The following is a 72089-nucleotide window of genomic DNA, read 5'->3' as shown; positions in this document are numbered from 1 at the left end:
CTTAAAAAAGTATCAATCTGACCTCCTCTTTTCCCCTGGGAGATATTGTATTCATTTATAAAATTCTGTTGGGTTGGAATAAAGACATTTCCCCATATTATGCAGGTTTTCATTGCCTCTATACAATTCTCAATTACTTTTAAAGTTTAGAATGTTGGGGAAAATGGCTTTATGGGTTTCATACTTCACAAACTTCAATTAAATTCTAATTTATATGAAGCAAATTACTCATTCTTCATTCCAGGCAATGCACCAGAATTAGCCACATTGAGTCTACCAGAATGTATTAAGACAAAGAAAGGCACATGACAGATGTCTGACATTTAGTAAAAGACATATTGTTAAGTTTATTTCATTATGATATTTTTGTAAACTTTTCTCATTGACTTCCTTTCAAATGATCATTCACATCACATACTTATTTTCCTGCATCAAACTTCTCATTTTAAAAAGATCTTTGCTAAAAAACTTCCCCCTTCTTTTGAACAGGAAAAGGATATTCTTTTGGTTCTTCATTGCAACTCCTCTCTCTTCCATTAAATGTGAAGAAATCTGAAGCCTGAGGAAGGAATCTTATTCTTAAGAAGATCAATCCCATGTTTTGGTAGTTTAAATGGTCTTGGTGGCAGACCAGAAAAAGGAAGAGAAACAGGGGGGTCTTCCATTCAGTCACTCAGTCAAGTCTGACTCTTTGTGACCCCATGGACTGCAGCACTCCAGGCTTCCCTGTCCATCACCAACTCCCAGAGCTTGCTCAAACTCATGTCTATCAAGTCAGTGATGCCATCCAAACATCTCATCCTCTGTTATCCCCTTCTCCTCCTGCCTTCAGTCTTTCCCAGCATCAGGGTCTTTTCCAATAACAGTAACATGAAAGAAGATGTAAACACTGAACTATGTTGGACGACAGTGAAGGAAAACCTTCTATTTGCAGCTGAAGGTGAGTAGGATAGAGAGCTTCTATGTGATACCAAAATCTCTACCTTTATTTTGGAAGGAAGGAACACTAAGCATGTTTATCTTGAATGTGCCTATATAATTCAATCACTCCTAGCATGAGCTTCCCCCCTACTTACCAGAAGCCTCCTCACACCCAGGAACATATGTTTTCAATTGGAAAGTGCTTGCAAAAAGACCACCTGCCAGCAAAGGGAATGTTTTCCTTCTCCCAGCGGGGGGCTTACAGACAGGTTTTAATGTTGTTAAACAGGAACAGAGAAGCCTGGAAGAATGATGTTACAGGCTAGCCTGCTTGTTGAGATTTTCCTTTAAATAAGAAAGGGAAATGGATAAGATATTTAAATGATATTTTTTATTCCCTTTATTGGTCCTCCATCAGAACTCTGGTCCTTCCTTTCCCTACAAGTCCTCACCATGGATTTTCCTTCAGTTGTGTTTTGTGATATGACCCAATGGTTTTAACCAAATAAGTTAAAATATTTTAAAAGTTTCCATTTTGAGAGCTACTGCTCTAAAGCAAATAAAAAATTCTGTGGCTGCAAGTGTAGATGAAAACTAATCCTATCATTTACGCCCTGCCTGTTAGACAGTCACCAAAAGTGCAGACGGAGTCCTGGAGGCTATTGAAGAACCAGCAGTTGAAAACATTTAGGTATTAAAACTAACCTTGAGACCAAATGGCAAACTTCTGCACACAAAGAATAAAGTTGTTTGTGGGGAAGGAGGAACTGAAGAGGAGAGGAATGAAGGCGGGAAGAAACCAGATAGCCTCAGAAGAGTTTAGGAGGGGGGCGGCTCCTGAGGGCGGCAGAAATCCTCCCAGTTTCTGCCATTGTCTTCTCACACATACTCAGTCATTCTATGAACTGTAAACAGATGCGGGGTGACTGAGTTCCGGGTTTGACAAAACGTTGTTTTCTTTTTAAATGAAATACAAACCGAGATGACAAAAGCCTAGCTACAATATTGGAGGAAAAAAAGAGCTGTGGATAAAGGGGTCACTACACATGCCATTTCGTAAAATCAGTGTTGCAATCAAACAGATGGAGGGGCTGTTTCCTCCCTTGACATTCTTGAAGTCCTCATCCCACACTGGAGGGCTCTCTGTTAATCTCACAAATCCAGGGAATGCAAGCACAGCAACTCCCCAGGCAGTGATCGCCTTGTCTAAGTGGACTAACCTTCCTGCAAACGCCACAGGCACATTCCACAGGGCTGACAGTGATCTCAGACACCCAGCTACAGTTGACAGAACCTGGGAGGCAAGGTGACAAAGTGGTGACATGTCAACGATGACAGCCAAAAAGCAGTTCCAAGTCAATATCACACAGAGACTTGCGCCCGCTTCATTCTGTGTCACACTGTTATGTGGTGGAGACAAACTAAAATAAGAGGAGCGGGAAAGAAAAGAACTCCTTCTGCTAACTTTCCCTCTTGTGTAATAAGATTATAATGCAAAGGTTTTCTATCCATGGGAGGTCTTCAAAGCATTCCACTACCCAGGATCCCGAAGGGAACTAGATGAACTCTGCTTAAAACAATAAGCCGAAGGTTCTGTGTTGTGTTACCTCACCAGGCAAAAGGCAAGGGAAGAAACAGAAATATAATGAAGAAATAGGTAAACTTCATATGCTTACTTTCTCATGACACACTTCTTTTGAGAATTCGTAGGCTAACACTGTCTTACAATAGCCTGCTTTAAAGGTAACATGATAGAAGCTTGTGCAGTTAATTCATGGATTGTGAACTGAGAACAATCTTTCAATAAGACAGTACAGTCACTTCCTCGTTAAAGCAATCCCTGGCTTATACTCCTGTAGGAAACAAGGATGCAGAGTATTCCACAAGTATCCATTGCTTGCTCTTGTTTATTGTGAGAAAACCTGTTGCTTACTGGATAGCTGTCCTCTGTCTCAGAAGGCTCATTCTATGGCAAACCATGAGGTTCATATCTTCTTACTTTACAAGGAGAGAAGTAAAATATTTTACTTTTGTCAAGGAAGTTAACTTGTATGGAATTTGCTTTCTTATACACAGATAGCCCAGAGGCACACATCTCCCCAAATCCTCTTCTTTTGCAGCATGTCTCCAATATTAGCGTGAAAAAAAAAGAGTGGAATTTGAGGATAAAATCTATTACCCTTTTCAGAATACTTAGAGAATGTGAAGAAATGAATATTGAGTTTTAGAACAAAGTGAAAGTCTGGAAAAAAAAAATAGTGATTTTTTTCAGGACTTGAAGACCTTATATTTAACCAATCTGACCTTTCTGCCTGTTACCTAGCCTTCCTGCTCCTGCTTCTCCCTTTTAACCTCCTTCCTTTCTTCCTTTCCTTGACAGTCATTTACTGATGACCACTTACTCTGTGCCAGGCAATTGTGCTAGGCTCCAAAGGCGACAGAGAAAGTTTAATCTAAGATGAATGAAAATTTTTCTCTTTCACATTTCACTTCATACATTTTTGAACTATTTGAACTTTCTCCCCAAAAGTGTGTGTTACTTTCTTTATGATATTCTAAAAGAACTTTTATAAAAAATAATCATAATATCCTAAAAAGAGGGTCAACACATTTTCTGTAAAAGGCCAGATAGTAAATATTTTAGTTCTCTGTTGGAACTAACTCAAGTTTGCTTCTGCAGCATGAAAGCAGCTATTGTTGTTGTTGGTTAGTTGCTAAGTCATGTCAGACTGTTTTGTGACCCCATGGTCTGTAGCCCGCTCTTTTGTCTATGGGATTTTCCAGGAAAGAATACTGGAGTGGGTTGCCATTTCCTTATCCGGGGGATCTTACCAACCCAAGGATCAAACCCACATCTCCTGCATTGGCAGGAGGATTCTTTACCACTTGAGCCACCAGGGAAACCCAAAAGCAGCCACAGACAGTAAATAAATAAATATGTGTGGCTGAGTTCCAATAAACTTTATTTACCAAAACAGGTGCTGGCCCGAATTTGACCCATGACCCACGGGGTAGTTTGCTGACCCCGGATCTAAAAGATTGAGGCAAGGCCCTATCTAATCCAGTTATTATTTCCAATAGCATCATGAACCATCAGATCAGAGCAGATCAGTCACTCAGTCCTGTCCAACTCTTTGCGACCCCATGAATCACAGCATGCCAGGCCTCCCTGTCCATCACCAACTCCCGGAGTTCACTCAAACTCACGTCTATTGAGTCAGTGATGCCATCCAGCCATCTCATCCTCTGTCGTCCCCTTCTCCTCCTGCCCCCAATCCTTCCCAGCATCAGAGTCTTTTCCAATGAGTCAACTCTTCCCATGAGGTGGCCAAAGTACTGGAGTTTCAGCTTTAGCATCATTCCTTCCAAAGAAATCCCAGGGCTGATCTCCTTTAGAATGGACTGGTTGGATTTCCTTGCAGTCCAAGGGACTCTCAAGAGTCTTCTCCAACACCACAGTTCAGAAGCATCAATTCTTCGGTGCTCAGCTTTCTTCACAGTCCAACTCTCACATCCATACATGACCACAGAAAAAACCATAGCCTTGACTAGACGAACCTTTGTTGGCAAAGTAATGTCTCTGCTTTTCAATATGCTATCTAGGTTAGTCATAACTTTCCTTCCAAGAAGTAAAATTTCATGGCTGCAGTCACCATCTGCAGTGATTTTGGAGCCCAGAAAAATAAAGTCTGACACTGTTTCCACTGTTTCCCTATCTATTTCCCGTGAAGTGATGGGACCAGATGCCATGATCTTCATTTTCTGAATGTTCAGCTTTAAGCCAACTTTTTCACTCTCCACTTTCACTTTCATCAAGAGGCTTTGTAGTTCCTCTTCACTTTCTGCCATAAGGGTGGTGTCATCTGCATATCTGAGGTGATTGGTATTTCTTCTGGCAATCTTGATTCCAGCTTGTGTTTCTTCCAGTCCAGCGTTTCTCATGATGTACTCTGCATGTAAGTTAAATAAGCAGGGTGACAATATACAGCCTTGACATACTCCTTGTCCTATTTGGAACCAGTCTGTTGTTCCATGTCCATAGTAAGTACTAAATAAAGTATCAGAACACACTGATCTTAAGAAGGTTATTGACTGTTTCTGGGCTTCAGTTTTCTTATTTACATATTCACATGGAAACTTAAGTGGGTATCTTTGAGTATTATTCCAACTGTAAATTTTGGCTTATGTCTTATCATATGCCAACTTTTGTCATAGAAGCTGCTTGCTACAATTTCTCTGAGCCATATATGTAGGAAACAGGCATCTCTTGTTGATATTATCTGAAGTATGCTGCTGCTACGGCTAAGTCGCTTCAGTCGTGTCCGACTCTGTGTGACCCCAGAGACGGCAGCCCACCAGGCTCCCCTGTCCCTGGGATTCTCCAGGCAAGAACACTGCAGTGGGTTGCCATTTCCTTCTCCAATGCATGAAAGTGAAAAGTGAAAGTGAAGTCATTCAGTCGTGTCCGACTCTTAGCGACCCCATGGACTGCGGCCTACCAGGCTCCTCCATCCATGGGATTTTCCAGGCAAGAGTGCTAGAGTAGGGTGACATTGCCTTCTCCGTATCTGAAGTATGGGAGCTGGCAATTTGACAAAAGTCAATTACTAGCAAGGTAAGACCATTTCATTTAAGCAGCAGTTTTACATACATCTTCTCATGTGATTTGTATTACAACTACATTAGATAGTAAGAATGGATAGTATTTTCCTCATCTTTCAAATAAGAAAATAGAGCACTAGAGAAATTAAGTGACTTGTCCATTGTTTATATCTGATGCATAGCTGAGTAGAACATTAATGCCAGCCAGGTCCTAATTCAGAGTTCTTCAAACCATGCCAGGCTAATGCTTTTGAATTACTTCAAAAATTTAAATATGACCATAAAATATTGGAACAGCAATACAAAAATGACTATTAAATTGCACCCAGAGTTTTTATAATAGAGTTCTATAAACTAGGAAAGCAGAATATACCACCGCCAATGGAAACCATGTAAAACAAGAAAGATAAATACAGTGCCCACAGCCCACACCAAAATACCAGTCTCACACTCAAAAGTGTGAGGTGTTTAGGCCAAGCAGAATTTTTCCATTCAGACCATGTTTACAGATGCCCCATTTTTATAGGAGAAAGTACAATGATAAAATTCTCCATACCTCTGTAATTCAGTTCAGTTCAGTTCAGTTGCTCTGTTGTGTCCGACTCTTTGCGACCCAATGAACTGCAGCATGCCAGGCCTCCCTGTCCATCACCAACTCCAGGAGTTCACTCAAACTCACATCTATTGAATTGGTGATCCCATCCAGCCATCTCATCCTCTGTCGTCCCCTTCTCCTCCTGCCCCCAATCCTTCCCAGCATCAGAGTCTTTTCCAATGAGTCAACTCTTCCCATGAGGTGGCCAAAGTACTGGAGTTTCAGCTCTAGCATCATTCCTTCCAAAGAAATCCCAGGGCTGATCTCCTTTAGAATGGACTGGTTGGATCTCCTTGCAGTCCAAGGGACTCTCAAGAGTCTTCTCCAGCACCACAGTTCAAAAGCATCAATTCTTCGGTGCTCAGCTTTCTTCACAGTCCAACTCTCACATCCATACATGACTACTGGAAAAACCATAGCCTTGACTAGATGGACCTTTGTTGGCAAGTAATGTCTCTGCTTTTCAATATGCTATCTAGGTTGGTTATAACTTTCCTTCCAAGGAGTAAGCGTCTTTTAATTTCATGGCTGCAGTCACCATCTGCAGTGATTTTAGAGCCCAGAAAAGTAAAGTCTGACACTGTTTCCACTGTTTCCCCATCTATTTGCTATGAAGTGATGGGACCAGATGCCATGATCTTCGTTTTCTGAATGTTGAGCTTTAAGCCAACATTTTCAGTCTCCACTTTCACTTTCATCAAGAGGCTTTGTAGTTCCTCTTTACTTTCTGCCATAAGGGTGGTGTCATCTGCATATCTAAGGTGATTTATATTTCTCCCGGCAATCTTGATTCCAGCTTGTGCTTCTTCCAGCCCAGCATTTCTCATGATGTATTCTGCATAGAAGTTAAATAAGCAGGGTGACAATATACAGCCTTGACACACTCCTTTTTCCTATTTGGAAGTGGTCTGTTGTTCCATGTCCAGTTCTAACTGTTGCTTCCTGACCTGCATATCGGTTTCTCAAGAGGCAGGTCAGGTGGTCTGGTATTCCCATCTCTTTCAGAATTTTCCACAGTTTATTGTGATCCACACAGTCAAAGGCTTTGGTACAAATATATTTACATGTTGTATATTAGTGTTTTAAAAATTATATTTTCTCTAATTAAAGTTGAAGGTTTGCTCATTCCAGATGACAGCAGAAGTATCAATTTTTCTGTAAACTATAGTTTTGCTGACTTAGTTTTTTTTTCCTTCTGTTTTTCATGCTCCACCTGGTCTTAAGTATTTAGTGGCCTTTTCCTTTTTGCCAAGTTCAAAAAAAAAGTACTTGTATCACTCTACATCTTCAAAGCATTTTACAGTTTGTTGTTGTTTTTGTCCAGTTGCTAAATTGTGTTTGACTCTTTGAGAACCCGTGGATTACAGCACGCCAGGCTCTTCTGTCCTCCAATATCTCCCAGAGTTTGTTCAAATTCATGTCCATTGAGTTGGTGTTCTATATAATGTCTCATCCTCTGTCACTCCCTTCTCCTGCTGTCAATCTTTCCCAGCATCAGGGTCCTTTCTAATGAGTTGGTTCTGTGCATCAGGTGATCAAAGTAGTAGAGCTTCAGCTTCCGCATCAGTCCTTCCAATGAATATTCAGGGTTGATTTCCTTCAGGATTGACTGGTTAGATCTTCTTGCAGTCCAAGGGATTCTCAGGAGTGTTCTCCAGCACTATAATTTGAAGACATCAATTCTTCAGCCCTCAGCCTTCCTCATGGTCCAACTTTCACAACTGCACATAACTATTGGAAAAGCCATAGCTTTGACTAGATGGACAGTTGTTGGCAAAGTGATGTCTCAGTTTTTTAATATGCTGTCTAGCTTTGTCATATCTTTTCTTCCAAGGAGCAAGAATCTTTTAATTTCATGGCTGCCACATCACCATTTGCAGTAATTTTGGAGCCCAAGAAAAGAAAATCTGTCACTGCTTCCACTTTTCCTGCTTCTGTTTGCCATGAAGTGATGGGACTGGATGCCATGACCTTAATTTTTTGAATGTTGAGTTTCAAGTCAGCTTTTTTACTCTCCTCTTTCACCATCATCAATAGGCTCTGTAATTCTTCTTCACTTTCTGCCACTAGAGTAGTAATCTTCATATCTGAGAAATATCTTGCTGATATTTCTCTGGCAGCCTTTATTCCAGCTCTTGAGTCATCCAGCCCAGCATTCTGCATGCTATATTCTGCATGTAAGTTAAATAAGCAGGGTGACAAATACAGCCGTGTCGTATTCCTTTCCCAATCCATTGTTCCCAGTCCATTGTTCCATGTCTGGTTCTGTTACTTCTTTACCCATTAGAAACACTACCAAATTGAAATTCTTTAAGAGTTTAAAATTAGCTTATCTGTGTATTTTTGTGTGTCTGTGTGTGAGCCTCTAAAATACTTCAGTAAGTGTTTTTTCTTTTCTTTTCTCTCCAAATAAATAAATAAATAAATTTTATTTCTATACTTAAACGAATATCTGTATTTCATTCAGCATATATTAGAGCATTTGTGTTGCCCAAGCTTTTAAGGGAAAAAATTAAGAAATGGAAAACTCCTGTTTGTTTGTTTGTTTTTTTCATTTGTTCTCTGAAATTTAACTTTAGTTTAGCACTTAAACTATCAAACACTATGTGGCTACATTGTACCCTGACACTGAGAAATGGAAGTAAGACTCTGCCTTTTAGGAATTCACGATTGTTGAAGAGACAAGACATATGAGTTGCCACTGTGTTAAAGGCAGAAAGTGGGGAGTGCTAGAATGCAAGCTAACGATGAGGACGACCAAGACGGCTTACTGAGTCCTGGCTGAGTCCTTACAGTGTGGAGGGCAATTCCTAAAAGATTTTCACACAACTCAGTTAATGCAACAAGCTACGGGAAACAACAAAGTACTGTGGTTTTAAGGCAGGGGCGAGGGAGAAATTAATTTCAACTATTTAACTAGTATTTGGCCAAGTTTGTGAGCATTTTTCTCTTTTTGGCCATGTCATGTGGCAAGCGGGATCTTACTTACCCCATCAGACATCAAAACTATGCCCCATGAATCGGGAGTTCAAAATTTTAACCACTGTACCACCAGGGAAGTCCCATGTGAGTATTTTAAATGCTTCTCAAATCATTTTTCTTTCATGGCTCACACAATGATCTTACCAGTTATTTTTATGATGTATTTTTTCATTTCCCCCTTTTTATTTTCACAGTCAATGAAAATCCACATTTGGACGGCACCATATCCCTCTCACACAGTCAAATGGAAGCCCTAAACCCTGCTACCTTAGAATGTGATTGTATTAGTGGCAGGATCTTTAAGGAGATAATCAAGTTAAAATGGGGTCAGTAAGATGGCTTCTAATCTGATATGACTGGCATCTTAATAAAAAGAAGAAATACAGACATAGATGGGTACAGAGGGAAGACCATGTGAAGACACAGGTGATGGTAACTTCCCACCTACAAGTCAAGGGGAGAGGTCCCAGAAGGAAGTCAAACCCACTGACATTTTGTTCTCAGACTTCCAGCCTCCAGAACTGTGAGAAAAGATATTTCTATTGTTTAAGTCACTCAGCCTATGGCACTTTGTTATGGTGGCCCTGCCAAACTCACCCACGCTGAATTGTGCACCTTTCTCACACGATTATTCATGATAGTTACCTCTATTTTTTTTGTGCTTTGTATTTTTCAAGTAACCCTTTGTGAAAAGGGAGCAACATCTAAATGCCTAAATCCAAGGGTGAGAAAGTAGATCCACAATGGTGCTACCCAAGGCCCCCAGCACACGGAGTAACCTTAACCCAGTCACACAAGAAGAGTGCTCAGAGTCGCCAGTGACACATGTACTTCTAATGCACATTCTCAGCCACAATGGTGGAAACAAAAACACATCTGTCTATTAAAAAGGTTAAATAACAAAGTTCAAATCATCGTAAGAAAGCATTTATTTGAGAGTTGGGAAAAGAGATCAAATGGTCTCTTATCCTTTTCCAACTCTTTATTCTACATGATAATTCCTACAGTTTTTGAGATGGTATGCACTTAAAAAAAAATTAGTATCAGTTGCCAGAATGGCCTGGGCCAGGAAAATAAATATTTAAAGAAAGTCTAAAAATTGTATAAATTATTATCAGAATTGTTTTTGAATTCTTATCACTTATTGGTGGGGTGGGAGGAAACTATTACTAATAGAAGTTATCCTTTATTAATGTAATTTATGTTTTATTCTGCTTGACAAATTACCATATTTTAATGTACATTTTTGAGTTTGTCAATTAACAAATCATAGGAAAATATATAAGGTAAAGATAGAAATGATTTGGCCAGATCATAACAATAGCTGGATCCTGTGATCTACACCTTTCAGAATTTGACAATTAAGTTAACAGGTAATAAATACAAGTTTAGATGGTTTGAATAACATAATTATCAATTTTGATTTTTTTGACATTGTGTTTTTTAAATTTTTTGATTGGAAGATAATTGCTTTACAATGCTGGTTGGTAGAAGTTATTTTTATTTTCTTGAACTCTTGGAGGTCTGGTAGAGCTTCCAAGTATTTCAAATTAAATACCCTCAAGATAGACTAGATTCTGAGATTTTGGCCATAACAGAAAAACAAACAAACAAACAAAAAAAAACCAAAATGACTTTTTAGGATTTAGAGGTTTCAGTATTGACAAATATTAATAAATAATATTAAATTACTTACTTTTTCTGTTGGAAGCACTGCTTCTCTCTGGGAACAGCTTGAAGACAGGAGGAGAAGGGGACAAGAGAGGATGAGATGGTTGGGTGGCATCATCGACTCAATGGACATGAGTTCAAGCAAGCTCTGGGAGTTGGTGATGGATAGGGAAGCCTGTCGGTCTGTAGTCCTTGTGATCACGAAGAGTTGGACATGACTGAGTGACTGGACTGAACTGAACTGAAATGAACTGCTTCTCTTGCCTCTTCCCTGGAAGGAATCTCATTTCCCACCTTCTCTTCCTAAAAACTTGTCTAGCACAGACTACCATAGTCTAAACATGCCCTGAAGAAAATACTTCTTTTGTCACACAACTTTTACTCACCTGGAACATTTTGGCTAGGTTCCCTTCCTCTCCTCTTTTTTTTTTTTTTTAATTTTCTTGGAGAATATATTTTAATTAATATTAATTTTAAACATATTTTTGAACTATAATAAACTTTAAAAAATTAATTAGTATACACCTATGAAATTTATTTTTTGGGAATCAATTATCATTTATTTTGCATTTACAAATGTACTGCTTTGCAATTTATTGTTTTCTTACAATGTTTCAGTCTCTGTGTTGTCCTTGTTTCATTTTTCATTTCTAACAATGATTTGCGTTTCTTTAAATCTTAGTCATACATGCTAGAGTAACTTATTATTCTTTTCCAAGTATGGGTTTTTGTTTCTACTTATCCATTTTTAATTTTTTATAGTTAGATGGTTTATGCTTTCATTTATATTAATCTCTTTCTTCTATTTTATGTTTACTTTGCTTTGCTTTTCTAGAGTCTTGTCTTAAAAGCAAAGATAATTTATTTTCGATATTCTTTACCAATCTAGAGAAGGGAACAGCTACCCACTGGCCTGGTGAATTCCAGGGACTGTATAGTCCATGGAGTCACAAAGGGTCGGATACGACTGAGTGACTTTCACTTTCCCTATAGACACGTTTAAGTTTATATCTTTTCTTTTCACATTCCACTTCTCATAGCTTTTTTTCAGTCATATTCCACTGCTGCTGCTGCTGCTGCTAAGTTGCTTCAGTCGTGTCCGACTCTGTGCAACCCCATAGACAGCAGCCCACCAGGCTCCCCTGTCCCTGGGATTCTCCAGGCAAGAACACTGGAGTGGGTTGCCATTTCCTTTTCCAATGCATGAAAGTGAAAAGTGAAAGTGAAGTCGTTCAGTCGTGTCCGACTCTTAGCGACCCCATGACTGCAGCCCACCACCCTCCATCCATGGGGTTTTCCAGGCAAGAGTACCGAAGTCGGGTGACTAGTTTTGCTATTTAGTCCTTCGTTTATTCAGCTCCAAATAATTTATGTTTCATATCAATTGTCACTTTAACCTAATAATTATTTGCAATTGTGTGTATTTGTGTATTTTATTTCCATGTATATTGTAATTTTTTTTGAATAGTGGAATTTCTTGTAATTGTTGATGCATAAGTAAATGAAGCCTGTATAACATCACCTTTATGGAATTTGCTGACATTCCCACTGTGGTCTAGCACATGGTAAATTTTTGTGGCTGCAGTATGTGTGCTTGAAAATGATATATAGTTTTGTGTGTATGGTGCAGGCTTCTTTGTGTAGCTATTCAATCAGGCTTGCTAAATGCCTTGTACAACTCCTCCGTATCCCTCCTCATTACCAAGTGGTTTCTTGGTTGATTTCTGAGGGAGAGAAGTTCAGCCTCTTGCTGTGACTATGAATTTGCTGATTTTCCTTTGTGGGACTACCAGTTTCGCTATTTCTATTCACACTGTTCACCTGAAATGATCACAACATTGTTTGTTAATAGGCTATACTCCAATACAAAATAAAAAGTTAAAAAAAAAAAAAAAAAAAGAGTGACTTCAAAATGGCTTTGTCTTTCTCTTCCATGACCCCGGTCTCCTTTCTGATCATGCCACCTCTTGTCCCAACTTTCTAGCCCTACCAGTCCTGTTTTTAGTTTCTCAATGCAGAAAGTTCTTTCCTGACACAGGACTTGCTTTATGTATTCCCCTTCATGCTGCTGGAGCTCACCATTGTGTTGGATATCCAGGGCTCTGTGGCCCCTGGTGTCCTTACTGATGCCATAAGGGTCCCTTGCTCTCTCTCTCTCACTTTCTGGGAGAGCATTTTCTCTTGCACATTTTGCATTCTTTGTTTTTTGGTTGCTTTTTTTTTCAATTTGACCTTCTGCTGTCAGGGTTTCCTTCCATGTTCTAGTCCCTTGAGAGTTCTCTTTCTTGTTTTTCATCCTTCCATCTATTAAATGTCCCTTTCTAACTTCCATATGGATTTGGTGGAAGAGGTGTAAAAAGAGGATAAATGAAGCATGTTCTCAGTTGCATTCTCAAGAGATTAAGCTTAAGAGTGACTTTAAACTTGATGTTATGATTGCCGGTTGTGGGGGCTGGGTGGGATAGGGTTGGGGGGAAAGGGAAAGGATGGGGGCAAGCAATAGTTAGGAAGTTTGGGATGAGCATGTACTTACTGCTATATTTAAAATGGATAACCAACAAGGACCTGCTGTATAGAACATGGAACTCTGCTCAGTGTTATGTGGCACACTGGATGGGAGGGGCATTTGGGGGAGAATGGGTACATGTACATGTATGGATGAGTCCCTTTGCTGTTCACGTGAAATGATCACAGCATTGCTTGTTAATAGGCTATACCCCAATACAAAACAAAAAGTGGTGTTTTTTTTTTAAAGTGACTTCAAAATTCCTTTGTCTTTCTCTTCCATGACCCTAGTCTCCTCTCTGATCATACCACCTCTTGTCCCAACTTTCTAGCCCCACGAGTCCTGTTTTTAGTTTCTCAATGCAGAAAGCTCTTTCCCGACACAGGACTTTGAAACATCAGTTTTCTCTGCCTCTGCCTGGAATCACCATTTTCCCCATTATTTACCAGACCCTTCTTAAATCAGTTCAGTTCAGTCACACAGTCGTGTCCAGCTCTTTGCAACCCCATGGACTGCAACACGGCAGGCCTCCCTGTCCATCATCAACTCCCAGAGTTTACTCAAACTCATGTCCATTGAGCCCGTGATGCCATCCAACCATCTAGTCCTCTGTCATCCCCTTCTCCTCCTGCCTTTAATCTTTCCCAGCATCAGGGACTTTTCAAGTCCTGACTTTTGAGTCAGTTCTTCACGTCAGGTGGCCAAATGATTGGAGTTTCAGCTTCAGCATCACTCCTTCCAATGAACATTCAGGGCTGATTTCCTTGCTGTCCAAGGGACTCTCTAGAGTCTTCTCCAACACCACAGTTCAAAAGCATCAGTTCTTCAGTACTCAGCTTTCTTTATAGTCCTACTCTCACATCCATACATGACTGCTGGAAAAACCATAGCTTTGACGAGACAGACCTTTGTTGGCAAAGTAACGTCTCTGCTTTTTCATATGTTGTCCAGGTTGGTCATAACATTTCTTCCAAGGAGCAAGTGTTTTTTAATTTCATGGCTGCAGTCACCATCTGCAGTGATTTTGGAGCCCAAAAAAATAGTCTCTCACTGTTTCCACTGTTTCCCCATCTATTTGCCATGAAGTGATGGGGCCAGATGCCATGATCTTAGTTCTCTGAATGTTGAGTTTGAAGCCAACTTTTTCACCCTTCTCTTTCACTTTCATCAAGAGGCTCTAGTTCTTCTTTGCTTTCTGCCAGATGGGTAGTGTCATCTGCATATTTGAGGTTATTGATATTTCTCTCAGCAATCTTGATTCCAGCTTGTGCTTCATCCAGTCCAGCATTTCTCATGATGTACTCTGCATGTAAGTTAAGTAAGCAGGATGACAATATACAGCCTCGATGTACTCCTTTCCTGATTGGAAGCAGTCTGTTGTTCCATATCCAGTTCTAACTGTTGCTTCCTGACCTGCATACAGATTTCTCAGAAGTCAGGTCAGGTGGTCTGGTCTTCCCATCTCTTGGAGAATTTTCCACAGTTTGTTGTGGAAACTTATTAAATAATCTAAATTAAATCAGGACATTCAGTTCTACTTTCTTGAAGTACTTCTATTTTTGTTCTTACTATACCTTTTTCAGTAGAGTACAGTTTAGAACCCACATGTTTTTAAAATCTGATTATTTACTTTTTGTTTTTTCTTTCAAGTTAATTTCAAATTCTAATTGAAAAAAGACTATGTCTATTTTCTATTTGTTCCTCACTGTATCCCCACTGCTGTGACAGTACCAGGAGTATAGTTAGTGTAAAAAGATTTTATTGAATAGATAAATGAATACTAGCTCCAAGTAGTTGCAGATTGAAAATTGAGGATACAAAGACTACAGGCACTAATATAAGGTAAACATTCCGTACAGATATAACACACTCCGTCTTAAAGATGTGTATATATTACAATTAGGAAAATCATAATAGGTATGAATTATAAAGTTTTAGTTCTTATATGTTTGTTATGGTTAATCTTTACAATAATATTGAAATTTGCAAATGAGTAAATTGAAGATTAGGAAAATTAAGTAACTTATGCAACATCAAGTTATTTATACTAATAGTAGAGTTGAATTCAAAACCAGATCTGTTTATTCCTAAAGTTTGTCCTTTTTTACACTATCATTCCATGCACCATTATGCAACATTTGGTAATCTGAGAAATTCTAATAAATTTCACTTGAAAACAATTTATTTTAAATAAACTAAAGTTATAGTCCCAGTTTTAAACTTGATCTAAATAAAGTAAGACAGATATAAAACATAGTTACTAATTGGGATTTTTTTTCCCCAAACTTTATACAACTAAAGCAATATTCAAAATATCCTTTCAAACTAGGTGTTTAGATTCTGGAGACAGAACTTCTCTACATTTTATGGAGTTCAATTTTACTACAGTGAATAGACATAACCATAGGATTTAATGGAAGGTGCCAGCATCAGTTTCTACTTCTCTAAGGCCATGTGTTTGGGCTCCATCTAATACTTTCTTCAGTCTAACTCTGTCAAGCATTAAGATAACAATTCAAATCAGTTTGGCCCATTCGGTTATTTTACACAAAGTTGACAAAGCATCTGGACAATTGTAGAAACATCTGGATGACTAGTTAAATTTGTGACTGAAGTAATGGAACACTTGGGCACCCTAAAAACAAACAAGAGATGTCTTTGGCTGACTCTCCAAAATAAAAGTGGAAAAATCAATATTTTTCCTTATGGCCTTTCTTCACCTGTCTACTATTGTGAACGTGTCTCGTAAGAAGATGAACACTGTGTGCGTGTGCGTGTGTCCATGCGTGTACGTGTGCTCTGCATTCCTATCGTCCCTAGAGAGGTTTTATTTACTTGGTTTCTGTGGCTGAATATTAAAACAAAAGTGAAGAGAACAACTTGGAAAGATTTTTATAAAAACAATAGATTCACTCCACCCTTATTACAACATTATTTTTATTTGGCCAGTTTTTAAAAATAGTTTTGCAATAGAAGCAGTAAAGAAAAGGTACAAAAACCTACAACCTACTAGATTATAAGCATTCTGAAAGAAAAGCCTCAGCAAGATTTAATACATCAATATGAATGATACCCATCTAAGAAAAATTTCAAAAGCAAATCCCATTAAATAAATGCATAAAAGGATACATTTTACATAACACCTTAGAAAAAGCATCTTTATGTGAAGTCCAACACCTCAGTTACTATAATAATACACACTGACAAAAAGCTCACAACATAAGAATTAGTAATTGTTTTGAACTTAAATTGTTTTTCATATTGAATTAAAATCATTAATATTTTGTTTTCCTAAATTACTAGTATTGTAAATTTGGCTCATTTATATTTTTTAATTTTTATTCACTCTTGGAGATGTTCATTTTCAGTATAAAGAAGGCCATCATATCTTCTCTATGTGGGGCATACATGAAAAGTGTTCACTGAGTTTGTTGGAGGCAAATAGAATTAAGCATAACACGCTGAGCCACCAGGGCTTCCCAGCTGGTGCAGAGCCAAAAAATATGCCTGTCAATGCAGGAGACTAGGGTTGGATCATGAAGATCCCTGGAGAAGAAAATGGCAATCCACTCCAGTGTTCTTGCCCGAAAAATTCCATGGTGAGAGGAGCCTGGCGAGCTACAGTCCATGGGGTGGCAAAGAGTCAATCAGACATGACTAAGTGAATGAATGCATTTTTTTAAGCATAACATGGCAATTAAGATCATGGATCATGCTGTTGAATACTTAATCATCTAAATCACAAAGGCAAAAGACATATAATTCCTTGCATACAAAACTTCTTTCAATTTCTATATGGAGAGTTTTTTGTATCAGAAAAGTAATTTATTTGTGCTTCTGTTGCCTCACCAGCAAATGAAAGTAATAATAACAATGATGCTATAAGGTCACTTTGAAAATAAGTTAGTACACAAAAAACAACACCACTGACACAGAGAGGATGCTCAAAACCATCAGGAAGAAAAATAATTCACTGGTGTAAGAGTACAACAAGGCTGTATGTTGTCACCTTGTTTATTTAACTTCTATGCAGTGTACATCATGCGAAATGCTGGGCTGGATGACTCACAAGCTGGAACCAAGATTGTTGGGAGAAGTATCACCACCTCAGATATGCAGACGATTACTCTAATGGTAGATAAAGAGCTTCTTGATGAGGGTGAAAGAGGAGAGTGAAAAAGTTGGCTTACAACTCAACATTTAAAAAACTAAGATCATGGAATCTGGTTCCATCACTTCATAGCAAACAGATGGGGAAAAAGTGGAAGCACTGACAGATTTTATTTTCCTGGGTGCAAAAATCACTGCAGACTGTGACTACAGCCATGAAATTATCACTTGTTCCTTAGAACAAAAGCTATGACCAACCTAAACACTGTATTAAAAATCAACAATATCACTTTGCCAACAAAAGTCCATCTAGTCAAACCTATAGTTTCTCCAGTAGTCATGCGTGGATGTGAGAACTGGACCGTTAAGAAGGCTGAGGGGCGAAGAATTGATGCCTTCAAATTGTGCTGGAGAAGACTCTTGGGATTCCCTTGGGCAGCAAGATCAAACTAGTCAATCCTAAAGGAAACCAACCTTGAATATTCATTAGAAGGACTGTTGTTGAAGCTGAAGCTCCAATACTCTGGCCATCTGATGCAAAGAGCTGACTCACTGGAAAAGACCCTGATGCTGGAAAAGATTGAAGGCAAAAGAAGACGGCAGCAGCAGATGAGATGGTTACACAGTATCACCGACTCAATGGACACAGATCTGAGTAAACTCTGGGAGATAGTGAAGGATAGGGAAGCGTGGCATGCTGAAGTCCGCTGGTTTGCAAAGAATCAAACATGACTTAGCAACTGAACAATAACAATTTTTAGTATCAGGTTTATAAATGGAGTTCTATGAGTATTTCTTTACTGAAAGCTTTGGTGTACCTCACCATCTTTTTCACAGACACAAGAACAGAAGAAAATTACACCAAAAACCACAAGGAAGAAGATGCAAGGGTTCAAGTTCAGGGAACATAGTACTGTTCTCTGCAGTGCTAAGATACTATAAAGGAAAAGACGCTAGGCTCTCATGTGCTGTCTTGAACATTTTATAAACTCATTCTTAATGCCTTCAAATCCTGTTTTTGTCCCCACAATTTAGGTCATGGATGTTAAAGATCATTAAAAATCAGTCTATTCTGGGTTTCACCTTCACTGTTCCCCTCCCCTTGCCTCCACCCCCCCCCACTCAGAATTTGACCATGCAGAGCAACCTCTTGCCTGTCTTCCCTCCTTTTGCTTTAGACAATAAGAGAAACGTTGATCTTGTTTTCCTTTATTCCTTCTCCTCCCACTATTCTTTCTACTTCAATGCTCTTTTCCTCTTTCCTCCATGCCCATCCTTGGACATTCTCCAAGGTTTTTTACACTAGATAAAGGAGATGCTTTATATGAAATAACCAAATATAAAATATAAAAAGTGATCCGAAAAAGCAAGTTCATTTTGTTCTCTTATGCTCTTCTTTTCTCAGTGATATCATCTGTGCTTGTGGCTTTAATCATCAGTTCCACATAGATGAGGTTTAAATCTCTATCTTCTACTGACTTCTCTCCTCAGATTCACTCCTCTGTTCCTACCTGGACCAGCTGTTCAACCTCAATTCTTTCTTGCCTTGCTCTTGTCTAGGTACCACTCCCCACAACTTCTGTGCAAATCTTGCATTTTATAGCACTGGCTATATTTTGATCATGAATTATCAGAGGTGACTTTCACTTTGTTCTCACCTGTAAGTCACTAGGTCCTGAAGGATCTATTTTTAGTGTCTATCACATTCACGTCCTCTTTTAAATTCTCAACTTACTAGTTCAAAATTGACAGCATTAGACCTGGGCAGTTGGTCAGAGATGGAACAACTTCTCATTCCAAACCTGTGCTTCCAAAATTTTGTTGCCATTAATATTAAGTGAAAGTGAAAGTTGCTCAGTCATATCCAAATCTTTGCGACCCCATGGACTGTAGCCTGCCAGGCTCCTTTGTCCGTGGAATTCTCCAGGCAAGAATACTGGAGTGGGTTGCCATTCCCTTCTCCAAGGTATCTTCCCAACCCAGGGATTGAACCCAGGTCTCCCACATTAGAGGTGGATTCTTTACCATCTGAGCCACTAAGTCAATCTATAAATAGGTCTGACACATCTCTTTGATTATGCCAATTCTTTAAAAAAAAAAAAAAAACGCTTTAAAAGTTTTCCCAAATATTGAATACAAACTTGGTATCTTTTTTTTTTTTAATATTCAGACATTTCTTTTATTTTTTTAAATTTTATTTTATTTTTAAACTTTACAATATTGTATTGGTTTTGCCAAATATCGAAATGAATCCGCCAAAGGTGTATATATGTGTTCCCCATCCTGAGCCCTCCTCCCTCCTCCCTCCCCATACCATCCCTCTGGGTCGTCCCAGTGCACCAGCCCCAAGCATCCAGTATAGTGCATCGAACCTGGACTGGCGACTCGTTTCATACATGATACTATACATGTTTCAATGCCATTCTCCCAAATCATCCCACTCTCTCCCTCTCCCATAGAGTCCATAAGACTGTTCTACACATCAGTGTCTCTTTTGCTGTCTTGTATACAGGGTTATTGTTACCATCTTTCTAAATTCCATATATATGCATTAGTATACTGTATTGGTGTTTTTCCTTCTGGCTTACTTCACTCTATATAATAGGCTCCAGTTTCATCCACCTCATTAGAACTGATTCAAATGTATTCTTTTTAATGGCTGAGTAATACTCCATTGTGTATATGTACCACAGCTTTCTTATCCATTCATCTGCTGATGGACATCTAGGTTGCTTCCATGTCCTGGCTATTATAAACAGTGCTGCGGTATCTTTTGTAGCATTTATCAATTTATATTTATAGGCTTATCTTTGATCATATTCATTCTTACACTGAATTACAATAAAACTGTGTTATTAAGAGTTCCCTGGTTTTGCCTTGTTCTTTCTTACCCTGTACTTCCCTTCATGAGAGACATTTTTTCCCAGTTTTCATAACTGATTGACATTGATCCTGTAATTCCAGGCTTAGAGTATGTACCATTTTCTCCAGTGAGTGAGCTTATTTGATTCTCAGGCTTAGACAGCAGGAAATATTTATAGCACAGCTTTTTGTTGTTCACAGCTTCTACTGCAACGCCCTCCACCTTGTAAGGAGCTCCTACCAACCTGATGAAGGTGGGGACACTTCTACCCTTGGCTCATGCACTTGTTATCATTTTGGCTCTACAATAAAGCCCCTTGAGAGAAGGGACTTTGTCTTATATTCATGTTTCATTTGTTCACAATTCCCAAGAATATACTAGAAGCAGCTAAAAGAAAGGGAAAGATTTTTATTTGATTGTCGGTTTTGAAGAGAGCAGATGGTTGCCTCACAGAGATAGAAATATGAACTGACAACTATCTGTGGTCAGAATGAGCCATGCCCAGAGGTCTAATTTGAGTTATTGGAAATGCAATTTCAGCAACAGGAGCAAGAACCACTGCAACCACCACCAGATTTTAGCAAAATTTGATAGGTCTTGTACCCATAATAGCTCAGCACTCGTGATAAAGAAAAATCTAAACAGAGGCCAAGAAAAGAAATGGTCAGAGGAGAGAAAAAGAGTTGGGGTTTCTGAACTGCAGCTGGTGCTGAGAAGGGTTTAAACACGCACTCAGTCCTTCAAGGATGGATTCACTAATATTTTTCCACAGCTGTAGAGATGAATATGCAGAAGGCAATGGCAACCCACTCCAGTACTCTTGCCTGGAAAATCCCATGGATGGAGAGGCCTGGTGGGCTGCAGTCCATGGGGTCGCTGGGGATCAGACATGACTGAGCGACTTCCCTTTGACTTTTCACTTTCATGCATTGGAGAAAGAAATAGCAACCCACTCCAGTGTTCTTGCCTGGAGAATCCCAGGGACGGGGGAGCCTTGTGGGCTGCCATCTATGAGGTGACACAGAGTCGGACACGACTGAAGCAACTTAGCAGCAGCAGCAGCGATGAATAAGAAATGAATTAAAAGGGGAAACAGATTTTCCTTTTCTGGCACACTTAACATAAATGCTACTACCATGTTTTGATAGTAACTTAGTGAAGTATCTCCACCCACTCTTTTCTTGAGGGTTAGAAACTTTTTTTTTTTTTTTTTTAGAAACTTTTATGATGTGATTGATATGGACTGTAATATTTATTTTCTTAGCATTAATTTTTTTTCGATTCAATTCCTTTTTTTATTTCTTCTTGGATATTTAGTTCCTGATCAGTTCTACAGAAATACCAGCCTGAGGAATAAATAGTTTACCAAAAATTAGCTTTAGCAAAAACAATCCCAGAATCAAATCCCAGCTTCTTCATTAGGGTAATAATAAAGATAAACCTAAAAACAAATTAAAAAAAAAATTACACCAGCTTCTATTTGTTGTGCACTTACTTTGCATCAGCCACTCTGTTGAAGACTGTGTATTTTTTTTTCTTATTTACTATTTTAATTTTTTTCTTATTTACTATTTATTTTATTACTATTTGCACCATGCAGAAGAAACCTTAGCTTCAAAAAGGTTTTGGTCCCAAACTCTGTGACTGCAAAGCCCATATTCTTCATCACTGTGGCTTGTCCTTCTGACTCTACATTTGTCTTTTAATTAACTTTTTTGAACCTCAACCACATTGGAAAGCAGGGTCTAATCATAACTCCAGGCTTCCCAGGTGGCTCAGTGGTAAAGAATCAGCCTGCCAAGCAGGAAATGTGGGTTTGATCCCTGGGTCAGGAAGATCCCCTAGAGGAGGCAATGGCCACCCACTCCAGTATTCTTGCCTGGGAAATCTCATGGACAGAGGAGCCTGGCAGGCTACAGTCCAAGACATTGCAAAAAGCTGGGCATGACTTAGCAACTGAACAACAAATCATAACTCTGTGGTGATTCTGAATTTTGTGCATGGAATTTAAATTTAATATATTTTACTCCATATTAGAGAATTTCTTAGCTTTTTACTTCATTCTGTACTGTTAAGTCCTGGATTATGTTTGATCCTCATAAGCAACACTATATATATATTCTATTTTTTAATTTTTTTTTTTTTTTAAATTTTTCCCCATCCTGAACCCTCCTCCCTCCTCCCTCCCCATACCATCCCTCTGGGTCGTCCCAGTGCACCAGCCCCAAACGTTTACAAATTTAGGACAAAAAATTACTTTTGGAAGGGGAAGTTTTTCATTAGCAATATTCAGTCAGTATCAGAATCTGAATTCTACGTAAGACTGTTGTGAAAGTTAGTTTTATATGTCAACTTGCCAGGCCCTCAGTGCCCAGATATTTGGTCAAATATTACTCTGGGTGTTTCTGTGAGGGTATTTGGATTATATTTACATTAAAAAATGTGGACTTTGAGTAAAGCAGATTGCCCTTCATTATGTACATGAGTCTTATTCAATTAGCTAAAAGCTTGACTAGAATAAAAAGTAAGAAGGAACTCTCCAACAAATTAGCTTTCTGATTTTATAGAAAACTGATTTTGTACTTGAACTACAGCTCTTTTCTGCTTTTCCAGCCTGCTTTCCTCCCCCAGTAGATTTTGGACTCAACAAACCTCCAGAGTCACATAAGACAGTTTCTTAAAATAAATCCCCCCCTGCTTTCTCTGTGTATATGTAATATGTTGTTGGTTCTGTTCTATATCTCTGGAGAATTCTGACTAGTATAGTCTGTTAGCTCAGCTTAAAGAAAAGTTTCATAACTATTTTGAAATTTTAAAATAAAAAATCTCATTGAATTAGAAATCACTCTGCCTTACCATCAGAAATTTTGAGATGATACTGGTCAATGAAAGAAAAGAAAGATCTGTTAGATTTAAGAATTGCATGTAATAAAGACCATTTAAGTAACTCAAATTGTCAAAATTCCTGTTAAAGATGAGAAAGGAGTTTCCACAATATAAAAAGAGTGATAAAGGTATCTGTAATTACTACTTTTTTTGAGACTAAAGTTCCTTACAGATGATGACTATCAAGATTGTAGACAGGTCATTATTAAAAATTCTTGATTACAAATTTGGTGAAGCCAATTGAAACATAAATTTCAATTAAAAAGTTGTAATGACATTTATAGATTCAAAAATGTTAGTAGAAAAGATTTAAAATATTTTATTTGAAAGTTTTGTACAAGTAAAATTATTTAGTTTCTCCCCTAATACTTTGTGTTTTATTTTTCTTATTGTAATTATATAACCTAAATAAAATGTAATGAGTTAAAAAAAAAAAAATCCACTATCAGTGTAGACTCCTCAAACCCCCTTACTCCAGGGTATCCTTGTAAGCTACTTAAGTACTATGATGTTAGTGTTATAATATTAAAAATGTTGGAAGCTATGTTTAAAGAAAAATTGGACTTTCTTCTAAAGGCAGTAAAGAATCACTGAACTTTATAAAACCCAAAGGGCATTAGGGATTTGCCTATAGCTCTGCTCAACACACTGTATCTAGGTGACTTTGAGGTTTACTTCCAAGAGGTATTTTATAGATATTTCATACTTTAAAAAGTTTTTGGGTATAATAACCTCACTATAATGAACAAGAGGAGCTTCCCAGATGGCTCAGTGGTAAAGAATTCACCTGCCAATGCAGGAGATGCAGGTTTGATTCCTGGGCCCAGAAGGTCCCCTAGAGGACGAAATGACAACCCACTCCAGTATTCTTGCCTCGAAAATCCCATGGACAGAGCAGCCTGGAAGGCTTCAGTATATGGGGTGACAAAGGGTCAGACTCAACTGAGCATGTGTGCACAATGAACAAGAGGAAGGAAGACTAGATACATGGAGACCATCTGGAAGGTTGTAATAACCCAGATGAGACATGATGTAGTCTAAATCAGGGTAGTGATGGTGGTAATGGAGAATGGTAGAAAGCTTTGGGAGATGCTTTATTATTTTGATTTTTTTATTGATTTGATGTGTCAAATTATGAACAAGGAGAGAGGAATAAAAATTTCTGTTGAGTAACACAAATCAGCAACAGTCTCTATGAAGAGCTCCATATTACCTGCCTGTGGAGTAGAATGATATTGACACTAATCCTTACCTGCTTCATTCTCAGAGCCTGGTGGTGACCCTCAGGTACTGTTCTGAAACAAAACCAAAAGAAGATCATTGACTCTTTAACATTTTCTCCACCAACCTAAAAGGAATAAAATGGTTTTTACTTCCTCACAAATCCCCATGGAATCTTCCCAGATCATGTAAAGAGATGATCCTAAAGGACTATCAGATCTGTGTGCTAAGTCACTTCAGTTGTGTCTGATTCTTTGCAACCCTACGGACTGTAGCCCACCAGGCTCCTCTGCCCATGGGATTATCCAGGCAAGAACACTAGAGTGGGTTGCCATGCCCTTCTCCAGCGCATCTTCCCAACCCATAGATTGAACTTGCCTCTGTTATGTCTTATGCATTGACAGGCAGGTTCTTTACCACTAGCACCACATGGGAAGCCGTATCAGATCTAAATTTAGGCAAACGTTTCCTGATCTAAGCTTTATTTAAGTGAGAGCCTCAGTTTAGTTCAGGTGCTTAGTGGTACCCAACTCTTTGCGACCACATGGACTGCAGCATGCCAGGCTTCCCTGTCCATCACCAATTCCCAGAGCTTGACCAAACTCATGTCCACTGAGTCAGTGATGCCATCCAACCATCTCATCCTCTGTCATCCCTTTCTCCTCCTGCCTTCGATCTTTCCCAGCATCAGGATCTTTTCCAATGAGTCAGTTCTTCGCATGAGGTGGCCAAAGTATTGGAGTTTCAGCTTCAGCATCAGTCCTTTCAATGAATATTCAGGACTGATTTCCTTTACAATTGACTGGTAGTGAGAGACTATCCCTTAATTATTCCCAAATACTTCCCATTTCAATTTGCATTGCTACCTTTTCTTTGTATTCAGTTAAGGAATTGGAGGGATCCATTGTGCTCTTGGGGATGCCCTCTTAAGGAAAGGCAAAGATATTAGGTAGGAAGCAAAGAAGTTAATTAGAACACATTCAAAATGGAGGGACATTGGAAACATTATTCCATCCATTTTAATTTATAGGCAGGAAAATTGTGGCCCAGAGGTGAGGTACAATTTACTGAGGCCAGAGAAAGATACAGAGCAGAAAGTGAAAGAAGTTTACTAGAAATAATCTTAATAACTACAATATTTCACTAAAGTTAAGACATAATCAGTTATGAAGTATGAAAAAAAAACTACCAATTAAACTATAACAGACTGCTAATACACTATCTTTGTAAGATATATAGTAAATTCTAATTTGTTAGCATTAAAAATAAATATGTGTCTTCAAATTGATAGTCCTGAAAGCCAAGCTGTCAATAAAAAATTTCTACAGTAGACAGTGGCATTTCTACCCTTCTTTTAAAAGTTAAGAGTCTTAAGCACTAAGATACACAATTAGAAATTGTATATAGCTTAATCCTTTAAAAACTCTTATTTTTTGTATTATAGAAAAATTGTCTTAGAAGTCTAAGTCAGGTTCACTCAGAATTTGGGTTGCAGAAAGTTATAATGATAATTAAATAATTTTTCACATGCAATGACACTAAATTCTGCCATACTTTGGAAAGGGTCACAAATCACAGGAGTTCTGCATTCTGCTTTATTTCAAACCTTACAGTATCAGTTAGGAAACATCTAAGTAACTCTGGAAACACTTGGATGGTACAAAATGCACACTGATTTTTATTTTGTAAGCGTTCTTTTACACGAGTCATTAGATGAATTTCTTGTTCTAAATAAATGTGTCAAATTATTATCATAAAATTTTAAGCCAAAAATGGGAAATGAAAGTACATGCTCTAAATCAGAGGAAAGAGAAAATTAGAAGGTGTGGGGTGTTATAAAATGCATACATAAACATGCAAATGTTATCCAGCTTTCTTAAGTCAGAATTTTTTTTGTAGTAAGATTCTTACATGATTTGTATGAAATATTTCAGGGGTGTAGTTATAAATGTAACATTAAAACACACTTCCCTGCAATGTGGAATACTCTTCTTCCTCCTAAGAATAGTAGCATAACACGGCATACGTTTTGCTTCAAGTAGCCTGATCATGTGAAATCTTCCAACAGATTAATTTTGGTTGGGCAAAGCATATTTTAGATTTGTCATCAGAGATATTTGTCTGCTCACTACACTTGTATTTAGGTGGCCTTTGAGTTTCAATACTGGTAAGCTTTCTTCTTGAGCTCCTCTGGTGGCTCAGCGGTAAAGAATCTGCCTGCAGTGCAGGAAAAGGCAGATGTGTGGGTTTGATCCTTGAGTCTGGAAGATCCTGTGGAGGAGGGCATGGCAATGCACTCCAGTATTCTTGCCTGGAGAAAGCCAGAGAAACCTGTCAAGCTACAGTCCATAGGATCACAAAGAATGGGACATGACTGAAATGACTGAGCATGCACATACAGAACCATTCTTATATTTTAGAATTAAAGAGCTTTGGAAACATCAACCTCATTACATTCTTGAGAGTAACATGTTGGACTAACATTCAGAAAATTATATAGATTTTTTTCCTTTTAAATTTGTATTGAACTTACTAAGTTAAAAAAAAAAAAAACACAAAACCAAACAACCAAACAAAAAAACCGAGTTCACTCATTTTTCCCATCACACACTCCTTGCTTCTTGCAACCAATGATTTGTTCTCTTTATCTATTACCTTGGCTTTTTATTTTTTGGTTTTGTTTTTCACTTCAGTCACTGAGTCATGTCCGACTCATGCGACCCCATGAACCGCTGCACACCAGGCTTCCCTGTCCATCACCAACTTCCGGAGTCCACCCAAACTCATGTCCATTGAGTTGGTGATGCCATCCAACAACTCATCCTCTGTCATCCCCTTCTCCTCCTGCCCTCAATCTTTCCCAGCATCAGGGTCTTTTATGATGAATCAGCTCTTCACATCAGGTGGCCAAAGTACTGGAGTTGCAGCTTCAACATCAGTCCTTCCAATGTACTCCCAGGACTGATCTCCTTTAGGATGGACTGGTTGGATCTCCTTGAAGTTCAAGGGACTCTTAAGAGTCTTCTCCAACACCACAGTTCAAAAGCATCAATTCTTCGGTGCTCAGCTTTCTTTATAATCCAACTCGCACATCCATACATGACCACTGGAGAAACCATAGCCTTGACTAGACGGACCTTTGTTGGCGGAGTAATATCTCTGCCTTTCAATATGCTGTCTAGGTTGGTCATGACTTTTCTTCCAAGGAGTAAGCATCTTTTAATTTCATGGCTGCAGTCACCATGTGTGGTGATTTTGGAGCCCCCAAAAATAAAGTCTGACACTGTTTCCACTGCTTCCCATCTATTTGCCATGAAGTGATGGGACCAGATGCCATGATCTTCATTTTCTGTATGTTGAGCTTTAAGCCAAATTTTTCACTCTCCTCTTTCACTTTCATCAAGAGGCTCTTTAGTTCTTCTTCGCTTTCTGCCATAAGGGTGGTGTCATCTGCATATCTGAGGTTATTGATATTTCTCCTGGCAATCTTGATTCCAGCTTGTGCTTCATCCAGCCCAGCGTTTCTCATTATGTACTCTGCATATTAGTTAAATAAGCAGGGTGACAATGTACAGCCTTGACACACTCCTTTTCCTATTTGGAACCAGTCTGTTGTTCCATGTCCAGTTCTGACTGTTAATTCCTGACCTGCATACAGGTTTCTCAAGAGGAAGGCCAGGTCTGGTATTCCCATCTCTTTCAGAATTTTCAAGTTTGTTGTGATCCACACAGTTAAAGGCTTTGGCATAGTCAATAAAGCAGAAATAGATGTTTTTCTGGAACTCTCTTGCTTTTTCCATGATCCAGAGGATGTTGGCAATTTGATCTCTTATTCCTCTGCCTTTTCTAAATCCAGCTTGAACATCTGGAAGTTCACAGTTCACGTATTGCTGAAGCCTGGCTTGGAGAATTTTGAGCATTACCTTACTAGCGTGTGAGATGAGTGCAATTGTGCGGTAGTTTGAGCATTCTTTGGCATTGCCTTTCTTTGGGGTTGGAATGAAAGCTGACCTTTTCCAGTCCTGTGGCCACTGCTGAGTTTTCCAAATTTGCTGACATATTGAGTGCAGCACTTTCACCGTATCATCTTCCAGGATTTGGAATAGCTCAACTGGAATTCCATCACCTCCACTAGCTTTGTTCATAGTGATGCTTTCTAAGGCCCACTTGACTTCACATTCCAGGATGTCTGGCTCTAGGTCAGTGATCACACCATTGTGATTATCTGGGTCATTAAGATCTTTTTTGTACAGTTCTTCCGTGTATTTTTGCCACCTCTTCTTAATATCCTCTGCTTCTGTTAGGTCCATACCATTTCTGTCCTTTATTGAGCCCATCTTTGCATGAAATGTTCCCTTGGTACCTCTAATTTTCTTGAAGAGATCCCTAGTCTTTCCCATTCTATTGTTTTCCTCTATTTCTTTGCACTGATTACTGAGGAAGACTTTCTTATCTCTCCTTGCTATTCTTCGGAACTCTTCATTCAAACGGGTATATCTTTCCTATTCTCCTTTGCTTTTGGCTTCTCTTCTTTTCACAGCTATTTGTAAGGCCTCCTCAGATAGCCATTTTGCTTTTTTGCATTTCTTTTTCTTGGGGATGGTCTTGATTCCTGTCTCCTGTATAATGTCACGAACCTCTGACCATAGTTCATCAGGCACTCTGTCTGTCAGATCTAATCCCTTAAATCTATTTCTCAATCCCACTGTATAGTCATAAGGGATTTGATTTAGGTCATATTGAATGGTCTAGTGGTTTTCGCCACTGTCTTCAATATCAGTCTGAATTTGACAATAGGAGTTCATAATCTGAGCCACAGTAGCTCCCGGTCTTGTTTTTGCTGACTGTATAGATTTTCTCCATCTTTGGCTGCAAAGAATATAATCAATCCGATTTCGGTGTCAACCATTGGTGATGTCCATGTGTAGAGTTTTCTCTTGTGTTGTTGGAAGAGGGTGTTTGCTATGGCTTGTGCGTTCTCTTGGCAGATCTCTATTAGCCTTTGCCCTTTGCCCTGCTTCATTCCGGAGAAGGTGATGGCACCCCACTCCAGTACTCTTGCCTGGAAAATGCCATGGACAGAGGGGCCTGGTGGGCTGCCATCTATGGGGTCGCACAGAGTCGGACACAACTCAAGCGACTTAGCAGCAGCAGCAGCTGCTTCATTCTGTAGTCCAAGGCCAAATTTGCCTGTTACTCCAGGTGTTTCTTGACTTCCTACTTTTGCATTCCAGTCCCCTATAATGAAAAGGACATCTCTTTTGGGTGTTAGTTCTAGAAGGTCTTGTAGGTCTTCATAGAAATGTTCAACTTCAATTTCTTCAGCATTAGTGGTCAGGGCATAGACTTGGAGTACCTTGATATTCAATGGTTTACCTTGGAGTTGAGTTTTTGAGATTGCATCCAAGTACTGCATTTCAGACTCTTTTGTTGACTAGGATGGCTACTCCATTTATTCTAAGGGATTCCTGCCCACAGTAGTAGATATAATGGTCATCTGATTTAAATTCACCCATTCCAGTTCATCTTAGTTCACTGATTCCTAGAATGTCGATGTTCACTCTTGCCATCTCCTGTTTGACCACTTCCAATTTGCCTTGATTCATGGACCTAACATTCCAGGCTCCTATGCAATATTCCTCATTATAGCATTGAACCTTCCTTTGTCACCAGTCCCATCCAAAACTGGGTGTTGTTTTTGCTTTGGTTGCATCCCTTCATTCTTTCTGGAGTTATTTCTCCACTCATCTCCAGTAGCATATTGGGCACCTACTGACCTGGGGAGTTCATCTTTCAGTGTCCTATCTTTTTGCCTTTTCATACTGTTCATGGGGTTCTCAAGGCAAGAATACTGAAGTGGTTTGCCATTCCCTTCTCCAGTGGACCACATTCTGTCAGACCTCTCCACCATGACCCACCTGTCTTGGGTGGCCCCACAGGGCATGGCTTAGTTTCGCTGAGTTAGACAAGGCTGTGGTCCGTGTTATCAGATTGGCTAGCTGTCTGTGATTGTGGTTTCTGTCTGTCTGCCCTCTGATGCCCTCTCTCAGTGCCTACCGTCTTACTTGGGTTTCTCTTACCTTGGACTTGGGATATCTCTTCACAACTGCTCCAGCAAAGCGTAGCTGCTGCCCCTGACCTTGGACGTGGGGTAGCTCCTCTCGGCCCCGCCCCTGACCTTGGACGTGGGTAGCTCCTCTCCGCCGTGCTTTTGCACCTTCCGTCACAGACATATGAGAGATCATACAGTATTTGTCTTTCTCTTTCTGACTTATTTTTTCATTTAGCATTATGCTCTCAGAGTTCACCCATGTTGCTGCAAATGGAAAGATTTTCTTTTTTGTGTGGCTGAATAAGATTCCATTGTAAAGAAGTGTTCCACAATTTCTTCATCTATTTATCTATCATTGGAGACTTAGCTTGTTTCCATATCTTGCCTATTGTAAATAATGTTGCAATGAACATGGGAATGTATGTGCTTAGTCGTTTAGTCATGCCTGACTCTTTGCGATCTCATGGACTAGTCTAGCCTAAGCTCTAGTCCACAAGGCTCCTGTATCCACAGGATTCTCCAGGCAAGAATACTGGAGTGGGTTGCCATGCCCTTCTCCTGGGAATCTTCCCAAACCAGGGATTGAACCCAGGTCTCCCACAATGCAGGCAGATTCTTTACCATTTGAGCCATCAGGGAAGCCTAAGAACACTGGAGTGGGTAGCCTATCCCTTCTCCAGGGATCTTCCCAAGTCAGGAGTCGAACCAGTGTCTCCTACACTGCAGGTGGATTCTTTACTAGCTGAGCTCTCAGGGAAGTCCGAGGGGATGTATGAACCTTTTCAAATTAGTATTTTCATTTTCTTTGGATAAATACCCAGAAGTAGAATTGCTGGATTTATATGGCAGTTCTATTCTTAATTCTTTGAAGAACTACCATATTGTTTTACATATCTTCTTTTCAAAAATTGTCATCAAATATTTTCTTTCTTTCACCCTTCAGAAGTCATTCTAAAATGAGTAATTTTTACAATTGGAAAGTTACTGAAGCTTCAGAAAAGCATTTAGAAATAATGTTATGCCTATATATTATAATTTATCTTTCTCTGCTCCTCAAGCTTTCTTTTTATGGACACATGCATTTCTTTTTTAAAAAATGTTATAATCATTTTTTTAACCTAAGTAATTTGCCATGCAATCATTATCTCTAGCCACCAGTAACTGTATACCTGTGGCGGATTCATTTTGATATTTGGCAAAACTAATACAATTATGTAAATTTTAAAAATAAAATAAAATTGGAAGACAAAAGCAAAAAAAAAAAAAAAAAAAAAAAAAAAAAAAAATTTTATAAAATTAATAAATTTTATAACTAATTTCAACTAGAATTTTAAACACTAATTAATGCATCCTGTACCATATGAAGGGCCTGTGCATGTTTGCATGTGTATGTGTGTATATGTGAAGAATTTCAATAACCTCTTGTGCCAACACTTCTATAATGCAATTGAAAATAAGACAATCTGTTACTGCAAAACAAGTGCTAAAAGTAACAATTTATTTGGTCAATTTCTAATGTACTAATTTTGGGTCAATTCTAATTTTTTATTTTCAACCAGGATTGATATAGTTTCTTTTAGATACTGAAAATTTATAATTTTGTTTATGTAGCCTAATAGCTAAAGTAAAAAGACTAGGGAAACTGCAGAAAATTCACTTAAATAACTGCTTGAGAATGATTTTGTGTTCTCTTTCCCAAGGTCAAAGAAGAGGTAAAGTTTCAGCTGTTGCTTTCCAATGGACTGAGGTGAGATTCAGGGATGGGATGCCTTCTGACATACCTCACCGGAGGTCATTCTGGGAGCTTCCAAATTATTCATAAGTATAATTAAGCTCTAAACTGCAGACAGAATAAGACAAGTAAGAAAGATCAAAGTAAAGAGGCTGTGGAATTCTGGAGTGCCAGTGGGTGGGAGGGACAGATGAGCACCCTGAAGAAGTTCCTTCCAGCAAGTTAAAGGAATATTTTATTGAATTCTTTGGTCAATTGTCATTGGCAAACCCTCTGGGCTTTTTGGTATAGCCTAGAGGAGGACAATGAGAAAACTGATGACCTGCAGAACTAGTTAGACTTCCTTTTGATTGCTGAACTGTAAAACCAACCAGATTTTATTATACTTTCACACTTGCAAGTCAAAGTTTCTTGACTCATTCTGTCTCTTATATGGTGCCCTGGGACATTTGCCCTATAACTGTATTCACATGTGTATTCATCATTGACATTTTAAGATATTCTGAAAAAATCCCAAAGCATTATCACTTCAAACCAACACTCCAACTCAACACCTTTTTCTCAGTCTTTGATACGAGTAAAGGTTGGTTTATGGAGACTGTGAGCTAAGAGTTTTTAACATTAATGTGTGGATTTGGGAATCCAACCCTAGTGGTGGTGAACAACTTTGAAACATCATATTCGGAAGCTCGATGATGTTAGAGTTTGTATGGGTATGTCATCATACTTAATGTATTTGGTTATTTCAATTCACTTCAAAAGGATGAAATTTTTTAACCTAATGAAAGGAGACATGGGTTTAAGAGCTGAGAAACACATTTTCTATTTTAGATGGGCATAGAGCTAAGTGTAGTTATTTTCCTCTCTTCAGGGGTGAATGGAGGTGGAACAGATTATTGCAGTGTTCACAGTACTGCAGTTACGTGAGAAAGGCTGAGCCAGTCAGACTCCCGGCCGTGCTTCTCAGGTCATTTTGGTCTCTAGAAGAGTATTGTTGCACTTGACACAGACATACCTTTCAGGTACTAGACAAAGGTACATTTGTTGGGTCATAGAGAAGGCAAGGAATTCCAGAAAAACTTCTGCTTCATTGATTATGTTAAAGCATTTGTGTGGGTCACAACAAACTGTGGAAAATTCTTAAAGAGATAGGCATACCAGACCACTCAACCTGTCTCCTGAGAAACCGGCATGCATGTCAAGTAGCAACAGTTAGAACTGGACATGAAACAATGGACTGGATCAAAAGTGGGAAAGGACTATGGCAAGGCTGTATATTATCACCCTGCTTATTTAATGTCTATGCAGAGTACATCATATGAAATGCCAGACTGAATGAATTATAAGCTAGTATCAAGATTGCTGGGAGAAACATCACCAACCTCAGATATGCAGATGATACCACTCTAAGAGCAGAAAGGGAAGAGGACCTAAAGAGCCTCTTGATGAAGGTGAAAGAGGAGAGTGAAAAAGCTAACTTAAAACTCAACATTAAAAAATAAGATCATGGCATCTGATCCCATCACTTCATGGCAAATAGAAGAGGAAAATGTAGAAGCAGTAACAGATTTTATTTTCTTTGGCTCCAAAATCACTGTGGATGGTGACTGCAGCCACGAAATTAAAAGACTCTTGCTCCTTGGAAGAATAGCTATGACAAACCTAGAGAGTGTATTAAAAAAGCAGAGGCATCACTTTGCCAACAAAAATCCATATAGTCAAAACTATGGTTTTTCCAGTAGTCATATAGGCATGTGAGAGTTGGGACATAAAAAATGCTGAGCACCGAAGAACTGATTCTTTCCAATTGTAGTGCTGTTAGAAGACTCTTGAGACTGCAAGAAGATCAAACCAGTCAATCCTAAAGGAAATCAACCCTGATTATTCATTGGAAGGACTGTTGGCTGTAACTGAAGCATCAATACTTGGGTCACCTGATATAAAGAGCCAATTCATTGGAAAAGACCTAGACAGGTATAAGTACAATATCATACCTTTACCCATGTAAAGTCAGTAATAGACCTGAAGCTGGAAGAGTAAAATATACACTCACTTCTGGACTTCAGTAAAAAGTGAAGAAGAAAAGACTGAAAATATAGAGAATTGCTTTAACATATAGAAAGAGGCATCAATAGGTTTTGCAAGAGGCTTGTAAGACACAGTTTTTAAATATATTTTAGCTCATAAAGTTATTTTACACGTTTATAGAGAAATATAAAAATACTTTTAGGCCAAATGTTCATGGACAAATATATTTAATATATCAAGTATTTTATTAGAATTTGGGCTGAAGATGTTGATGTTATTTTAGTTTTTGTTGAGTGACTGCAGGAATAACTTCAACTTATAAAGGAATGATAGTAAAGAATAATCACAGATTATTGCAGATTTAATGACATGCAATTGATAGAATTTTCCAATTTTGTGACTTAAGGTATGTATCTGTGAGCAGCAGATAAGTATCTCATTTTTTATTTCAAAAGTTCTTCAGACAGAATAGTATATTCTAGAGTTCTTTAGCAGTAGAATCAGTAGTTAAAATTTTTATCTTTTGTATCACGCTATGAGGCAGAGAATAATTTATGGCTAGACATCCTGAACTTCTAAGTCAGTTTCCTTCCAGACACATCTGTGCGCCAAATGAAAATGCAAAGCATTTCATTGTATAGTACATCATTTGATTGGGGAATAAGTGGAAGATTTATTCCTAATAGCTTCTTTCTCTGTTCACATTTAAATATATAACACGGGATGGGAAGGAAGTTCTAGTTTTGTAGTGTCTTGATTACAATAACCAAAAGCAATGATCTGTATTTCCAAAAAAAGACAAACAACCATCACTTTCAAGTAGCATGCTTAGTCACTCAGTCATGTCTGACTCTCTGCAGGGCTATAGCCTGTCAGGTTCCTCTGTCAATGGGATTTTTCAGGCAGAGTACTGGAGTAGGTTGCTTTTTCTCCTCCAGGGGTTCTTCCCAACCCAGGGATTGAGCCCACGTCTCCTGTGTCTCCTACATTAGCAGGTGAATTCTTTACCTGCTGAGCCACTGGGGCAGTTCCATTTCAACTAGTGGAGAAAACATTTTAAATCTTTATTTTAGGAATAAGCACTCCTACATAAGCATGTTTCTTTCCCAGTGAACTTCAGCATACTCTGTATTTTAGCCAGCCTTGCTATTGAGAAGAGATAAATTTGCAAAATTTCTCCCACATACCCTTAATCTTTCCCACTATTTCCAAAGCAGAAGAGATTGCTGTGATAGTTTAGTCTAGCAAGCTATCTTGCTAGATAACTTGCTAAACAAATTCACCAGAAAAGAATAATTTTAAAGTATAAACTAATTAAAAATTGTACTGAGGAAAGAAAGGAAAAAGAGTCTGTTGTCTGTTTTGGTCATTGAAATAAGATGGCAAATGGTTTTTTGAAGTTTTGTATTTTGAGAATTATAGATTCACTGGGACATTGGGAAGATAATAGAGAGAAGCGCCTTATCTTCTTCACTCACCTTCTCCAATGGTTATATCTTATATGACTGTAGCATAATATAAAATCAGAAAAACTGACATCAGTGTGTCAGAGCAGTGTGTGTGCATAGTTTTATGACACTTTATCACACATGTAGATTTGGGTAACATAATCAAAATGCAGAACTGCGCCATCATTTACAAAGATCTCTTCCTTCTTACTACCCTTTTATCATACTCTCCTACCATCATCCATAATCTCTGACAACTACTAAATTGTTTTTCATCTCTGTAACTTTGTCATCTCAAAATGTTATATAAATGGAACCATGCAGTATGTGATGCTTAGACATGTTTGTTTTTCATTCAGCGTGATGACCTTGACATTCATCCAAGTTGTTGCATTATGAATAGTTCATTTCTTTTTATTGGAATAAATGTGCAGGACTGCTAGTGCTGGGTTTTATGATAAGTGTATGTAAGTTTCTAAGATATGCAGATGACACCATCCTTATGGCAGAAAGTGAAGAGGAACTAAAAAGCCTCTTGATGAAAGTGAAAGAGGAGAGTGAAAAAGTTGACTTAAAGCTCAACATTCAGAAAATGAAGATCATGGCATCTGGTCCCATCAATTCATGGGAAATAGATGGGGAAACAGTGGAAACAGTGTCAGATTTTATTTTGGGGGGCTCCAAAATCACTGCAGATGGTGGCTGAAGCCATGAAATTAAAAGACGCTTACTCCTTGGAAGGAAAGTTATGACCAACCTAGATAGCACATTGAAAAGCAGAGACATTACTTTGCCAACAAAGGTCCGTCTAGTCAAGGCTATGGTTTTTCCGGTGGTCATGTATGGATATGAGAGTTGGACTGTGAAGAAAGCTGAGTGCTGAAGAATTGATGCTTTTGAACTGTGGTGTTGGAGAAGACTCTTGAGAGTGCCTTGGATCGCAAGGAGATCCAACCAGTCCATTCTGAAGGAGACCAGTCCTGGGTGTTCATTGGAAGGACTGATGCTGAGGCTGAAACTCCAATACTTTGGCCACCTCATGAAAAGAGTTGACTCATTGGAAAAGACCCTGATGCTGAGAGGGATTGGGGGCAGGAGGAGTAGGGGATGACAGAGGATGAGATGGCTGGATGGCATCACCAACTCAGTGCATGTGAGTTTGAGTGAACTCTGGGAGTTGGTGATGGACAGGGAGGCCTGGCATGCTGCGATTCACGAGGTTGCAAATAGTCGGACACAACAGATCGACTGAACTGAACTGAACTGAAGTGCTCTGATATTTTCTTGACATTTTTAAAGAAAAAAGTAATAATTATCTGAGATGGTTAGCCCTCTGAATTTATAATAAAACTATTCTGAATATTTAGTTAATAGTGTTCACTTACATAGGACTTTAATTACTAATTTATTTTCATTTAGAAACTTCTAAATTCATGAAAAAATTGGCAAAATGAGAGAAAGACTAAGAGATGGTAGTTGAGAGAACATGAATTATATTCTGTTTGTTTTGATCTATAAATTTCTCCAAAAAATGTGATGGTTATGGCTAATGGAAATACTATGTATTTAATGTTGTGTCCTGTAAACATTTACATATTTTAATTCTTTTACATCTAAATGCTTGTATAGATACTGAATTGTACATGTGGGCTTATATAATGGTATTTTAGAATTCAAGACAATATTCTAATATTAAAATTCACATTTTAGACTATGGATAGTCATTCCCCAAATTTGATGTGTTTTTCAGGCTGAAGACCCCAAGAAAGAAAAAATACATGCATATGGTAAGTGTTCCCTATATACCTTGAAGGATCATACAGGAAAAGAGTGGGAAGAATTGTTCTTAATTTTACTCAGGACCAAATACAAAGACATGAAAAAAAAAAGTGCAATTAGGATAGAAGATTTCCCGAGTGTTTCAAATTTGAAAGGGATAAATGAAGTATGCTTAAAAATATCCACCACTTTGAAAAATGTCTGAAATAGAATTTTCCTTGTAAAGGCCTGATGAGCCAGGAAGATGGACTAGATTCCTTCTCAAGGTCACTCTAAAGAATCTATGTCTTTTCTTCTGTAAGAACAGAGCCTCCTCTTCTTCTACTCAGACCCTCATCAGGAAGCTAATTGGAATTCTGTGACTTCTTTCTGAATCCTAATACTACAATAAACAGTGCCATCTACTGACTAAATTATATTATTGACTACCTCCCAGAAGTAGTAAAAATTCATAATTTTTGTAAATCCTACTGAGAGATTTGTTATATTCATTTATGTTAGTCACACATTATACATACTTATTTAAAGCTACGGGAAATGTAGATATAGTCTGTTTTGATCTTCTTGTTTTTTTTTTTTAACAGATGAGAAGATTGAGATTCAAAAGATCGATCAACTTGCCTGAAATTTTGACATAGCATTTTTCAGTGAGCACCGTTATAAACAGAACCCTGGGAATGGAAGGAAATTTAACACTCTGGATATGGAAATCAATCTTTAAAGCTGTCCATCCACTGGGAAAAAAATCTGACAGATATGATTAATGACATAAGCATGAAATCAATATAGTAAGGCAAGTTGGGAAACTGCTGATGTAAAGGTTTGGGAGAAGGAAATGCTCACGTGTAGGCTTAAGTAAAAATAATGAAAGAGGAAATACTAAGTTAAGGCTATTTTGTTCCTTTTGTCCTAACAATAGAGAGTTGGAACTATTTGGTTCCAACTTATTTGGAAACTTGATTTGCCTTCACAAAGACATGATATATAAAATGAACTCATTTTGCTTCAAGACATTTCCCATTAATACCCACTTATAAGGCAAGAACTAAAAAATAATTATAGTCATAACTTTAGATTTACAGCAATTAGGCTGAGTAAAATAGAATCATCCCAAATGAATATTGTCATATTTTTCATTATTAAGAATTAAGCCATGTTTGGTTTGTATTTGTGCCCAAGACATAAATTATTTCTCTATTAGATCACCTTTAAACATTAAATTCAAATGGACTCATAGTTCTGTCCTTCATAGCTTTTAAGTGCAGTGTTCTAATTCAAGCAAGGGACTTAAATATTTATGAAGTGGACACTGGTGGAAGGATAGTCTGCCTTCTCATTTAAGGTAATAAGTTATCAAGCTGATTACAATAGATCCAGATATTTTGTTGTTGTTATTGTTTTTAGGCTCATACAAGTTTATATAAAACATGTGAGAATATTTTTTAAAATATACATCAAATTAAGGAATTTAGTGTTAACCAACAGCAAAATCAATCATGCTTGAAAATATCTCCAATTATACCAGCCAGTTTTTATCCTGATATCTTCCATCTTTTAAACTTAGAGAAAATTAAAAGCACTGAAAACTCAGATTTCACTTTAATTTGAAACCACGTGACCACGTAAGGTTTCAGAATGTGTCTCTGCTACCCTTACCCAGACAGTTTTCCATGGGTCAAACTAAAGTCTCCTAACGAACCAGAATTCACCGTAACTAAGATGCCGACAGTAACAGCGTAACGCTGCAGAAAAGTGCTTTCAGAAGGGGCGCGCTGACCTCAGGATATACACAACATTCAAAGTGATCTGGGGACTAAAGACAGAGACTTGGGCTGAGGGCACGTTGCAAGTCTCCTCAAAGATGTCCTTGGCCGAGGATGAGGATAGAACTCAGAACTGCTGACCGCAGCAATGGAGTAAATCCTGAAACCACACAACCGTTTAACAGAACACACAGATACTTGTTTTCTGTACATGTATATTGGGGTTTGGATAGGATTTCAAAATTGTTCACACTCAGCATCTTCTGTTTCCAGGATCTCATTTGATGAGCCCTTCTCTTTCCATTATTTGATCAGAAGACATGGAAAATTTGACTCTACTTCACTTTTCCATTTATCTCAGAATTAAGTTTTATGCTCCATTTGCCATCTGCTGTGTTTGTGTTCTCTGCCCTTTTTAACCCTGTATTGAAAGAAGCTTTAGACCCATTTGGATGATATTCATTTGCAAGCAATGGATGAAATCAGAATAATATAGCATGAACCAGTATGAACATGTTCATACTTCTTGCTTTCTCTCTATTACAGTGAACTACAATCCTTGTGCATCCAAAACTGGAACTGATTTTGGATTTGATCATTTCTACATTTAAGGGAGGTAGTGTGTGTGTGTGTGTGCACGTGTGCACACAAAAGATACAAAAAGAGAGAGACTAAAGCAAACACATTTACAGAGACAACAGTAACAGCGCAGAATATTCACTGTGAGACAGTAAGGTGCTCCATTTATTTTCATTGTATGTTTTGTGTTTGTTGTTTGTTTGTTTTTGGCCATGCTGCACAGCATATGGGATCTTAGTTCCCTGGCCAGGAACTGAATCCACATTCCCCGTGCCTCCTGCACTGGAAGTACAGTCTTAACCACCGGACCATCAGAGAAGTTACTCTATTTCGTTGTTTTATTATTCCACAACAATGGAACCACAAGTGGGTCAAGAAATACCTGGAGTAACAGGCAAATTTGGCCTTGGAGTACAAAACAAAGTAGGTTAAAGGCTAACAGAGTTCTGCCAAGAGAATGCACAGGTCATGGCAAACACCTTCTTCCAACAACACAAGAGAAGACTCTACACATGAACATCACTGGATGGTCAACACCGAAATCAGATTGGAGAAGCTCTACATAGTTAGCAAAACAACAAGACTGGGAGCTGACTGTGACTCAGATCATGAACTCCTTATTGCCAAATTCAGACGGAAACTGAAGAAAGTAGAGAAAACCACTAGACCATTATGCTATGACCTGAATAAAATCCCTTATGTTTATATAATGTAAGTGACAAATAGATTCAAGAGAGTAGATCTGATAGAGTGCCTGAAGAACTATGGATGGTGGTTCATAACATTGTATGGGAGGTGGTGATCAAAACCATCCCCAAGGAAAAGAAATGCAAAAAGGCAAAATGGTTGTCTGAGAAGGCCTTACAAATAGCTGTGAAAAGAAGAGAAGCTAAATGCAAAGGAGAAAAGTAAAGATATACCCAATTTGAATGGAGAGTTTCAAAGAATAGCAAGAAGAAATAAGAAATCCTTCCTCAGTGATCAATGTAAAGAAATAGAGGAAAACAATAGAATGGGAAAGACTAGCGATCTCTTCAAGAAAACTAGAGATACCAAGGGAACATTTCATGAAAAGATGGGCACAATAAAGGACAGAAATGGTATGGACCTAACAAGCAGAAGATATTAAGAAGAGGTGGCAAGAATACACAGAAAAACTGTACAAAAATGATCTTCACGACCCAGATAACCACAGTGGTGTGATCGCTCACCTAGAGCCAGACATCCTGGAATGTGAAGTCAAGTGGGCCTTAGGAAGCATCACTACCAACAAAAGTTAGTTGTTTTGTTGTTATTATGGAATAACTTCTTGACTAGACACACACTCTATAATCATCTAGGGTCATGCATGCCTCAAATTAGCAAATGCAATTTATGAAAGTAATTCAAAATGAAGTTAAAATATGTGCAACAATTATTTCCAGCTTATATACCAGGTGACTTAATGTGTGACATATAATAGTATCCAGCTAATTATCTAAGCACAGACAGCAAATATCTAAAACAGTAAATTCTCTACTTAATCCATGGCCCACAACTGCCATTTTTTACAGTAAATCTTGAAAGTTGTTGAAAATTATAACCAAGAATGTGCCATTACCCATGATCAAAAGCCAGGCCTGAGGATCTTGGATTAGTGCTAAATTCCCACTGATTGGGAAGAAGAAAAATCCATGTCCTGCCCACCTGTACCCCCTCCTAATTAATTACTTTCTAAAGTGGCCTAAGGAGGAAAGAACAAGGTCAGTTGCTGCTCCAGTCACCCCAATTCATTAGAGGCCAATACAAGGAACTACCCATATATCCAGGTCCCCTACAGTTTTGAGAAAGATCTTGATCCAGATAGATTTTAACAACCTCTTCACTTCTGTCAAATAAAGCTTGGAAGTAGGTTTTAATACACAGAATCCAGTGGCCTCATCAGGATGCTTGCGCTCCAAAGGACCATCTCCACTGGTGGATATACCTGTGTTTCTGAGCATACCTGGGATAGAGTTGTAGGCACACAAGGCAATCCATTCAGGGGAAATCTGACACAATTCAGATTAGGGCATCAGTTCAAGTTTCTCTCTCCTTGGTTCTTTAATCTATCCATATAAAACAGAGCTTCCATTTGAAGACGTGCCTAATTCCTGAAATTTTCACTTGCTCAGGTACTGAATCTTCTTCACATATTTCCCACTGCAATAGGAGGTCTTTTATAAATAGGATGAAAATGTAATTTAATAGTTTTTCAGATGACTTTTGAGAGTGGCAGAGAAAGACATTAATGATGACACCAGGACAATTAAGATAATCCAGGGCTGTATGAGCAGAGAAAATCAGGATATATGGGTTCCCATTATAAGCCTTTAGGATTTTAGGAAAAGAAATGAAAAGACTGTGGTAGCGTTGAATACTGAATGGTGGGTACCTTCCCATTATTCAAAGCCCACTCCTTCATGATTCCTGTCTTTCACTTCAAAAGCTGCCTGGCAAACAGATCATCTGCTACATCCAGCTCTCAGTTTTACAATTAATCTACCTTATATTTATCACATGTACATGATACCTACTCTGTCTTACACACAGTAGGAAGACATAACAAGACTAATGAACAATCAATTCTGTTGATTTTCTAGAGTATTATGGATGCTCAAAACATTGACCAAAGAATTTAGAAACAGATTACCTAAAGTTTGCTTGGAATTACTTATCACAATTCACTTGACAGGGCCCCTTGTATTCTTTCTGGAAAAGGGCCTTACACAGACCAATGGGATATTAGAATATTGTTTATTCAGAGCTTGCTCAAACTCATGTCCATTGAGTTGGTGATGCCATCCAACCATCTCATCCTCAGCCCCTTCTCCTCCTGCCTTCAATCTTTCCCAGCATCAGGGTCTTTTCCAGTGAGTCAGTTCTTTGCATCAGGTGGCCAAATTATTGGAGTTTCAGCTTCAGCATCAGTCCTTCCAATGAATATTCAGGACTGATTTCCTTTAGGATTGACTGGTTTGATCTCCTTGCAGTCCAAGGGACTCTCAAGAGTCTTCTCCAACACCACAGTTCAAAAGCATCAATTCTTGGACACTCAGCTTTCTTTATAGTCCAATTGTCACATCCATACATGACTATTGGAAAAACCAAAGCTTTGGCTAGAAGGACCTTTGTCGGCAAAGTAATGTCTCTATTTTTTAATATGCTGTCTAAGTTGGTCATAGCTTTTCTTCCAAGGAGCAAGCATCTTTGAATTTCATGGTTGCAGTCACCATCTGCAGTGATTTTGGAGCCCAAGAAAAGAAAGTCTGTCATTATTCCACTGCTTCCCAATCTATTTGCCATGAAGTGATGGGACTGGATGATGTTAGTTTTCTGAATGTTGAGCTTTAAGCCAACTTTTTCACTCTCTTCTTTCACTTTTATCAAGAGGCTCTTTAGTTCTTCTTCACTTTCTGCAATAAGGCTGATGCCATCTGCGTATCTGAGGTTATTGATATTTCTCCCAGCAATCTCCTGGCAAAAAACCCATTAAGATAGATAAAAGCACAAAGATAGATAACAATAAGGATTGATAAGAATGTAGAGAAATAAGAACCCTCACACATTGTTGGTGGAAAAGTAAAATGATACAGATGTTTTGGAAAATAGTCTGGCAGTGCCCTAAACAGCTAAATGTACAGTTGCCATCTAATCTAGCAATCCCACTCCTAGGTATACACTAAAAAAAATGAAGCCATGTGCCTTAGCTTTATCTCACCAAGTACTGCTTAATATTTTGCTTCATTCCTAAGCTTTAGTGTTGGAAAAAATCTAGAAAAATTTCCATTGTATCCTCAGGAATAACTGATTATGATTTCAAGTTTCTGAGATCACTAATAGGAACGATGTGTAAAAACACACAATGATCTCACTGATTTATGAATTATTTTAATGAGGAGTATGTTACTTTCCATTTGGCAAAATAGTAAAACTGAATATTGGCACAGAAAAAATAAGATATTTATTTCTCCAAAATAAGATTCAATTATTTTTTAACATATACTCTGAACTCCATATTAGGAAGGATTATCTACTAACACAGTATGGAGCAGTTTTCATGTAATACAAAAGTCAAGAGTGTTAGATCTATATTGGACTTTTGGGGTTGAATTTCTGCCTTTTCTGCCTACTAACTGAGATTTGGGGGAATTATCTAGGTGTTATCTTGTATTAACTGAATAATAATAATAATAATGCCAGTGTAATAGAGCTTCTGTGGACCACTCACAAGGGGGAGTCTGCAAACTGAGGTGGCCCTGGAGGGGCTAGAGATTGAAGAGGAAACCTGGGTGATGCATCTTCACCTCCACCACTCATTCTGTGTTTTCCCTTCTTTATTTGATACTTTTTATTCCCTCATTCAACAAATATTAATCTGTGTCTTCCATGTGCTAGCCACATTCTCAAGTTCTGGAATTTCAGTGAATAAAAGTCCCTGTCTTGAAGGAGCTACCATTATAGAAAATGAAAGCAAACAATAAACAAATAATAAGTCAGGAACATATAAGTGTTTTGCAGAAAAAATACTTCAGATTAAGGTGAATAAGTGACACCTGACAATATACAGCCTTGACGTACTCCTTTTCCTATTTGGAACCGGTCTGTTGTTCCATGTCCAGTTCTAACTGTTGCTTCCTGACCTGCATACAGATTTCTCAAGAGGCAGGCCAGGTGGTGTGGTATTCCCATCTCTTTCAGAATTTTCCACAGTTTATTGTGATCCACACAGTGAAAGGCTTTGGCATAGTCAATAAAGTAGAAAGAGATGTTTTCCTAGAACTCTCTTGCTTTTTCCATGATCCAGCGGATGTTGGCTATTTGATCTCTGGTTCCTCTGCCTTTTCTAAAACCAGCTTGAACATCGGGAAGTTCATGGTTCACGTATTGCTGAAGCCTGGCTTGGAGAATTTTGAGCATTACTTTACTACCGTGTGAGATGAGTGCAATTGTGTGGTAGTTTGAGCATTCTTTGGCATTTCCTTTCTTTGGGATTGGAATAAAACTGACTGGTTCCAAATAGGAAAAGGAGTATGTCAAGGCTGTACACTGTCACCCTGCTTATTTAACTTATATGCAGAGTACATCATGAGAAATGCTGGGCTGGAAGAAGCACAAGCGGGAATCAAAATTGCCGGGAGAAATATCAATAACCTCAGATATGCAGATGACACCACCCTTATGGCAGAAAGTGAAGAGGAACTAAAAGGCCTCTTGATGAAGGTGAAAGAGGAGGGTGAAAAAGTTGGCTTAAAACTCAACATTCAGAAAACGAAGATCATGGCATCTGGTCCCATCACTTCATGGGAAATGGGGAAACAGTGGAAACAGTGTCAGACTATTTTTTGGGGCTCCAAAATCACTGCCGATGGTGACTGCAGCCATGAAATTAAAAGACGCTTACTCCTTGGAAGGAAAGTTATGACCAACCTAGATAGCATATTGAAAAGCAGAGACATTACTTTGCCAACAAAGGTCTGTCTAGTCAAGGCTATGGTTTTTCCAGTGGTCATGTATGGATATGAGAGTTGGACTGTGAAGAAGGCTGAGTGCCAAAGAAGTGATGCCTTTGAACTGTGGTGTTGGAGAAGACTCTTGAGAGTCCCTTGGACTGCAAGGAGATTCAACCAGACCATTCTGAAGGAGATCAATCCTGGGATTTCTTTGGAAGGAATGATGCTAAAGCTGAAACTCCAGTACTTTGGCCACCTCATGGGAAGAGTTGATTCACTGGAAAAGACTCTGATGCTGGGAGGGATTGGGGGCAGGAGGAGAAGGGGACGACAGAGGATGAGATGGCTGGATGGCATCACTGACTCAAAGGACGTGAGTCTGAGTGAACTCTGGGAGTTGGTGATGGACAGGGAGGCCTGGCGTGCTGCGATTCATGGGGTCGCAAAGAGTTGGACACGACTGAGCGACTGAACTGAACTGAACTGAAAGAAGCCATGTTTATATTCGGGCAAAGAGCATCCAGGCAGAAGGTGCCCTGACTATGAAGCGCTTGTGCTCACACAGCAGGAGAAAGAGACTGCTTGGTACATTTGTAGGATAAGAGATCAGAGAGTTAGGTGGGAGCTGTTTTCTGAGTTGTATTCCAAAGTTCAAATTTTAGAACCTTAGATTTTTTTTTCCTGTAGTTTCCTGAATTTCTACCCACAACTTACTGTTTTATTCTGAAAAGGGGCATTTAGTTTGATATTTGATGATTCCTCCTATTTATATGTTGTTCCGTGGACTTGTCTGCAAGAAAGAGGCAAGAACAGTCTCCTGTAACCAATGATTGTAATTTTACTTCACAGTTGAAGACTCCCAGAAGTTTGCTCTGTTTTCCACTTTTCTGAGAGAGGTTTTAGATGTATCTGTTTGCCAAATTAATATTTTACACTAATTTTTCTTTTCTTGGAGGATTTCTGTTCTCTTAAGAAGTTTTATTTTTAATTATTTAAAAAAATATTTTCCTTTATATTCTTAGTAATGGTTATTTGTGATGATTGTGACATCTAGTCTAGTACACAGAACCTCATAAAATTTGTCACGCTAGCAGAACTACTGCTAAACAAAAACTAAACAAAGAAGACCATGCTATGTACTCTAATGGGAGTAGGGTAGGGAATGAGTGTTTCTAGTATTCTTAGAGAAGCCAGGTGGTTTTGTCATAAATATTCTACTTTAGCATATGTAAGCCATTATGCATCACAAAGGAGACAGGCAAACAAGATCAAAGTTGTAATCTTCAACTTGTACCAACCAAGAGAATCAAGAACAGAAGAAAGGGTGGGATCAGGTATCCACAGGGCCCAAAGAAAACTAATTCACTGAATTGCAGAGTCAAACACTTTGTGCCCAATAACTGTAGCAGCACAAGAACACACCTAAGCCAACTTCCATGTACCAGCTCACCCTTCACCTACTTTCAGGGAGAAGAATATATTGGTTGGTAAGAGAATATTCTCCAGCTTTTAATTCAGTTCAGTCTGACAGAGTATTTCCCCTCATTTTCTGTTGCTTTCTTTGTCTCTGGTAAAAGGAAAGTCTAAACTTCATTGGCACTGCTGTTAATTCTGAGACTTCTAGTAAAGCATGAGAGGGAGTCATCATTGCTCTCAGAACCGTTCTTCTGGGGGCCGTCAGGAAAACGGAATATGCAGTTATAAACTCAGATGCTGAAGAAGCTACTCCAACTATTGTTCCCTTCAGATCTCTCTTTCATTAGAGGACAGAAAATCTGTATCTTACTGTGAAGACAGAGTAAGCATTGTTTGATATGCTTGAACTTGAGGGTCCTGATATGAGCTGAAGAATAGTCAGGGTTCATGTACAAACAGTAAAGTCTTCAGCAGCTGCCTTGCAAGTGACATGCTAGCTGCTAACATTTAATATCTTATTTTCATTTTCCTATGAAGAAGAAGAATATAGAGATTAGAATGATCCTCCATCCTCCACAAGCAAGAAATGAAAGACTAGGGCAAAAGAGCTCTCTATGGCACTCAGTGTGAAAATGTGTAAGTGGAAATGTTAGTCACTCAGTCATGTCTGACTCTTTGAGACCCCATGGACTACAGCCCACCAGGCTCTTCTGTCCATGGAATTCTCCAGGAAAGAATACTAGAGTGGGTTGCCATTCCCTTCTCCAGGGGATCTTCCCAGTGCAGGAATTGAACACAGGTCTCCCACATTGCAGGAGGATTCTTTATCATCTGAGCCACCAGGGAAGGCACTCAAATCAAATTAAAAGCTTTGAGTGTGTAACTAAGACAACAGTATAATGGAGGTCTCAGAAAGACTAAATTTTCATTTCTGTCACATTCCAAGCATTTCCTTCTTTTTCTGACTTCTAAATCTGTTCTTGCTTCTAATCTTCTGTTAGAGAAGCTGGTGACAGGTTAGTACATGGATGTGGCCTGGAAAGTTAAGAAGAACTTTATCAGGAGGTAGGGCTCAAAGTTGAAGTGAATTTGATAGACGGCAAGGAAATGAATATGCCAATCAGAAGAAAACAAAGCATGAGTACAAACAAAACAGTTTTTGTTTGGAGAAAATGTGTGTGTGGTGAGGGTATGGTGAAAGGGAAGGAGGTTGTCTGTGATCCCGGTGGAAGCAAGGAGCCTTAGTGTGGATGATAATTCTTTACATGTCCGTGTACTCCTTCTCTGTGTATTCTTCTCTTTCAGCATGATAGCAACATAACTCCACTCCTTAGTCCCAAATGATAAGTCATCTCCTCCTGCTCTGAGATGAGCTGAGTTCCTATGCTAAAAACTTTAGATGGAAGTAGAGAAGAAATAAACAAGAATCTTTTCTCAGTGCCTGGTCTATAAGATGTAAAAGTCATGAATCATCAAGAGTCCTTTGCAAACAACTGAAATGGTTCTATTAAGTAAAGAATGAAAATTACTAGAATGATACTGAGAATACGACAGAAGCATAGGGACAGGTGAACAAACTCTGGGAAACACCTAAACTTGAGCCTTGGGATCAAGTATCAAGACCTTGGGAATGGACCACCTCTTTATTGTGCTGTAACTGGGACACTCAGAGCCCATCACATTCTTCTTCATTTGTCTCCCCTTGGGACACATATCTGTAATTGTCCTAGCTTTTAATAGGGTACCAACCACTGGAAGATGTGATGAGGGATGGGGAATAAAGACAGTCCTGTGATTGTCATTCCAGACAAACCACATGGAATGGGAGAGGGTCAGACATACAACCAAAGAATGGATACTGAGATGATCAAAACCATATGGGCCCATTATAATTCGGGGCTTGACAGTGCTAATGTTTTTTGTCATAATAAAAGAAGTGCAGCAGAAAAAGGTAGGTGGTGGGAGGGAGATAGAGAATAAAGGAATAACTAGAAATATCAGGAATTTCAGAAAATGTTGGATATGCAACTCAAAGCATTACTGCAAATTCCTGACACACAGCTATTTGAAACAAAGAAAATAAAGAATGCTGTATCTATGGTTCTCTGAAATAAACATTTGAGTATGGCTTTGTGTCATGGAAAATTCTCTTGAAACTTATTCTGGTAACACTGCTTCATTCTCTACCTATTTCCCACTTGTACATGTTTTACAGTTTCAAACTTAATACTTAAACTGAGTTAATGGCAAAAATAAAGACTAAGTCATTTAGCGATTCTTTTTTCCATTACTACGGAGTTAATTAACAGGGAACCCATCTTCAGCTCTCCTCAAAGGCTTATCCTCACAAAGACCAACACATGGGATGCATTTGTGAGCTCTTCATTGAAAGCCACTAGTAAATTCAAGTGCCATCAGTCACTGTGACCCAGAAACCTTTAAAAGTTCTGTTTTTATTAGCTGTGTGCCAGTTAAAATAATGGACTCCTATAACTTTGTCTGAAGAGTTACTTTATATTATTTTAAGAAAAATTGTTTAACCTAATTTGATGTTTTTAACTTTTTCCATTGTTTCTGTTTTTACATGTAAAACATATTAAGATTTTGATCAACCTTATTGCTACCTTTGCCTAAGAACTACAACCCATGGGAACAGCACAAATGTTCATCAAGACAGTGATTAAATAAACTACGGTTTTATGCACATATGAAATATTATGCAGAAGTTAAAAGGAACGAGGCAGTTCCATCTGCACTGTCAATGATATCGAGTGAAAAAAGCCAGTTACAGAACAAATATTATATAATTTAAACAAGAATTTTTAAACAAGATATTCTTATTCAATTAACAAAAGGATGGGCCCCAAGAATTACTTTTGTTTAAAAGTTTCCTTTCAAGTTCAACCTTGATTTGAGGGTTGATAATCAGTGAAGTAGACATTGTCCACACTCCCGCTGGTTAAAAGAAGAACACAACCCAGAGAGGTTAAGCAACTCAACACCGAGACAAGGAGGCCTGTTTGCTGCTAAAACTTGAGTTCTTAAACTGTGTCTTGGTAAAGCATCTTTTGGTCTAAACAAAGCTACATTCAAGCATTTGCCTTGGGCAAATACTGTAACCCATTTAGTTCTCAAGTTTGCTTGGCTACAAAATGGGCATAATAGTAAATATCTTACTATGCTTTTATCAGAATTAGACAAAATAATATATGTATAACAGAGTGCCTACTGCATGCTCAAATGGTAGCTGCTATTATTAACACTGACTTAATCAGTATTATTGACAAGCTCTTGGTAGATAGATGGAGGAAACATTCATCATGCTGGGATTTGCTTATTTCCTCCTTGCCATGAGATGCTATTTTCCTAACACATAAATATTTCATTAGCAGACTATAATACTTTATTCCAGATGCTACTTATCCTAACTTGGGACATTGAAATACTTTTTGAATTCCTAATATTTATGTATTAAATTGAAAGTATTATATTCAGAACATGGTTTTAGACAAAGTCTGAGATTTACATTATACAATGAGAACAGTTATAAAGCAGAGCATGGCAGATGAAGTTGTCCAGTACCACTAATGATTTAAATGAACCTCTGATTCATTGAATAGCATGAGTGCTTTTAATTGCAGTATCTTGTTTAGGTTCAATAAAGTTTATGAAAAACTGGATGGTGAAAATGATGTTCCTGATTTTGCTCAGGATAAAAATATAACCTTACATGTTAGTATTCCAATATCATGTCTTTGCCGTTGTTAGATACACAGGCATTACTGTTCATCTGCTAAATAAAGATGAGTGAGAGTCATCAGTGTATCTCAAATTTACCAAAATTAAAATTTATTATTCCAAGTCAATATGCCTTTATCAAAACAGTAATCAAGGAACACATAAAAACTGATTCCTTTATATTATTCTTAATATTTAGCATTTTATTGTTAATTTACAGAAAGAAAGAGAACTTATTTAAAAGTATCTACCTGGGTGATACATTTATACTTTGTGAAATAAAAATAGTGTGGAATGTAAATAACATTATTTGCATTTATTTAATAGACATTACATTAAGAATAGTATTAAATTATTGCTTTTTGGTTTTCACTTGTTACACTAATATTAAACATTTTAAATCTTCATTAGGCCTCTCCTCCCATCCTTTCTTCTTTCCCCATATCACAACTCAAATTGCTTCAAGAACATGAATTAGTTTGTAAAATAATGTTTGGCTGACATAAATGACAATAATTCAAACATAGATTAAATTTCACTTTCTAATCCTAAGGGCTTTCTTTAAAACAGAAATTTGTTTGGAAAGTAATAATTTGGTGTTTACTAAACCTCAAACATTCAGAAGGAATCTTTGATCTCTTGTTCACTCTCATAAATCTCTCAGCAAATAGCCATATTCTAGTAACATGAAAAATCAGGGTCAAAACCCTCCCATTTACTCATCAGAAAATTTTCTGTGTTAGACCTTTTAAAAAGAACACCTTATCTAAAACCCTATGATATCTTTCTGTAGTTAGATATTGTAATGCCTTCAGGATAAGCAAGCTTCCTTTGTGGCTCAGCTGGTAAAGAATCTGCCTGCAATGCAGGAAACCTGGGTTTGATCCCTGGGTTGGGAAGATCCCCTGGAGAAGGGAAAAGCTACCCACTCCAGTATTCTGGCCTAAAGAATTCCATGAACTGTATAGTCCACGGGGTCACAAAGAGTTGGACACGACTGAGCGAGAACGGGAAATTAGAAGAAAAAAAATTTAAAGGAAAAATATTTTTAAGGATAGTGTTCTAATAATTTTTATTTGGTAAATTTAATTCATACTTAATACTTTCCTATCCATTTTTTTTGAGGTGTATTTTTGAAAGTGTATAAAAAATCTGCTTCTTTCTCTGCCATGTATCTAGGTTTTCCTTTGCAGGACTGATTGCTTCTGCTGCTGCTGCTGCTGCTGCTAAGTCGCTTCAGTCGTGTCCGACTCTGTGTGACCCCATAGTCGGCAGCCCATCAGGCTCTCCCGTCCCTGGGATTCTCCAGGCAAGAACACTGGAGTGGGTTGCCATTTCCTTCTCCAATGCATGAAAGTGAAAAAATAAAGTGAAGTCGCTCAGTTGTGTCCGACTCTTAGTGACCCCATGGACTGCAGCCTACCAGGCTCCTCCGTCCATGGATTTTCCAGGCAAGAGTACTGGAGTGGGGTGCCATTGCCTTCTCCACAGGACTGATTAAGTACATGCAAAGACTATCACAATATTTCCTATAATTTTGGAGAAAAGTAAAACAAAAAATAATTTGTAAACTTTGTTATACAAATAATAAACAACATGGTTTATATTACTTTCTTTCTCTTGCCATTTTTTTTTTTTTTTTTTGATTTGGGCAACTCTGCCCAATTTTCTTCCTCTAAACTGAGAAACTCATGACATAATTTGCTCATTCTCACCATACCCTGCTGTCCCCAGACACACTGGCAGCAAGGTCAGTAGAGCAAATGAAACACACCTGAGTGAAGACCACAGCACAAGTGTCATGTTTAATGTGTCTACTTTCATGAGTCTCATAACTCTGAAGTCAAATAGATACAGAAAATCAAATTAGGACTTATTAGATAGAAATCAAGAACATTTTTGAAGGTTTTTTTTTTTTTTTTTTTCTCTTTCTTTCTTTATTCTTTGGTTGCTCTCAAAAGTAGTTAGGTAATAATCACTTATGGGCTTCCCTGGGGGCTCAGTGGCAAAGAATCTGCCGGCCAGTGTGGGAGATGTGGGTTCAGGCCCTGGGTGGGGCAGATCTGGAGAAGGAAATGGCAATGGGAAACACCATGGAAGGAGGAGCCTGGCAGGCTTCAGTCCACGAGATCGCAAAGATGGACACAAGTTAGTGACTAAACAGCCGCACAAGTATAGGAATGCTAATTAAACTAATGATAAGGGCACACATTTTAGAAGTGGTAATGCTCTATTTAAGCATTTTTAAAATGCTACGTTTCATGGTTTGAATCTTATCTGTTGCCTTTTTTGTAACGTATTAGGGTCTGTTCCAGGAAAAAAAAAAAGATCACATGAATAATATATTTCCCAGGTTAGCGTATATTTGGCCCTAACTTTAAAAAATATATAAAATCGGGGAGGAAGTGCGTAGGTTTTGCATAAATATACATGGGACAAATGAAACAGATCTGTGATGAAGCAAATTGCTTGCATGTGTGGCTTTATCTTTATAGCCAAAATGGCTTACTCAGTCAGACACGTGAGCTGAATCTGGCTCTTGCTCTAAAAATGATCCCAATCCATGTCATGCTGCCCACAACACACCCCAACTCCTAGAACAATTTAACTCTGCATGCCTCTATGTGGCAGGCTTTTACTGTGCTCAGTTGGCTCTGTTCTAGATATAGAAAGTGATACCAAGGAAAGATTTCCTATAGATTTCACAGGGTGCCAGGCATAAAGAGTTATAAAACAAAATAACAGTAAAGGATAATTTATGAAGTTCATGGGGGTTTAAAGGTCAGAGAAATTCTGCTCAATTCAAGGGGGTGAGGAAATCATTGAAAATGGTTTCTTGAAGTCTTTCAGGAGTATTTCAAGTAGTGGACATAGTGAGTGAAAAATAAAGAGGTAGGAAACCCAAGAAGAGGCAGGGGAGTGAGAATTTAATGGTAGGCTAAGGATAAAAAATAGGATTAGAGACTTGTACCTTCATTTCTAAAGTAAGAATTGAGCCAATTAAATCATGAGCAAGATTGCTTTGCCATTGTAAGAACCACTCATTAGCAATTAAAAATGAAAATCTCTTTCGTATGACTGGATACAGCTCCTTAACTCAGTTCAGTGGAGCGGTCAACATCAATATAATTTGATGACATTACTTATAATTGATTTTACTGTTTTATATATTTTTGAAATTGAATTCTTTCTTTCCTATTGTTGTTGTTGTTCAGTTGTAAAGTCATGACCGACTCTTTGTTGACCCCATGGACTGTAGCACACCAGGCTTCTCTGTCCTCCACTATCTTCCAGAGATTTCTCAATTCATGTCCACTGAGTCAGTGATGCTATCTCATCCTCTGCCACTTCTCCTTTTGCCTTCAGTCTTTCTCAGCACCAGTGTCTTTTCCAATGAGTTGCCTCTTTGCATCCCATGGCCAAAGAACTGGAGCCTCAGTTTCAGCATCAGTCTTCCCAATGAATATTCAGGCTTGATTTCCTTTTACTATTGACTGCTTTCATCTCTGCAGTCCAAGAGACTCAAGAGTCTTCTCCAGCACCACAATTTGAAAGCATCAATGCTTTGGCATACAGCCTTCTTTAGGTCTAACATCCATACATGACTACTGGAAAAACCATAGCTTTGATTATATGGACCTTTGTTGGCAAAGTGATGTCTCTGCCTTTTAATATGTTGTCTAGATTTGTCAAAGCTTTCATTCCAAGGAGCAAGTGTCTTTTAATTTCATGGCTGCAGTCACTGTCTGCAGTGATTTTGGACCCTGGGGAAATAAAATTTGTCACTGCTTCCACTTTTCCTCCTCTATCTGGCATGAAGTGATGGGACCAGATGCCATGATCTTAGTTTTTTGAATGTTGAGTTTTAAGATAGCTTTTTCATTCTCCTCTTTCACCCCCATCAAGCGGTTCTTTAGTTTCTCTCCTCTTCACTTTCTGCCATTAGAATGGTATCATCAACATATCTGAGGTTATTGATATTTCTCCTGGAAATCTTAATTCCAGCTTGTGATTCAAGCACCCCAGCGTTTCTCATGATGTACTCTGCATATAAGTTAAATAAGCAGGGTTGACAAAACACAGCCTTGACGTACTCCTTTCCCAATTTGGAATCAGTCCATTGTTCCATATCTAGTTTTAACTGGTGCTTCTTGACATGCAAACAGGTTCCTCAGGAGACAGGTATGGTGGGCTGATATTTCCATCTCTTCAAGAATTTTCCACAGCTTGTTGTGATCCACACAGTCAAAGGCTTTAGCATAGTCAGTGAAGCAGAAGCAGATGTTTTTCTGGAATTCCGTTGCTTTCTCCATGATCCAATGAATGCTGATAATTTGATTTCTGCTTCCTCTGCCTCCTCAAAACCCTGCTTCTACATGTGGAAGTTCTTCAACAGTTGTGAACTGAGAACTTCCAGATATACAAGCTGGGTTTCTTTCCTATATATACAATTATCTAGCTGGGCAAGTAGTATTCCATTGGGCCATTTCTGTTTTATTCATGAAATGTACATGAATGTCAAATGGATTGTATTGAATATTTTGCTTATTCAGAGAGATAAATTTCTTGACATTTAAGGAACAAAAATATCAGTTTTCTCACCGGCATTTTCACTCATCTATCAGCATTTTTGGTATTTTCTAGGTCTCAAAGTTAATCTATAAATATTTACCAATACTAAGTATTTATAGATACATTAGAACAGTATTTTATATGTGTGACTCCTCTGTTCTGAGATATATTGGGATTGCCTCTGAACCCATGTCTATCCATTAATCAGGAGGATGATTGAATTTTATCAAATATAAAAGAAAATCATAAATTAATATGCAGCTGTCACAATAGTTCAGAGATTTTTTTAATTTGATTTTTAATTTTATAGTCATATTACTATTTCTACTGTTCCTTTATTTATGAGAAGACTGGTGACCATCAAGGTAGAATAATTTGCCCACAAGCTAGTTGCCCACAAATGTGACCACATTCACATGCGGACCTATTAAGTTCCAAACCACATATTCTTTCCATTATATAACAATGCCTTTCTGAAAGAAAAGAAAGGTCAGGTGAGGCACTAATTGTCAAATTGCAGCAGAGAAAATTTATTTATATTTGTACAGATAAAAATTACTTTGGGGATTCATTTATTATTGTTTTGTCTGTTCCTTTTAGGTTGGACATAACAGTGGATTTTAAGATACCAAACAGGCATTGTTTTTTCATAAACAAAACAAAGCAGTTTATGGATATCCACTCATAACACTTGTATCAATAAAACACTAAATATTTCACATCAGCAGAGATATAAACTCAGAATTGTTTGGGATTGGAACATTCAACATTTTTCCCAAATCTGAAATTCATTTTCCCAAGGAATTTTTTCCATAATTTAAAAACCATGTTTTGTTTAAAAGATAATAGGGAAATTTAATCCAAATAGTTCTGATTCACTTATACCCAGGCTCATCAAAAATTTTTTTCTTTGCTAAGGGCTACAATGAATAAAAATATTTTTGAGGGCTGAAAAAGCTTTTTTTCCCATAAATATAGTGATTAACAGAGTGCAAATTAATTCAATACTTCAAGCATTTAATATTAATCTAAAACCAAGGAACTATCAGTAGTAACACACATGTATAGCAAAAACACAGAGGCAAGGAAGAAAGGAGAAAGGAAAGATGAATTGGAGGATGGAGAGAGGAAGGGAGACACAGAGAAGAGGACAAGGGAGGGAGAAGGAAAGAAAGAGAAAGGGAAGGAAAGTCATTATTTATCCAAGGTCTTCATATTGCTTTATAGTTTCAAATAGTCTTTTCATATGGACTTTTCAGGTGGGTCAGTGGTAAAGAATCTGCCTACCAATTCAGGAGATGGGGGTTCAATCCCTGGATCAGGAAGATCCCCTGGAGAAAGAAATGGCAACCCACTCCAGTATTCTTGCCTGGAGAATTCCTTGGAGAGAGGAGTCTGGCTGGTTGCAGTCCATGGGGTTGCCATGAGTTGGACACGACTGAGCGACTGAGCATGCGGTCTTTTCATATATATTACCTCACATTTCCTTTACTTTTCAGATATACTACTCCCAGTTTCCTTATAATTCTGAATTTATGTCATGAGTTTTATTTCATAGCTAAATAAGGAGATTTGGGTAGTTACCTAAGTTGCCTCAGGTCACACAGGTAATTGAAAGTGAGGATAGCCACCTTAGAATCTTTCTAGAACTATTAGGGGTATGAACTGTGGTACAACTGCGATTTTCATCATATCTTCTTACACAAAGTGCAAGGTTATATCTCTCCACCATTGTTTCTTAAACTTTAGCATGTACCACATTAACCAGGAAGTCTGGTCAGTACACAGATTGCTGGGCCGCATCCCCAGAGTTTTGACCCAAGAACCCACATTTCTCTCAATTCCCCTTGTGATGCCAATGCTGCAGGCTTGGGAGCACCTTTGAGAACTGCCAATGTAGCCAGTTCTCTGGAAGGTTGGTTTCTGAGAGCACTTGGCCTCTGAGCCAGGGATCTTTGCATCAGGCGCTATTTCTCATATCATGTATGGGCTAGGACTTCAGTTCAATGCAGTTCAGTTCAATTCACTTGCTCAGTCCTGTCCAATTCTTTGCCAACCCACGGCTGCAACATGCCAGGCTTCCCCATCCATCACCAACTCCTGGAGCTTATTTAAACTCATATTCATCAAGTCAGTGATGCCATCCAACTATCTCATCCCTTGTTGTCCCCTTTTCCACCTGCCTTCAATCTTTCCCAGCATCAGGGTCATTTCCAATGAGTCAGTTCTTCACATCAGGTGGCCAAAGTATTGGAGTTTCAGCTTCAGCATCAATCTTTCCAATGAATATTCAGGACTGATTTCCTTTAGGATTGACTGCTTTGATTTCCTTGCAATCAAAGGGACTCTCAAAAGTCTTCTCCATCACCACAGTTCAAAAGCATCAGTTCTTCAGCACTCAACTTTCTTTATGGTCCTACTCTCAAATCCATACAAGACCACTGGAAAAACCATAGCTTTGGCTAGAAGGACCTTTACTGGCAAAGTAATGTCTCTGCTTTTTAATATGCTGTCTAGATTGGTCATAACTTTCCTTCCAAGGAGTAAGCATCTTATAATTTCATGGCTGCAGTCACCATCTGCAGTGATTCTGGAGCCCAAGAAAAGAAAAGTCTGCCACGGTTTCCTTTGTTTTCCTATCTATTTGCCATGAAGTGATGGGACCAGATGCCATGGTCTTTGTTTTCTGAATGTTGAGTTTTAAGCCATCTTTTTCACTTTCTACTTTCACTTTCATCAAGAGGCTCTTTAATTCCTCTTCACTTTCTGCCATAAGGGTGATGTCATCTGCATATCTAAGGTTATTGATATTTTTCCAGGCAATCTTGATGCCAGCTCGTGCCTCATCCAACCTGACATTTTGCATGATGTACTCTGGGTATAAGTTAAATCAGCAGGGTGACAATATACAGCCTTTGCATCCTCCTTTCCCAATTTGGAAATAGTCCATTGTTCCATGTGCAGTTCTAACTGTTGCTTCTTGGCCTGCATACAGATTTCTCAGGAGGCAGGTAAGGTGGTCTGGTATTTCCATCTCTTTAAGAATTTTCCACAGTTTGTTGTAATCCACACAGTCACAGGCTTTAACAGTCAATGAAGCAGAAGTAGATGGTTTTCTGGAATTCTCTTGCTTTTTCTATGATCCAACAGACGTTGTCATTTTGATCTCTGGCTCCTCTAACTTTTCTAAATCTGCCTTAAACATCTGGAAATTCTTGGTTTATGTATTGTTGAAACCTGGCTTGGAGAGTTTTGAGCATTACTTTGCTAGTGTGTGAAATGTGTGCAACTGTGCAGTAGTTTGAACATTCTTTGGCATTGCGTTTATTTTGGATTGGAATAAAAACTGATCTCTTCCAGTTCTGTAGCCACTGCTGAGTTTTGCAAATTTGCTGGCATACTGAGTACAGCACTTTCACCACATCATCTTTTAGGATTTGAAATAGCTCAGCTGGAATTTCATCACCTCCACTAGCTTTGTTGATAGTGATGCTTCCTAAAGCCCACTTGACTTCTCATTCCAGGATGTCTGGCTCTAGGTGAGTGATCACACCATCAGGGTTATCTGAGTCATTAAGATAACTTATTTAACTTTATGTGGAGCACATCATACAAAATGCTGGGTTGGAGAAGCTCTATACAGTCAGCAAAAACAAGACCGGAAGCTGACTGTGGCTAAGATCATGAACACCTCACTGTAAAATTCAGACTTAAATTGAAGGAAGTAGGGAAAACCACTAGGCCATTATGCTATGACCTAAATTAAATCCCTTATGATTATACAATGTAAATGACAAATAGATTCAAGGGATTAGATTGACAGAATGCCTGAAGAACTATGGATGGTGGTTCACAACATTGTACGGGAGGCAGCGATCAAAACCATCCCCAAGGGAAAGAAATGCAAAAAGGCAAAATGGTTGTCTGAGGAGGCCTTTAAAATAGCTGAAAAGGAAGAGAAGCTAAAGGCAAAGGAGAAAAGGAAAGATATAACCATCTGAATGCAGAATTCCAAATATAGCAAGGAGAGATAAGAAAGCCTTCCTCAGCAATCATGCAAAGAAATAGAGGAAAGCAATAGAATGGGAAAGACTAGAAATCTCTTCAAGAAAATTAGAGATACCAAAGAAACATTTCATGCAAATATGAGCGCAATAAAGGACAGAAAGTGTAGGGACCGAACAGAAGCATAGCAAGGACTACAAATAGAAAATTAAATTCCAAATGAAATCTGTTTTTTTTTTTTCCCTTCCTCATTTATAGACTTTCCCATGCCAAAGAGTTTCCTTTAATACTGGCTTGAGTGGCACAGGCCAGAACACGCACACTCCAACAGCTTGCACGTACCCCTCACCACCGGTTCTCTGCTCTGTCATCCCTTTCTGCCTTTCATGTTCTCCCAAGCAATGTCATTTCAAAGACTCAAATTAATACCTCCCTTAACTCTCAAACATGCTGTCCTTCCAAGCAAGATTCACTACACACTAAGGAGTTTTCTCAGAACGTTTCTCTAGCCCAACAGTAAAAAGTTGCACAATAATTTTTTCAATAATTACCAAAAGAGATTATTGTCTTTTCAGTTTACTGAGTGGGAGAGCCCACAAGGGTGGGAGGCAGTATAAATAACAGTCAAAGCAAGTGCAGAGCCCAGGCTGGGGGGATGGAGGAGTAGGGAAGGGCAAGAGTGAAGGCAGAAGGGAAAGAGGGAATGCACAGCAGAGTATTGTGGCCACGGGATCTGGAAGTGTGGAAGATGGGTTCCAAAAAGACAGAGGGAAGATACAAAGACAAATGAGACCAGCTTGCCCTCATGACCCAGTCCAGACCCACAGAACAGACCTTCAAGCTTGCAGCAGTCCTCCAGCCTTTACCAAAGAGGGGGTGACTGTTGTGGCTATAATAGGTTAGACTAACTTTGCTAAGACAAGAAAAAAACTTTCGAGGAAAGGAGTTACTTGATATTCTTAAGACATCTTCAGGAAAGCATCATCAATATAAAATGAGATTATCGATAACATTTAACCCGAGACTGTGAGCCACGCGGCAGAGCAGTTCTCCTGGGTTCCCTTACCCTACTGCTCTCCACCCAGGTGCCCTTTCCCAATAAAATCTCTTGCTTTGTCAGCACATGTGTCTCCTTGGACAATTCATTTCCGAGTGTTAGACAAGAGCCCAGTTTCAGGCCCTGGAAGGGGTTCACCTTCCTGCAACAAATGGCGACTCTGGTGGGATTCTTCTTCGCTGATACTGACATCCTGACCACTCGGGGTACTCAGGGGCCAGCTTGCCTGCCAATGGACCAGACCCAGCGGCCGCAAATGGGACCCTTTTGTCCCTGGTCTCCTCCTGACGTGGACAACTGGCCAGAGTGTCCTGACCGGGTAAGGAACAAGAGACTTTATTGACCTCTCTCCCCTTCCCTCTCTCTTTCCTCTCCTTAACCCTTCCTATCCTTCCCCGTTTTTCTAGTCCCCCGGGCCTGGACGCAGGAATCTGGTCGAAAGGCCCTCAGCCTGAGCTGAGGATTGGAGACTGATCATCTCCTCTTGGCAGAGAACTCAAATTCTGGTTCTGGTCTGGTCTGATTTCTGGTAGGGCCGAGTTCCAGTCCTCCCTTCTCTGGAGGCCCAGGGAGAAGTCCCATAATGCCTGGGTATCTGTAGGTGGCAGAGACGTCTGTAAGGCCATCCCTTTCACACGCCTCTCCCGCCTCCTCCCCCTTCTTCTTTCAACCGGGCTTCCTTTCCTCCCTTTGAAATCTTTGATGTTAGTACTTGGATCTGAAGTTCTGTGTCTCTGTAGGAGGTTTTCTGAGAGACTGTATTCTTGTGTTTAAGGGAGTGTCTGATGGGGACTGCCAGGTTTATATGTGTGTGTTTTAACTCTGTGTTCTGTGTTGTGATTTTCGATGGCCATTTTGCTTTGTCTGGCCACCATTTGGTTTAGACCTGCCTGATTTTCTTTCCCTGTGCCTTGAGACGAGGGCTCTCAGGGACACTTATCTAGTCCATCTCTAACTCCTGAGACTGAGGGAAAAGGTGAAAAAGACTTTAAAATTTTTATTTATTTCAACTGTTTTTTTATAAACTAGTAAATTTTATATTGTAATATCTAATTCATGACTAAACTTAGAAAATGAAGCTAGATCTTGTGCTGTGTCTGTCTAAATATGTCTTGGTATGTCTTTGTCTCTGGGTAATATTTTGAGGTTAACTAGTAAATGAGCTCTATTTATTTGGCTTAAAAAAAGGTAAGCACTTATAAATCGAATAATTCTAAATTAAACGATAAATTCCAGGTTCATGTGAACTGGGAAATATTCAGTATTAAATACCTGATATTCATGTTTGTTTGTTGACCTATTTAATATAGACATGTCTTAGAGTAATTAACACCAAATAGAATATTTTCATTGTACCTAGGTTTAATATAAGTTAAATATTATATTGAACTTCCCTGGTGGCTCAGACAGTAAGCGTCTATCTGCAGTGTGAGAGACCTGGGTTTGATCCCTGCGTTGGGAAGATTTCCTGGAGAAGGAAATGGCAACCCACTCCAGTGCTTCTTGCCTTGAAAATCCCATGGACGGAGGAGCTTGGTGCAGGCTACTATCCATGGGGTCGCAAAGAGTTGGGTACGACTGAGCGACTTCACTTTCACTTTCTAAAACCATTCTAATACAAAAATAGAAGACTTTGGAACTGCTTGAGGCTGCTGAAGGCTTGGAGGAAAGGAGTCAGTTTTGCCTTTTCAACATCTCCTATACTATATTCTTAATCTGTGCACTTTCAAAAATGGAACTCAAGCTCCTGCCAACCCAGGGTGACGTGAGGAGACTGTGACTGTCGTCCACCATTCTTCACTGTTCTCCGTTCTTCACTGAGGATCTCTCGGTGAGAATATTTGGATGAGTGACAGGAAGCATCATGAACCCTGCACCTGCACAAGATATTTCTCACGTTCTTATTTGGACATTCTGTTATTTTTCTTTGAGCTGATATCCTTTCCATTTTATACAGGAAAGATCATTAAGAATTTTAAAAGCATAAACATTTCATGTTCAAAATTTTTGGTATTTCAGTCATAATATTGTTATAACAGGACTATAAATCTAAAATGAGATTAGTTTCTCTGCCCAGTACCTACCTATCAGCTGCAATTTAGAAGTGCTGATGTATTTCTGCCCTAGGGGCCCAATCTCACAGGATGGAGGATTATTCTTTATCTTGTGCAATGCCCCCAAGACTCTAGGTCACAAATCACAGAAAGGCAACGTGTTTGCATTTTTCTGCAGAGTTGAGAGAGAACCACAAAGTGCTTCTATCAAATGTATTAAATTCATCAATGTGAATCCTTCCTAAAATGTTAGTATTATAGTTACATGTAGTCAATGCTTTCTGAATTGTGAATAATTTTTATAAGTAATATATCATTTGCTCATCTCAACAGTTCTATAAAGTTTTTCCATTTTGTGGGTCAAAATAATGAGGTTTGAGGACATAAAAAGACTTTTTTAATCGACTAGTTAGGAGATGATGGCAAGGGACTTGGAAGCACTCCAGGCTCCAAGGTTGAGTCTTTGCACTATACCTTCCCATCTTCTAATGGAAGCATAACTCTAAGATGCTTACCTTGACAGTCACCAGGAGTAACGGAGGAGAAATCACCCTGAGCAGCACAGTGTTGACCCCATGGCACAGGACTGATTTCCAGGGTCCTCTTCCCTTACCTCCTCCTCTGAATCATCATCATCATTGTCCTTCTCCTCCCTTTTCTAGACCAAGTCTGAATTGAACAGCTTAGCTGCCAGTTGAAGACAACTTCCTTAGGGCCCAGGACTATAATCACATTATTGAAGTGAAGGGTCCCCTTCACTCACTAACCCATCACCAGTAAGGTCAATTCCTCCTTCAGACAGGACCAGGTAGGGTTAACCTTTCTGATCTCTGCCTCAGACCTGGGACATAGTGTTTGCAGCTCCCACTGAGGAGACACAGGGATGTTTTATCAGCGACAGTCAAAAAAGTCTGTTCCATTCCTCTAGGTGTAGGGGCCTAGATATCGTTAATCATTTCCAATCATAAAACTTTCTGTGCTCTAAATAAAAATCTTTAAATATTTAAGAACAAGTCCAATCCATTAATGGGTGTGTTATGGACTGTCATGGTAACATCTCATCTCATTAACCATATGATGGTCCAGGGAGGTAAGCTCTGTTTTTCACCTGCATCCTTGCTCCTCTAATGTCCCAGGGATGCAACAGCCAATGGCATGTGCTGGCAAATAGTTAGGGAGCAGAGGAGTAAGGGGATCCTACATCAAGACAGGGTAATGAAACAGAATTGTTTTTTCATATTTTAGTTTGGGTATATAGATTAACTATCAGCCAAAACCATTTGTTTCTAAACAGGAAACTTCATTTCTTTCATATTTAATAAATAGAAGCCTTAGATTTATATTTTCTGATTTCACCATTCCCTTTAAGTCTCATTCATGTGAAATTCAGGATAGACTAAATAAAATTATAGTATACCCAATCCTTACAACTCTCCCTCCCAATCTTCAGCTTGCCTAAAGATTTTAATGTTTAGGGAAGATGATAGTAATCTAATGAAGGGCTTTTCTGGGGAAAATCTGCCGGCATTATCATTGCATGACTGAGCTAGAAGCCCCTCTGCTTTATCCAGTACCAAAGAGGGCCAAGAGAAAGCACATTGTAAAATACACCACTTGAAAAGAATAGCTTAGGCTTGTGGTAGAAAAGCAGTCTACAGCTAAATAATAGAGTAACAGCACACAAATGAATTTCTATATAGAAGTGTTGAGATGTATCTGGAAAGTAAAGGAAAAGCCATTTGAGGAGTAAATCTTGCCTTCTTTCAGTTTCCCTCTGTATTTACACAACTCCTTATCTATGAAGAATAAGCAATATATCTGTGTTTCTTTATTGGCTGTTTTGCTTTTTTCCAGCTGACAATATGGCGCTTTTCATCTATGCCAGTGCAAGTGAAAAATCGAGACAGTGACAGATCTGGGTCTGAAATGACAACTAGACAGTGGTGTTCTGGGTGCAACCCCAAGGTTGCCCTGGTTCTACGGGGAAGCCTCAGTGGGCAACCAGTGTTTGCCAAGGTGACTCTAGGATGGTGATGTCATTACAGACCAGGTGTTCAATGAAAGTGAAAGTCACTCAGTCTGTCCGACTCTGCGAATCCATGGTCTATACAGTCCATGGAATTCTCCAGGCCAGAATACTGGAGTGGGCAGCCTTTCCCTCCTCCAGGGGATCTTCCCAACCCAGGGATTGAGGTAAATTCCAAACCTGAGCAGACTGTCATTCACATTGAGCATCCTTGCTGGGAAAACACCAAAATTTTAAAGCTTAGAGACAGGCTTTCTTGCTCCCTGTCTCCTTGGAAACTTCTTTTTTGCTGTTAGGGAAAGAAAAAGGCCCTTCTACCTCTTGTGGGCTGCCGTCTATGGGGTCGCACAGAGTCGGACACGACTGAAACGACTTAGCAGCAGCAGCACCTTCAGGTATCTGGATTAAAATGCACAGGTCTCAGGAGACAAGGAAAAGCAATGAAGATTTAGAAAGTCTACGTTAAGACCCAGATGATACTGAGTAGCCAGTTGGTGATCATTATCTTTCTCCTCGGAACTCTACAGGCAATCACAACAGTCTTACATCATGATTTTGCATGTATTTATGTCAGGCTGTGCTACTTCACCACCTGTTTATTTTTCCTTTAAGAGGAGACATGGTGCCTTATTCATGTTGTATCCAGTAAAGCACTCAGCACACTGCCTAGTTTCCAGTAAGTGTTTAATCAACATCATCCATTATCCTAGCCTCAATTTAATAGGAAAAATTAGTCTGATGCATAATATTATGTGCTAACACTTCATTGGAGAGGCTACCCAGGGAAGCAGGAATGAATGTAGGAGAAAGGAGTGAGGCAGAGGAGAGAACAAAGCATACACGACCTAGCTGGCCCTGCTGCTGCTGCTGCTGCGAAGTTGCTTCAGTCGTGTCCGACTCTGTGTGGCCCTGCCTGCTGTCAAATAGCACTAATCGATCTTGTAGAATTGCCTTCAGAGAGACCATATGCACAACCATATCATGGGGTAGTCCCTTCAGGGGAAAGATAAAAGTGAATTTTTTCAATCTCACCTCTCTCTCATTGGCCAAAGGTCAATGACCCCATAAGCCAATAACTCCCCCGAACTCCAAGTTGCACTGACTCTGCCTGCAGCACTGTGTCGTACTGACAGCCACAGGTAAACCTGAAGTTGACTGGAGTCCACACAGAGTTAGTCACCGTAATACTACCTGGGAAGGGACCAGTGGCCAAGGGCCCCAGTGACCGAGATCAGGAGAATCTCAAGTGGAATTAAAAAGGTATCTGATACTTTGGTTAAAGTTGTTGGAGTTAGTCTATGGAGTAGCTAATGAGCAAGATTCCATTAACTGTCCCTGAGGTTTACTGGGACAAAGTTATCTGACCATACTTGAGCTAAACAAACCTAATGGAGGGAGTGGTAGATTAAGCACTGGAAAGTAAAGAAGGGTTTCAAAAGTAGATATATGGAGGTAAAGCTTTAAAGAATAAGTAGACATTTACTAGGACAGAGAGAAAAGGAATAACATTCTAGACAGAAGCAACAGTAGGAGGAAAAGGCTCCTGTCTAGTAAACATGATTCTAGCTGAACAAGAAACACTAATCCCTCTAGGATCTTTATTTGCATACAGTGCTAGGGGCTTAGAGTTTGTTTTTTCATCCAACCCTAGAACTGGAATTTGATTTTGAGTTGGTGTAAGGAGAAAAATTCAGTCTAAAGAAGCATTAGAATGAAAGCCAGAAAAGGTGCTTTGGTCCCCAGGTCTTACCCAATAAGAGAAACCCTCCTTTGTTTTTTCTGCTCTCAGGGATGAAGGCTCTTTCTTAGTCTCATTTCCCAGGAGATCTCAGTTGTTTACATCATTCAGTGATGCAGGATGGGTGGTGAGCACAATGAAGGCCTGGAGAGTTTGAGAAAATTCTGATGGAGGTTAACAATTCTGATGGACTTCACCCTCTCCCCTCAACTAATTGAGAATCACCCTTGTGCTAAGGTCTTTATTCTTCAATAGTTCTTTTAAAGTATGGTGATTTAGAAAAGGGGACTTCCCTGATAAATAATTCACCTGAGATGCAGAAGAACTTGGTTTAACTCCTGAGTGAGGCAGATCTCCAGCAGAAGGCATAGGCGACTCACTCCAGTATTCTTGGGCTTCCCTGGTGGCTCAGATGGTAAAGAATCTGCCTGCAATGGGGGAGACCTGGGTTCAATCCCTAGGTTGGGAAAATCCCCTGGAGGAGGACATGGCAACACACTTCAGTATTCTTGCCTGGAGAATGCCATGGAAGAGGAGCCTGGTGGGCCACAGTCCATGGAGTCTCTAACAGTCAGACAGGACTAAGCAACTAAATACAGCACAGCACCTTAAAAAAAAAATACAATTTTTTAAAAGACAATTTTTCTTTTCTTTTTTGAAATTAGTAAAATTCACTGCCTTTTTCTTGTTTTTGAGCATTGATTTGTATATCCACATATTTAAGAACAGTATTAAGTATTAAATTCTTCTTCTTCACCAGACAATTTCCCTAATTCTCTTTAGTAGCTTGGTAAAGAGATGGGGAAAGAAGTCGGGGAAATTTCACTTGAGGAAATTCAACAAAAAATTACAAATATATATTTTAAAGTGCTTACTTATAGTTCCTATTTTAAAATATCCCTACTTAGAAAAACTTACAATTGTATGATGAAAACTAAATATTATGCAATCCCAAATAAATTCTTTTTTGGAGAAGTAGGAACTAGAATCCTAAAATGGGTTTCATTTTACTTTTAACTGATTTCCGAACACCCATGTAGTGTTCTGGGGATATATACACTATAAGAGTAATAATTCATTTTTTATTAACTTATAAATGTCATAATATTTAAGCTGCACAGCTAAATTTCTGTGATGAATATCAACTACCTTTGGAAAAAATTGTTTGCCTATAATACCAAATGTCAAAATTTTTAGCTCAAGAAAGAAATGCAGCTTTTCTCTTAGACTTGAACCATTTTTTGATGCATAAACACATATTTAACATGCGTCACAACGATTTAATTTTAAATCTTGTAATATCTGCAAGTTTGTGTAATTAAAAAAAAAAACTAGAATATCTTTTTTTTTCCACTGATATACATAGGCACTATTACTTCCCTTTTTATTCAGAATAGCCTCACTCATAATTTGTGTTTTCGAGCATATTACAACAGTGTGATCCAGTGGACATTATTGTGCAAGCTACTAGATCATTTCAACTACTACAAAACGCAGCAGCAGCTTGCTTCCTTAAGGATCCCAGCCAGATGGATCACATTAACGTCCATGCACTACGGCTTGTACTGGCTACCAGGGTGTTTCTGGAGGCAGTTCAAAGGGTTGCCTTTGATCTATGAAGCTGTATACATTTTAAGCCGGACATTATTTATCCTACAATCACCCACAGTGGGCAAGATGAAACAGGGAACCATTGTTGGAGTTGTTAGTGTCATAATTCAAAATTACTACCTTTCTCAGTCAAGTCCACCAAGTTGTCATTACCTGGGAAATTCAGCTGCATTTTTAGTTCACTCTTGACTGGATGGTCTAATGTAGAAGATTAAGGTAAAACTCTTCCATAAATAATATTTCATGTATTCTTTGTTAAATAAATTAAAATACTTTGGTATATTTAATTTATACTTTAATATTTTCTACATCTTAATTAAGGTATACTTTTTAAATAAAAAACTTTAACATCTTTCTTAATTCAAGATAATTTTTTATGTCCAAAGACTTATTATTTTAGACTTCCAAAAATCTAAAAAATTAAGTAATCCATGGTATTTTTTTAAATGAAATTGGATGCAGATAGGTAAAAAGAAAGAATTAAAATCACCCATCATTCTCCACCCAGATGTTCTAGAAGGTTTATAGTGGCCTTGAATTCAGCAAAGGGCTATGTACCTACATTAACTAAATTAAGAATGCTCATTTAGCTATTTATTTATTCATTTATTCATCAAGTAAAAACAAACACAGTGCTACATGCTGAGTTTAAAAAACAAACTAGGTAAGACTTGGAATTTGATCTAAATTAAGAGGAATCATGTAAATAATTAATTATTTACACTGCTGCTTCTGCTGCTGCTAAGTCACGTCAGTCGTGTCCGACTCTGTGCGACCCCATAGACGGCAGCCCACCAGCCTCCTCTGTCCCCAGGATTCTCCAGGCAAGAACACTGGAGTTGGTTGCCATTTCCTTCTCCAATGCATGAAAGTGAAAAGTGAAAGTGAAGTCACTCAGTTGTGTCCGACTCTTTGCGACCCCATGGACTGCAGCCTACCAGGCTCCTCCGTCCATGGGATTTTCCAGGCAAGAGTACTGGAGTGGGGTGCCACTGCCTTCTCCAATTATTTATACTATATAAATATATATGATTATATATATTTATAAAATGTATATACTATAGTGATATACTTGTGAAATTTGAAAAGTATTTAAAGAACAGTAGTGGCCCAGAGGACAATAATAAACTTAGTCCAGGATGGGAGGTGTCAAATAAAATTTAAGGAAACAAAGGAATTGAATCTAGATCTTAAAGAATGAATTTAACTATGTCAGGAAGACATGGGTGGAGGAAGAGGAAAAGTACTAACTTCAGGACTAGAATACCTGGGTTTGAATCCTGGTTCTACCTTGATACACAGTGTCTGAGTGATGTTCTTTGAGTTAGTCAATTATTCTGTGCTTCAGTTCTCTTCTACAAAATGCATATAATAGTATTTACTTTATATGCAAATAGTATTTGCTTTACCATTGAATGAGTTAATCTACACAAAATACTTAGAACTGCATTAGCTTTATTGTAGAGATATGTGAAATATCAGAGTGTATTTTAGGAACTACAAATATTCTCTGCCCTTGAGTGCAGAGAAATGAGACTGTTAGAGTGAGTGGGGATCAAATAATGAACAAGGAGTTTGAACTCTACTCTGTAGGGAAAGGAGAGCCAATGAAATCCTTAAGGCAGAGGAGTGATGTAGTACAATGTGCCTATCAGCAAAAGAATTTTAGTGGCAATGGAGAAAATGAATCACTAGAAGAAAAGAGATTTCAGATGGAGATAATAGTTCACAAGCAAATTGTTGCAATGATTATATATTAATAGAACTCAGGCAGAATTTGACTATGGTTTCTATATTTTTAATAAAAAGCTTAAAAAGTTTGAAATTGATATTACCAAAAGAAAAGGGCGGGGGGAGAGGAGAAACATCATAAGAAACAGATATATTGGTGCTGTTTATAGTCTTACTTTCCTATTAAAATATCCCCTTATCTTTAAAGTCCTATTTGCATCTCAGCTCCTTGAGGTCTCCTCTAATGATTCCAGGCTTAGGGCCCAGACTGTACCTCATTTAAATCTCCAGATAATGGAACAAAGCTGTAGATCCACATATACTAAGAAACTGATAACAAACAGCTTTTCATTAATTCATATCAAGAAGGTTGTTTAGGGCAAGTTGTGCTGAAGGGAGACTGAAATACTTTCTGGAAGGGAAAATGAGACAGCACAGACAGAGAAAGAAAGTAGAATTTAAATAAAATAAAAAATGTTAAATACATTTAATAAACTTTTTAAAATAAAACAAAATTCTAGCTTCACTAGAATCAGAGAATGTGGTAGGGGCTCATAGGAATAAATATGAGCATAATTTAAACGAGAGATGAAACTGCCAGTGTAATATTTTTCTTTTCCTAGTTCAAGGACAGGCAAAACACCTCTTGTGTTTTGATTTTTTTTAGTTTTTGATTCTGTATGTATTTGCATATTCATCAATCTACCTCATCTAAATTAATTTTTGTAATTTTTTAATAAAATTAAAAACATTTCACTGCATACTTCTTCAGGACTTTTAAAACTCAGATATATTCATAGGAAAAGCAATCCATATTTTTCTAATTTATCTCTACTGCAACTATTGGCAGAGGTTTGAGCCATTTCATATGTAAAATACATGTAAACTCTTTTCTTAAAACATGGAATCTCCTCAGACCTAACAAATATGAACATTGACTTAAGTACTCCAGTCTTTGTAAATAACATTTCTAGTCTATGCTAAAGATTAACTGCATACTTTCTCTAAAAGAAATTCTACACCAGGGAAATGTAGAAAGGAAAATCTCTGGTTAGTACTAAGGGGTGGGAATACTGGATGGTGATGTATCTCTGAACTAGAAGTTATAATATACCAGCTGCCTGATCTGCTATATGGTTTTTCATGCTAAGGCTGGGTAGTGGAAAATGTTAAGGAGAAATTTTCCATTCATCTCACATACTTCACTGCTTAGAAATATGAACCACCTGTAACAGGAGCCCCAGGGGATTAACAAAAGTCGTGCAGATTACCCATTAATGGCTCAGACCCCCTTCTGTTTGAAATTCAGCCTTTTTTCCCCTCTGAACATTTCATGATCTCCTCCACTAATTATTTGGAATTTGTTTGTAATAAATGCCTTATGTTCCCCTACCCGGGCATGCTTGTTCACTAACATTTCACATTTTCTGTTGAGATGTGAGCACCACAATAGAATTCCAAATGAAGAAAAGATAAACTTTTGGTTGAGTTCTGTTTGTTTTAGAAAAGGAGAGGAAATAAAAGTGTTTATTTGGGCTGGGCTGACTGGTCCGGTCATTGCATTTTCTCCAGTGATTCTTTCATTTTCCACTTCACTAAAGGCAGGAAACACATTTTTTAATTCTTGGGGAGACTGTAAATTGTCATTGGACTGAGGGTACAAAGTTTTAAATAATTTGTTTAAAAATGCCATTCTATTGTTTATTTAGTCAACACGCATAGATATTTGGATCCAGGACTTCAATAAATTATTGAACCTTTGGGCCACAGCAATATATCAGCACTTTCAGAGAGACCTACCATCACTGGGGTGTTTCTAAGAAATACCTAGACTCTATATCTGTATGTTTAAGTGTATCAAATGTATGTCATGTTCAGGAAATATTTTTTATAAGCTGCATTTAACTTCCTGCTAATAAATAGGTAAAAGATCATTTTGGTCACTGCTCTATCAGCTTCTAGACCAGTGCTTCTCAACTGGGGCGATTTAGCAATACTGGCAATGACCAACACAGCTTTGCTTTTCACAGATGGTGTGGGTAGAGGCCAGGGAACCTGCTAAACATCCTACAGGGCACAGGAAAGCCCCTTACAACAAAAATTACCTGGGCCCAAATATCAATAATGCTGAGATTAAGGATAGCTGATCCAGATAGTGTCACTTACTTTCTGAACTTTCATCATTTGTGAGAAGAGATTAAGCAAATTCTTTCTAACCTCTGCATGCTACATAAATGCATGTGGTTTTCTTACGTTAGGAGTTATGGACCATTAACTATATTAACAATCCCTCAACATCTTTTAAGAAGCATAACTTCTGAGACCTCAGATACTCAGAGAGCCATCTTATGGATGGATTCTGCAATGATGTTTTCAGAATGGGCTGTAGAAGAAAAGCTTACCCCTTAACTGAATGCAGGAGAATCTTTTTAAGTGACATTGAGGAAACATGTTTAGTGGATATTGTACTTGGTACCCATTAAATTCTGGTTCATATATCTAAGAGGTGATGTATTAGAGGGATTACTGCATGTTTATTGAAGTGGCCAATAATTAAAATAGTAATAGTATTGGGGAAGTAGCAGTGAATCAGGAACTAAAAATCACTAAGAAATGCAATGACCAATCCAGGCATTAATGGATGACAGAAATATCAAGAGACAATAGTATGATAATCATTATTATACTTTGTACATTATAAAGATGTTTTTATAATCACTTACAGATCAGATCAGATCAGATCAGTCGCTCAGTCGTGTCCGACTCTTTGCTACCCATGAATCGCAGCAGCACGCCAGGCCTCCTTGTCCATCACCAACTCCCGGAGTTCACTCAGACTCACGACCATTGAGTCAGTGATGCCATCCAGACATCTCATCCTCTGTCGTCCCCTTCTCCTCCTGCCCCCAATCCCTCCCAGCATCAGAGTCTT

This window comes from Bos indicus, chromosome 9, assembly GCF_029378745.1.
Source record: "Bos indicus isolate NIAB-ARS_2022 breed Sahiwal x Tharparkar chromosome 9, NIAB-ARS_B.indTharparkar_mat_pri_1.0, whole genome shotgun sequence".
NCBI lineage: Eukaryota > Metazoa > Chordata > Mammalia > Artiodactyla > Bovidae > Bos > Bos indicus.
The sequence above is the reverse complement of the archived record's forward strand: the minus strand, read 5'-3'. Positions refer to the sequence as shown.